Genomic DNA, 71871 nt, shown 5'->3' with positions numbered 1-71871 from the left:
CTTCTCTCTGCCTCCTGCAGGCCTGACTTTGGGGAGGACCCATTCCCTGCTCTGCCTCCTGTCTGTTCCTGTAAGCCCTACTCTCCGGCCTCAGTGGCAGATACATATCTAAATATCTGTCACTCCGCAGTGTTGGGAACAGCACTGACACCTGACACACACAGAGCGGGCATCCTCGCTGGCAGCTGTCACTCCGCAGTGTTGGGAACAGCACTGACACCTGACACACACCGAGCGGGCATCCTTGCTGGCAGCTGTCACTCCGCAGTGTTGGGAACAGCACTGACACCTGACACACACAGAGCGGGCATTCTCGCTGACAGCTGTCACTCCGCAGTGTTGGGAACAGCACTGACACCTGACACACACAGAGCGGGCATCCTCACTGACTCAGGATGGCCCATCTGCACTGGCTGCTGGAGTCTCCATCACCTCCTACACTACAAATCTGTCACCTCGGTAACCTCAACACATCCTGTGGCTTCCTCGGCCAGGCATCTGCTGTCACCTCACAGAGAGCACATGTGGCAGGGAGTGAGGCCCAGGGTAGGTAATTTGGGACAGAGATGGGGGGAAGACTGGAACAAGGATGGCCAGAGAAGGGTGGCAGCCTAGAGGCTGAGGCTGACAGACGGGAACCCGAGGCTCCAGGGCTGTGCCCCATACCTCCATTTCCCCACCACTGTTCCTGCCTTGCCCTCCCTGTGCATCTTGATGCCTCAGACACCGTTCCCGCAAGGCTCCCAGTGCGGCTGCAGGAAGGTGATGGTCCCAGTGCAGCTGTGTCCTATCCTCTCCTTCACCTGCCACAGCTGTGGCGAAGCCCGGCCTGCTGCCGTCCCTCAGCTCCTCTCCCCTGCTTTGGTTCACTCTCAAATCCGCTTTCTCTTTCTTCGTCTTTCCCCAGACCTCTGTTGAAGGTCTGTCCCTCCTAGCCTGTCAGTCTTTCTTCTCAGCCCAGCGTGTCTGTGACAGGAAGCCTCTCTCAGAGTTCACAGCCTGCTGCAGCTCCTGCCTACCTGAGACCCACACTGGGGTAGGCCGATTCCCCTTGGGCCTCACTTTCCGCGGTACTGAGTCTGCTTATGGACTCAGGGACACAGCACAGTCAGAGGCCACAGCAGGGCGCTCTTGTAAGCACCTTGCCCACTGCATGAACCAGTGTAACTGCTGCACAGCTTGTTTGGAGGGCTAAGAGGGGAGCCCAGCTACTCATGTACTCTTGGCTTTAGAATGGTCCTCTGCTACCAGGGGTGTCGCTGTCTTTGAAAAACTGCAGCTTTTGAAGGGACACACGTGGATCACAGGAAAGAAGGGGACATACTCCTAAGAAGCCAGATCAGCTATGTGAACCCTGGTGACAACGGAGTGACAGTTGTCCTAGCCAGATCATCCTGGTGACCATGGGCTTCCATAGGCTGGCCAGTCTTAATAGCTGTTCTTAACACCTGTCTGGAGTCCCTGTTTGTTTTCAGTTATTCATTCAACAACCGAAGAGCTCCTGTGTGAGAGGCATCACTCTGGGTGCCAGTGTAGATGTGCTCATGAGGGGATTCCATTTCACTAATCACGTTTCACTAATGTGATGCCACACAGGGGGTTAGCTCTGGGAGGGACTAACCAACACACTCCCCCAAACACAGGAATAAAAACGGCAGTTGGGAGTTGTGGTTTGAATGAGAACTATCCCTCATAGGCTCCTGTATGTGAACACTTGGCCCTAGTTGGTGGTGCTGTTTGGGGTGGTTATAGCACTTTAGAACATGTAACTTGCTGAGGGAAGCAAGTTCCAGGAGGTGGGCTTTGGGAGTATGCAGCCTCACCCCACTTCCTGTCTGCAGACATAACGTGTCAGCTGGTTACTCCTCTCGCTGCTTGTGCCATTGAGGACTTCTCTGCAACCCTGAGCCCAAACCAACTCTCCCTTCTGCAAGCGGCTTTAGGTTATGGCATTTCAACAGAGCATTGGAAAGGTAATGAATTCAGTGGTGTTGGCTCCAACTGGGCCAGCTCAGGGGACCTCCACCAGAGTTGGTGTCAGCTCAAATTGGACTCAGGAACTCACTAGGGCTGGAGAGGTGGCTCAGCATTAAAGGCTAGACTCACAACCAAGAACCCCCCCACACACACACATAGGTGAGTGAGTGCTGGGACCTTTTTCTCTGGTGACTGTTCAACCTGGGCATGCTTAAAACCCTGTGTTTTCTTTCATATTTTAAAGATTTATTTTTAATTGTGTGTGTGTGTATATATCTGTGTGCATGTATGTGCACGTGTGTGTGTGTGTGTGTGTGTGTGTGTGTGTGTGTGTGTGAATGGGTTTCTGCAAATGAGTGCAGTTGCCCACAGAGGTTAAGAAGAGGGAACCCTGTCTCCTGGAGCTTGAGTTAAAGGTGCGCTTATAAGCAAACCCACATGCATGCAAAAAACTGAACCCGAGTTCTTGATAAGAGCCTTGTGTGCTCAGCCCATGAGCTGTCTCTCTAGGCCTCTATTCCTCCATCTTACACATCTATACATTACAGAGGGGATTCTGGGTAAAACAAGCTTCCAGGAAGAACATGCTCTACTCCATTCCTGAGGGTGTCACTTGGAAGAAGACAGGTATGGAGGTACCACCTTGGAAAAGACACAAGGAATAGGAGTACCACCCCAGAGAAGACACAAAGGAAGTGGAAGAGGAGAGGTAAGCTCGTTTGTGTCGTGGTCAGGATCATGGCTGTCAGCTGGCCTGTTTCTGAAGTGTGTATTCCTTCCTTCTTGACCGCTCTAATGACCTCGCCGACTGTATTACTGTGCTTCTGATTTTCTCAGAGGAGCACAGGAATGGAGCCTGCTGTGGAGTGTGAGAGCAGGGCAAAGTGGAGAACCCAGCACACCGATACTAGTCCACTGTCCCTGTAGCTAGATCTATAGCACAGAGTATACATCGCAGTGATTGGAGGGTGCAACACCCACAGATGAGCTCTAGGGGAAGCAGAACAGAGTCTTGTGTGGTGCGAGGGACAGCTCTAAGATCCTTCGGAACACTGTGGGAGGGGACCCAGAGGCTCCTCCGTGAGTGAGGGAATGGCCACCCCCACATGGGAAGACAGGGAACCCACACACTCAGTTCTCGGCCACTGCGCTGCATCCTCATTCCCAAAAGGCGCCTCCCTAGCTGTCTCCCTGCAGACTGCAACATTGTGCCCTTCTCGGTGCAGCAGGTCCACTGCTATGAGAAAGGAACTGCAAAGCAGCCCCAGTGCTATTGGACAGTGTGGTTGTTACCAGGACTGTGAGACAGTGTTGTGGGAATTCGGTCCCACAGCCAATTGTATGCTGGCAGCTTGGCCCAATGGGCGTGGTCTCTCTAAGAACTGGAAGCAAGGGGTCGGGCTTTCTTGGAAGGTGGTTGAGCTGGCAGCAAGCCATAGTTTGGAACTTCCCCATCGCCTTTGGGAAAAGAGGTTGCAGAGCAGCTGGTGACACCGCCTGGATTCCTCATTCTGTCTTGTAATCATTATACACGGATTTTGATATTAATAAAAGGTAACACAATCCCCAAACTTTCCTATTTAACACAGCTCTGTAGTGGTATATGATTTGTATTTTGATAAATAAATCTTTACTGAAGATCAGAGGTAAAGCTAAAGCCACTACAGGTCAGGTAATGGTGACACACAGCTTTAATCCCAGGATTTGGGACAGAGAGACAGATGGATCTCTGTGAGTTCAAGACTACCGTGGGGTACACAAGATCAATGTGGAAACAAATCCAGGTGGTGGTGGCCTATGCCTTTAATCCCAGCGCTAGAGAAGAGAGATACTTAGTCTGCTAAGTCTGTGGTTGCCCAGCCTTTGTAGAGGTAAGACTTCCCTAGTGGCTTAGCTGCTTTGCTTTTCTAGTTTGGGGGTTGAACCCCAATATCTATCTCTGGGTTTTTATTATTCATGCTGCACAGCCCTAGGCTTAAAGTGAAGCAGGAGTAGGGGAGGCGCAAGGGTCCTGAAATCCACTAGGCCTCCCCAGCCTGAGGCCAGGAGAACCCCGTCTGCTTGATTTCCCTGCTGGGAGCCTCAGCTGGAGACAGAAGCCTATGGAGCTAGGTGGGGATTGATTTACAGCTCTGAGCATTTCTGCACTTGGGGCCTGAAGAAGTCCATGGAACATTTATCTGCAGGCTTCTCTGGAGTTCAACAGCGACACATCTGGCCCCTGGGATGCCTACTGCAGGAGGAAGGACAGGTTCTCCTCTCCCTCAGCTCTCTCTGCGATGACTCTGACGGGGGGGCGGGGGTGGTCATACCCACCTCTGCCTGACCTGTCGGTCACCATCAACGTGGAGGGCAGCCATCCTGACACCAATGGTGAAGGCTGGAGGGAGCTGAAGCTTTCCCTGACTCTTTCTGTCACCAGGCTGGGGGGTTATCAGTGTCCCCCCACCCTCCGGTTTGGGAAGTATCCACTGTTTCTAGATCATGAAGGTTGTAAATTTGAATAAGCTTCTCCCAGAATCTTCAGAAACACAACACAGAGAATGAGGAAATTATCAGGATTTTAAAACCCACTATACTATGCACCGTGATGAGCTTGGCTCTGGAGCTGGACTGTGTGGGTTCGAATCCCAGCCTTCCCCCTTGCAGGCCGTCTCTCCACTCGGGTTCTGAGTCTGCAGCTGTAGCTGATGGGCATGAGGATCTAAAGGCACCGTGAGGATCACAGGTGTAGGATGACCAAGAGCTCAGACAGGGGCCTGGCTTATAGGGAGGGCGCAGAGACACCAGTTAGTGTCTTATCCGTGGTTAGTGATTTCTCTGATCCCAGTGAAAACCGGAGAGCTTCCATTGTTCCAAATAGTGACAGTGACCATAAGACTCCTGTCATCCCCAGTGTTCTTGGGTCCTGGGAAGCATTCAGGTGAACATTCTGTCTTCACTAGTACACCCATCACTCACTCACTCACTCACTCACTCACTCACTCACTCACTCACTCAGAAGACATTAGCAAAGACCTGCAAGTAGGCAAAATCCCCTCCACCTGGTCTTGCCTCTGAGCACAGGGGCAGGTTGTGTGCTTTGTAAGACTTCAGCAAGCACTGAACACGTGAAGAGCATGCCAGGGCTGTGGAGACCATTTGGACCCATCTTTTTCATCACAAATGCATGGCCAGGGTGTCAGGTGAAGAGCTGATGTCCCAATCAGCCAACTGGGTTAAGAAGTGGCACCATTTCCACATTTGCACAGAGTTACTGGGAGAAGTGAAGTCATACAGAAACACCTGAATGCACCTGTGTATTTTCTGAAGTTGCAACCACAATGCGCCTCATTTGGGGGACTCATACATCAGCCGGTTTCATGTGTCCTTATTAGATATCACCATTTTATTGACAGAGAAATTGGGATCTCTGAATTTGGAACACAGAGACAGGAGGATTGACACAAATGTGAAGACAGCCTAGTGTACAAATGCCAAGGCAGCCAGCACAAATAGAAAGAATTTGTCTTTAAAAAAATGGTACTTAAATTATTTGTAGATAGACTGGAGAGGCAGATGGCTCAGCAGTTAACAGCACTTGCTGCTCTTGCTGAAGACCTGAATTTGGTTCTCAGCATCCACATGTGACTCATGAACACCTTAACTCCAGTTCCAGGAGATTCAACACACTCTTCTGGCCTCCAGGAAGACGCATAAGCAGATACACACTCAAAAAATTAAATAAACAAATGACGGCCATATTGGGTGTGTAAGTGGTAAGATGTCCTGAGGTAAAACAAGAGGCAACTGCTGGCAAATCTCTCTTCTTATTCTCTCTCTTGAGTTGCTCTGGTCTGGGTGTCATGGCTGCTAGTGTGACAGCTGTGGAGAACTGTGAGACACAACCCTGAAGACTAGCAACAGAGACACAGGAAGCCCAGGAATGAGCAATATGTTGCTTCCTACATGGGCTGTAAAAAGTTACCAGGACTTCTTCCTGTAGGCTTTCTCTTCCCAAAGACCTGACATGGATTGTGTATTTTGACTCATGACTTTAGAGGGAACCCATGGTCATTGGGTTCCTTTGTTTCTGGGCTTGGAGGGAGATCAGAGAGGCTTCATGGTGAAAAAGGAGCAGAGCAAGGAGCTTGTAGGAAGAGATGTTTCCCCACTGGCATACTGGCCTTAGAGAACCCCACGCTCAGTAACACCACCGTGTTATGGATCTGCCATGAGATTAAGCCATTGACTGGGTCAGAGTCCTAAGGATCTGAGGTCTATGGAAACGCTGTCACGGAGCAGTCACAGACCCCAGGGCTGAGCTGCACTGTCTCCCAGGCCTTTCTCAATCTGACGGAATTGACAGTCAAAATGAATCATGACACTTGGTGACGTAAAAGAGCTTGAATCTGGGCTGGGGTGGAGTTCAGCTGGTAAAGACTCTAGCCTCCAAGCCTGATGAGCTGAGTTTGAGCCCTGGAATCTACATGGTGGAAGCAGAGAACCAACTCCCACAAACTGGCTTTTGACTCCCACACTTGCATTGATGCATGTGTATCTCCCCCTTCCCCACTCCTGCCCCTGCAATAAACAAATCAATTTATTTAAAAACAGCTTGAATCTGTCATACTCCTCAGCATAGAAGTTTTACCTTAAATCAGACTTCCCCCAGCCCTGCTCCCTTCATCTCAGCCTTTGCCTTTCTCATCCTGATCCTGTCCTTCTGCTCCCCAGTCTTGTTAGACACTTGATATTACATGGAGTATAACAGATAACCCAGGGATCTCCCGTGAAAGACCTTAGGCTGAATTGAGGTACAAACTTCTGCTTGCCCCATAGGGTAGCAGAGAACAGGATCCTGATATCATCGTGGGCGATACCCCGTCAACCACAAACTCGCACCTAGTAGCAAACCTCAGCTCCAAGAAGCCCGTTTATAGACCAGGTGTCATCTTGCTCTTAAGGTACTACAGGAACTAGCTAGTTATAACAATGGGTGTGAAAGGTGAGACTCAGAAAAATGATGTAGTATTGTTGTCCTGAGAGATGAATGGCAGGATCAGTTCTCTTGGATGCCAGGGTGTGTGTCTGCAGGAATCAGCCTGGAGAGGCTGGCTGTGGGTTGAAGAGCTAGCCTAGGGCCAGGTAAGAAGGGACAGAAGGTGTTTAGGGTAAAAGATTTCAGACCCAGGTAAGGAAGCACTTACAAGTGGTTAGGTTTGGATAAAGAACCCATCTGTAGGGCAGGTATGAATGAGTCCCAAGCGGCTCAGGACACCAGGTGGCGGGGTCTGGTTTTCTTGCATGTTGTTCCGGTCTACCTGGCCACCTGCAGAAACTTTTTAAGGATGTAAGTCTGGAGGGCAGAGCTTGTGTTAAGTTGTCGACCCTTCCTGAGGTGCGTCCCCTGAGGTGCAAGATCAGTGCTGAGCCCAGGGCAGCGTCAGCCGGTTCTCTGTATGCCTTGGAAACCCCGTGTGGCCTAGGAGCTGGCTGGACTGGAGAGGGGTACGATGGGAAGAGATGCCAGTCTCCTGCTTTGAGAGGGAAATGCCAAGTGTCTGAGGTGTTCTGATGGCCACTTCAGCTGCCTTCATCTTCTGTTTCTCTTCTGGGTTGACAGGAGGTGGCTCCAGGCTGTGGGGCATCATTGCTGTCACTGCCTGATGCTCCCAGTGATAGGCTTTCCATCAATCAAATAGGCAGTCGGAGCCCTCATACCAAGCTCACATCTTAGCCTTAGGGGAACCATGGGATGCCTGTAGCTACTACACAGCAAAGTGGCCCCTCCCAGAGTTGTGGCAACGGCTAGATGGGAAAGTGTGTGAACCTCCTGGAGTTCATACCACGCAGGGTAACTGGAGCTGCTGGTTTTCCTTCCTTCCTTGTTCCTTCCTTCCTTCCTTCCTTCCTTCCTTCCTTCCTTCCTTCTTCCCTCCCTTCCTTCTTCCCTCCCTTCCTCCCTTCCTCCCTTCCTCCCTCCCTCCCTCCCTCCCTCCCTCCCTTCCTTCCTTTCTTCCTTCTTTCCCTTTCTCTCCTCTTCACCTACATCTATTTTTCCTTCTCTCTTTCACGTTCCTGCCTCCCTTTTTCTTCCCTTCTTTCTTACTTCCTTCTCTTCCTTTCTTCTGTTTTTCCTTTCTCCCTTTCATCATTTTAAAAGAAAGACCGATCAACTGTGTACACCCCAGAACTCCTTAGCAATTTAAGCTCACAGCCCAGTAGCACTCACACACATAGACACTGACTGCCCACTCCTACCCTGTCCCTGGACGTGGTCACACTACTCCCCATTCTCTAAACCTCAAGTCCCAAAGTGGATGCAAATTATAAAGGGAACCATGGGCAGGTGTATTATTCAGCTCTGCAAACACTGTTTAGTGTATAAAGGAAGGGTGTGATGGAGAAAGGAAGAATAGGGTCAGGGGTGGAAGGAAGAGATATAGGAAAGAAGAGGAGAGGGAAGGAAAGAAGAGGCAGAGGGAAGAAAGGAAGGAATGGGGAGGAGGAAGATGGAAGAAGAGGAAGGACAGGCGCAGTAAGTTGCCGGTGTCTGCGGCACCTGCCAGATGTTGCTCTGCGGCCACTACTGTGTGCTGGGACTCATGATGGACGCCACCACTCAGTCCATTAATTTAATAAATGTGTATCAAGCACCTGTGCTGGGCACTGTGGTGGCACATAGCTAAATAATAGATTGGGCAGGCCCTTGGGTGCTTTCAGTCCAGTCGCAGGTGAAGGTCTGAACACAACTAATTTTAACTCAGGGAGAGAAGAAAGTGGCACCCTCAAGTGGGAAGGCTGGATCTGAGCCCAAGCCCCAGGCTAGCCACTTGGCACTCTTTCATTGCTGACTGGCTTCGTGGGGATGGTGGGAGGTGAAGAAAAGTGGGCAGGAGGGCCATGTCTGCATTTACCTTCCCACCAGTGGCTCACTCTCTTAGGATGAGGGTGGGCTACATCACCATCTAGTAAATATCAATTGAGTTGTTGTCCCGGGAGAAGCAGGCCCAAGGTGGCCGGGGATAACAAGGTTCGTCGACAGCCCCGTGCTGGGCTCCCATGTCATCTGCTTCCTTCTTCTGTCAGTGCTGCTGACAGTTATGAGCATGTGCACTCCTGGGCATGCATCCAGGCTGTGTGTGCCCCCATTTCTGATCTGGCCTGTATGTGTGCTTGTGTGTGTGTGTATATGTGTGTGTGTGTGTGTGTGTGAAAGAGAGAGAGAGAGAGAGAGAGAGAGAGAGAGAGAGAGAGAGAGAGGAAGAGAGAGTATGAACAAGAGAAAAGCTTGGGCTGGGGAGATAATTCAAAGAGTGTAAAGTGCTTACTGCATCTGCTTGAGGACTGGACTCAATCCTCCAGAACCCATGTGAAAAGTCTGAACATGGTGGCTTGTCCCACGCTACCATCTCGCCAGCAAGAACCACGCGGGACACTAGGATTCTTCTGCAGAAAAGCTTTAATGCGTCCTGAGAGAGAGAGCATAAGCTTCCAAAGCGGAGACCCCGAAAATGAGGGGAACCCAGCCCTATATAGGAAACAGTCCTTGCTTCGGACGTGTCACCCTTGGATTGGCCCACTGCCCATTATCCCAGATGATGCCTCGGGAGTAGGCAGGGACGCAGCAGTGGAAAGTTACCAAACATGTGTGTGTTACCTTGTTCACCTGGCGGTGAAACCGGATGCCAGTGCCATCTTGTAATGGAGTATGTGGTTGCGGTCCTCTACAGTGGCTCCCTGTGCTGAGGAGATCCTGGGGCTCACTCACCACCCAGACTTAGATAATCGGCAAGTTCCCAAATCAAGATGAATGGTTCCTGCAGGATGCACCTGAGGCTCACATTTGACCTCCACAGTCACAAACACATGCACCCACACATGAACATACATGCACACACAAAGTTGAGGGCACATTCTCTCTCTCTCTCTCTCTCTCTCTCTCTCTCTCTCTCTCTCTCCTCTCCTCTCCTCTCCTCTCCTCTCCTCTCCAACAGGCAGGCTCTTGCTGAGGAACCATAATCATAGCCCCAGAGCCTAGGTCAGCTACCATGGGGGTGATGGTCCTTCCGTCTAGACAGGAAAAGACCAGAATACCCGAGTGGGGTGACAAAGCACAGCTGGAGTGCACAAGGTCCTCACGAGCATCCACTAGCTGTGTTCTCCACTGGCCATAGAGTCATGTTCAAATTCCCAGTATTGGTAATGGTGAGTGACACCTGACAGGGTTTAGAGTTAGTTAGGGTTTCTGTGTTGTTGAGGTTGTCAGCAATGAGTCTGAAGGTAGAAAATGTTTCTGTCCTGGTGAGGTGAGGTGAAGGATTGTGGAGGGCAGGTAGACAAATCTTCAACCTTCTGACCCTGGACTTGATTCAGTGTTTAACTCACTCCTCCCTATACTTCTGAGAAGTCTTGATGAGTTATTGCATGGCCAGAAGCAATGCCTGAGATTGGTTTCTCTGAGGCTACATGATTGGTGGATGACCTGGTAGGTTCAGGTCTAGTTCTGCCTGGGTCCCTGCTACCCATACCTCAAGGCACATAGGGTCTCTGAGAAAGATAGATGCTAAGGCCAGCACCTGGGCATCAAATGCTCAGGTTGAAACCACTGATACCCCCCTCACAAATTCAGAATGCTTACATATTCATGTAAATAACCCCTTACTTGTGCATCCATCGAGCTAGACTTAACTAGAAAGTCAGACTTGGGGATAGGAGCATGCCAGTGAACTTGGACAACACCCTAACTGGGAGCCTAACCAACCCTAACTCAGAAATGCTCAAGACACAGGTCCACCCAGATCTCTGCATTTTATACTGGGGACACTTGTCTCCTCTGAAGGGACTTCTGTTGTTGTAGAATAGTGACCCAAAGACCATTCAGCATGACCTGAGTCCAAATTGAGCTGTATTAAACCACAGGTGACTGCCCGGAGAGAAGAACTTCTCACAGAGCATCCTTAAATGCATTTCACAGAGAGCTTTAGAAGACAAAGAACACAGAAAAACTACATCCAAGTTGGCAGTTGCAGGGGAGTAAAGCAAGCAAGCAGCTTAACAGAAACCCATAACAAGCAGTGAGCTGGGCGTCTCCACCCTGAGTTTCTGAACAGGATCGGAGACTCTTCCAGGGGTTTTCACAGTGGGGTAGTACATGGAGGCAGTTGTCAATTAAATGAAAGACGGCTCCAGCTGAAACAGGATGAAGGGCTCTCTACCCTGCACACTACTGTACACGTTCATTTCAGTTGGGGGATCTATGATGTTTTGCCTTCCCTGATGGTCATAGAGGCAGTGGGGCTATCACACTAGGCAGGGAAGCTCAGCTGCACTCTTGCTTCTTGTTTGTATGTATGTGGCTTTCCACTGAGAACACTGCACTAGGAATCTTTCCTGACAGTTCGGGGAGCAAGTCTGCAGGAGCCTTCTTCTGCCAATGAAGGTAGGGACTGACAGGGAAGAATCCTAATGTTTTTACCAAAATGGGAAACAGCTCCGAGGGAGAAGTCATCCAGGATTTCCCAAGGTTGAGCTAGTGTCCTTAGTGGTAACCGGCTCCTTGTGGTTCTTGGTATTGGGTCATCCCTTCCTAATCTCTCATTCCCATTTCATTGTGAAGTCTCCCTGGTATGGTGTTGTTCTGGAATCTTTGGATCAAGTTCTGTTTCTAAGGGACTCAGTGGAAGACAGAATCTGAATCCAGTTCCCCAGAGTTACACGTTAACTTAGACATGGGTCAAAACACATCACCAGGAGTCACAAGTGACCAGTTCTCCCTGTGGTCCTGGAACCAGCAGGAACCATTTGGCTTTTGAAGTGCTGGTCCTTCCAGGATCTATAGCATACTGTTGAGTACCCATTTCTTCTGAACTGATGCATTCCTTTCTAGAGGCAGGATGGAGAGGGAGAAAGGAGTCTGTAAGGCTTAAAAATCTAATGAGGTGTGTAAAGAGTAGGAAGTTGTGAATGCTTTGATATTTGCAAGGCCCCTCTGGAAGGATAAACAAAAGTACTAAGTGTTGCTGGAGAGAGCAGAGTCTTCAGAAAAGCTGCCTGCAAGCTGGGTAAAAAGCTCCAGGGACTCAGATTTCGTGAGCGCTCCCTCACGCTGGGCTGGGCCTTTAGGTGATGAGGTTGCCTTTGAGTCATACATAGTCATGTAAGGTACCCCTCATTCATGCATCCATCAAGCTAGTCTGAGCTGGAAAGTTGGATGTGAGATCAGAGCACGCCAATGAGCTGGCCAGCATCAGGAGACCAAAGACACCACAGGCTCTTATTTGAAGCCTTATAAAACCTGAGTGGCCCGGAGTGGAGAGGAACTGAAGAGGCAGGAAGAAGCCCCATCTTCAGGTCTAAGATCTTGTCTCCCCGACCTGTGAAGGCTCTGTGAGGGGGTCATTGAAGTCCTCTGCGATGGGAAAAATAAAGATAATGGGAGGAGGGGGAAAGATGGTTGAACTGATGTCCAAGTTTTTACACTGGAAATTCATGCCCTCTCCCACTCAGTCCTCCAGCCCACACCGCCTCTCTTTCTCCACCTCTCCACCTAATCGTCACGGAGACTATGACTGAACTTTATACATCTGACCATCAGTCAAGGTGAGGCTCCAGCACAAGGAGCTTTGGGGCACTGCTCTCCTGGTTTGGGAGAAGGACAGAGGCTCTCCCCAAAGGTCCCCAAGGAACTCTAACATGTATACAGGGCTGGGTTTATAATCCTTCTGTATTCACTGACTCATGGAGGAGATGATCTGTTCAGTTGTTAAAGTGTTTGCATGAAGGTCTGAATTTAGTTTCCAGAACCTATGTAAAAAAGCTTCATATGATGGGACATGCTGGAATTCCAGTGTTTGGGAGACAGTTAGGTGAATCCTGGGGCTCACTGGGCAAAGAGCCCCAGATCCCAGTGAAAGAACCACAAAAACCCCAAGGTGGGTGACTCCTGGGGATGGCATCTGATTTGACCTCTAGCCACACATACACCACTCTCCCTCTTGGTCCTTCCAGCACACACCCACAGACCAGCACACAAGAACCCTCTCTCTGTGACACCATTTTCTCTGCTACAATATACTGTCTCACCCAGAGCATGGGGGTGTGAGGGGATGACCACTTGGCTAAGGTGCTCATCCCAGGGCTGCTGGGCACCTGCCATATCATGTATCATTCCCCTCCCACAGATGAGGGAATGGGCGACACTGTGCTAGATGCCCATGACTTGGGAGATGGCCAAATGGTTGTCTCATACAGTTCTAGTTTGCTCTCTCCGTTTGTCAGGCCTCTGAGGATACTGCAGACCTGATAGATCATTTTCCATCATGTGCTCACGGTGTGTAGGGGAAAAGAGACCTCTTGATAGCAGGAGCATGTGGTGTGAGGAATACGGTGATTGGTGAGGCATGGGACGCCCTGGACAGCAGAAGGCAGCCTCGTTGCATCGTCTGGTGCCTGTGATTAATGGAGGAAGGCTTGCCGGGAGGAATGACATTTAAGCTAAGCTGAAACCTGAAGATGCTGTGTGGTCTTTCTCTGGAGAAATGTCAACAAATGGCTACTCATTCAAGATAAGGCACCAACCGCAGCCCAAACTAATGACTCCATTTGAGTGTAGCTTGGTGAACCAATGAGTTTTTGGAGCTTAGTTACAGAGAGTGGGTGGAGAGTTATTTGCAGCAGCACAGGAGACCCCCAAATAGTCAATCCTCCAGAAAATCACATCTTGCCTTAGATGATGATTTCCCCAGTGCTGAGGCCCTCTGTCCCCCAACACTCTTTCATTAACTTTTCACCCATATGCTTTAGCATCTTCTAAGATCACATGAAGCTGGGCAGAATTAGATGCCACTGACTGGCACGTGAAAGAGAGGAAGGCTGAAATCAAAAGTGAGGATCCGATGACCCTCCTCAAAAACCCCTACTATGAGGGCCTGTCCATAGGCCTGACACTGAGGGTCTCTCGTGGGTGGCCACAGCTGCTCTGATGAAGATGGTAACGGCTTCAGAAGGTGACATTCTACAACAAATGGGTGACTGGGAATTATCCAAGTGACATGGTGATAAAATGATGAAGTTTGAAGAGAAAGACTGCACACACTTGGAACAGAATAGGGAGAAGCAAGGCCGTGTGGGATACAAAATACTAAAGGAATTGAGGAAAAATTCAGTGTGGTTCCAGGACACAGTACATGTTCAGACCGAGATAGTGAGACACAGCACAAGAATGCAGCTTGCTGTGCTAAATTTAGACCTTTGAAGAGAAAGAACCATGTTTTTGTCCTCTTATGAGTTAGTTGACCAGCTTAGGGCTGAACCTAACTGCTTAAAGTTTAATGTTTGAATGCACAAAACTCATGAGGGTAAAGAATGGCAGACACCCATAGAAGTCCCTGAAAATTATCAAGCCTTTTGTTAATGAACTAGGGCATAGTGAAACACAATTTTTTATGTTCATGTGTGTTGTGTGTGCTTGTGAGTGTGTGTGTGCACACGTGTGGAAGTGCATGTACAAATGTGTGCGTTTGGAGGCCAAAGGTTGATGCTGAATGTCTTCCACAATTGCTTTCCACCTTATACACTTAGGCAAGATCTCTCACTCGAACCCAGAACTTAAAGAATTGGCTAGTCTAGCTAGCTAACTTGCTCCAGGGATCGTCTGTCTTGAAATCTCACATAGAGATTGGAGGTGGGGTAGTATACCTACTGTATATATACATGGGTACTGGGATTTGAACTCTGGGACTTATACTCCCCAGCCCAAAGACAACATTCAAAAATCATATGGCATTGGGGTGGAAGTGTTTGCTAATGCTGACTCTTGTGGTCGGGGGAAGGATTTTCCTGTCCCTCTGCAAATCTTACCCTTTCCTCGCATCTCTGATATGTTCTGAGAGGTCAGTGGTCCCAGTCTTCATCTTTCCCTCCAGCTGTCACCTAGGTACTCCTGTGATCTGTGCCCCCAGGGGGACTGGAGGGTCTCTTGAGCACTGTGTGAAGATTTGGAAGATTGACTTGGAGAACCCATCATGCCAATGGAGTCAGAAAAACGGTCAACACCAGGACTGAAGTCACATTCCCCTGCCTCAGTCTTGTTTCCTGTCACGGGAATAAAATATGGTAACAACAACCGTGGGGAGGGTCACAGGCCACAGAGCTACAGGGACAGAGCTTAGACTCAGAGCTGCAGGATCTGGGTGCTGTCCTGCTGGGCTTCAGCCCTGCTTTGGTCCAGGATGTCCTCATTATGTCCCCATCCATCTCTTTTGGACCGAAATGTATATTCTGTGCCATTATATGTGTGAATCACATAAGTTTCCTTTTCATTTTACAGTTAAGAGATTGCCTCAAGTCTCAGAAGAAATGTTGGACTTTGGGTTTTTGAAGTTTTGAGCCTGAGAAAGACTATGGGAGATTTCAAAATCAGATTAAATTCATTTTATATTATGATATGGCCACAAGCCTGTTGGGGCAGGGAGTGGGATGTACTAGTTTGAATGATGATGTCCCTGTTTGATTTAAATGAGAATTGTGGTATTTGGTCCCCAGTTGGTGGCACTGTTTGGGGAGGTTATGGAACCTTCGGAAGTGTGTTACTGGGGACGACTGTGTGCTTTCCAGTCTTACCCCTCTTCAGTGTGCTATCTCTGCTTCATGGGTGCACCTGAGGATGTGAGCTCTCAGCTTCTGGCTTCTGTTGCTTACCCCCATTCCCCCCTCCCCAGCATGGTGAACTCATTCCTCTGGAACCATAAGTGCAAATAAGCTTTCTTTTGCAAGTTGCTTTTGGGCATGGTATTTTATCAAGCAATAGAAAAATAACCAATACAGAGCAGAGGGATTTGTTTTCTAGCAGGATTAGGGTTCCAGTCTATCACAGCAAGGCAGACACAGCAGCAAAAGCTTGGGGAGTTGGTTGTATCACATCTATTATTAGGACAGAGAGCAATGGATGCCTGTGTGCTGTGACCAGCTTACTTCTTCACACATGCAGTTCAGAATCCCTTGCCTAGGGAATGTTGCAGCCCACAGATGGTGGGTCTTCCCACATTAACACAATCAATATACCCTACCTGCACCCTGATACTTGACCACAAGGTTATCTAATCTAGAGAGTCTCTCACTGAAAGTCCTTTCCAGGTGATTATAAACCTGTCAAGTTGACAATTAAGATTATAGTATCACCACTGCTCTTTATGGTCAGGGACCCTTCCATTGCCTGCATGCCTGGACGCACATACACCTGCTCTGAGCACAGCATGGTCTTCCTCCTCTCTAGTCTTTTTCAGTGATGCTCTCTACTTCCCTCTTGTTTCTTTTCTTCACGTTTTCAGTCGTTTTCCCTAATGAAACTATCAGGCAGAACTAATCCAACATCAGCTTAATTAATCAACATTTGGCAGTCTTTAACTACATTCTCTGGTCCAAATGACTTGTGACAACTTTCTTAATACAAAACCAAAACATCCACAGGGAAGGTTTTGGCCCCTCTGGTTGCCAGAAGATCCCAGCTCTTTAATTTATCTCATATAGTTTAATAAAGTTCCAATAAACCTTTCACCCTCAGGTATGAAAGAAAGCGTCTCGCTACCAGAAAATGTCATTATTTTATTTTTTAACACAATTAGGGGGCAATGTCTGTGTGGTAAGGGTGAGCTCTAGGCAAGAGCTCTTTCTGTTTGGAGGCCATCTAATCCTTCCAGGAAGCCAGGCAGTCTGGTTCTCGGATCATCTGGGCTCAGGAGACTGGTCCTCAGTCAAGGAGTTCCAGACAGCCCCTGTGTCTCCAGTCTTCATTCAGGGCTAAGATTCCCTCCAGGAAGATTCAGGACAAGAACTTTTCACTTCCTTCCTAAGCATCGCTTTCTCATCACAGAGTGCTTCCACCTGCTCCATGCCCTCTTCTCACACAGCATCCTTGGTGTTAGGGGACTGGCTGAGTCTGTGTCCCGCTGGGCAATCGAATTTCACAGACTGGGTAAAGTAGAAGCAATGGGAGTTCATTTCACTTGTATTTGTTAGAGGGTCTACATCTGGTGAGGGTTCTCTTCTCTTTCAGAGTTACATAAGGCCATTTAAATGCAAATATATGTCTTGTTGCTGTTGTTTTCTGGGACAAGGTCTTTCTATGTAGTTCTGGTTGCCTGGAACTTTCTGTGTAGATCAGGTTAGCCTCAAACAGACATCCACCTGCCTCTACGTCCAAAGTGTTAAGAACAGAGATGCATAGCTTGGCTGTGAATGCATATAATGTATGGTGAGCATATTTTACCCTAAACCAACCCCCCTTCCTCTTACCCAGCCTCCTTCCTCTTATCCAGCCCCCCCCCACTTATCCAGCCCCCTTCCTCTCACTGGTCCTCTGTTGCCCCAGACATTCATGTCATCAGTACCACATTATGTCATGTCATTGTGTGTATCAGTAAGGGCCAGGAGCCACAGATAAGGAAAAAAAAAACAAAAACATGTGAGATTTGTCTTTCTGAGACCAACTTCATTGGCAAGGGTATTGTTGAATCTTACATGACGGAAAACAGACAGACGGCAAGGACAGGGAGGAGACCCACCAGGAAGGACTTCCCTGAAGGGTTATCACAGGGCCATATGAATGAAGATGCAACCTTGTTCTTAGCAGGGGAATAACATGTGGAGGCCTGAAGGGCAGAGAAGCTACTCATTGCAGGAAGCCTTGGAGGACACTCATGTGGATGGAGTCTGTTTGAGAAGACAAATGTGACTGTAGTGGAAGGCCTAGGGGTCACCAGGGACGGGAGGGAGGAACAGGGAGCCTGACCTGGCTGGGGACAGAGGCCGAACCAGGTTGAAGCAAGTCGGCCTTGAGGTCACAGAAGGTAAATACTGCTATTGAGATCATGAAAATACAGAATTGGTTCTGAAGGTGGGCATCCCTTAAACCTTACACCATGCATACCTCAGGTGCCTCACCCTAGGAGTGGTCTCATAGGTCTGGGTTGAGCATACTGCACCAATGACTTGGGTAGGTTCTTTCCTTCTCCTTCTTTCCCTTTGCCTGAGTTTTAATCTGTGTTAAAACTGTTTCTTTGTATATACATGTGTGTGTGTGAGGAAGGTTTGCATGCACATATGTATGAAGGCCAGAGGTTAACTTCAAATATTGTTTCTCGGGAACTATGCACCTCGATTTCTTTTTGGTTTTTTGTTTGTTTATTTTTGATTTTTTGAGACAGGGTTTTTCTCTGTAGCTTTGGAGCCTGTCCTGGAACTCACTCTGTAGACCAGGCTGGCCTCGAACTCGGAGATCTGCCTGCCTCTCCCTCCTGAGTGCTGGGATTAAAGGCGTGGGGCATGTGTCACCTTTCCCACTGGTCTCCACCACCCCCACGGGCTCCACATAGGTTTTTTTTTTTTGATTTTCGAGACAGGGTTTCTCTGTAGCTTTTGGTGCCTGTTCTGGATCTAGCTCTTGTAGACCAGGCTGGCCTCAAACTCACAGAGATCCGCCTGCCTCTGCCTCCCGAGTGCTGGGATTAAAGGGGTGTGCCACCACAGGTTTTTGAGACAGTATCTTCTACTTGGCTGCAGCTCACAAAGCAGGCCAGTGAGTTCCTGGGGTCCACTCACCTGTCTCTGCACCTCACCACTGCTCTGCACTGGGATTAGAAGCACATCTTTCTAATGCAAGCCTGGAGATTGAACCCAATCTTCAGACTTGTGCAGCAAGCACATGACCAAGCATGTCATGGCTCTCACCATCCTGACATGGAAAAAGCAATATCTCTGGCAAGGATGGGGGCAGATATTCTGGACAGAGGTACAAACTGAAATAGAGAAGAACACCCATGATCACGACAATGCCACTCTTGTCCCATAGCGCCCCACAGCACAACTGGCATTGCCAATGTAGAGACTCCTCTGAGCTTTTGGCATCCCGAGTTTCTGCTGGGGCTTTACCAAGCTGCCCTGGTGGCTGATCTGTGGTCTCCTTACCCTCTGCTGGTGGAAATGGTACCACATGGCCCACCTTCCCCGTCATGAATCATACCACTGAACTGTTCGGTGGCCACAGCATGGGGCAAATGAGGGGACTGCCACTAGACATCCATCCCAAATTCCCAGAGATCACTCCAGAAGGGCAGCCTAACTGAGCTCTGTGCAACCTGTGGAGAACCCTGGGTTGGCTGACTGCCACACTGCGTGTCTGTGGGAAGCCTTGGACTGCACTCTCAGAGCTTGGTGGGCGGATGTCAGCTTGAAGGATGGAAGAGTGTTTAATCTGATTTTTCAAAATGTATTTATTGTTTTGTTTGATTATAAAATTAACAAATGTAGGCAGCAAATTTTTCTAACAATACAGAAATGCATAATAAAGAAAGTTCCCATCATACAACTTAATGTGAAATTATATATAAAATGGAAGGCATCCTATAACTCAAGAAATAACTGTTTGCTGAAAATTCAGTTTATATTTTCCCACTTTTTCTATGCATATTTTAACATATAAATATGTAATTACTTTTAACAAAATGAAATACTGCATGTGGTACTCTGTGACTTGCTTTGTTTCTTAACAATGCATCATAGAGACAACATAGCAATGTCATGGGATATAAATGAACCTCAATTTTTTTTCAGTGACTGAATAGCATTGCAGTATGAGCATGCCACAAATCATTCAGCTGATCACTTATTGATAAGCACTGCCAGTTTCTCTTCCTAGGGCAAACTCGCTGCAGTGAAAACCCTTCACCGCACATGACATGGCCCCATGCTAATATTCTGCAGTGCATGTTCTTAGAAGAAGAATGGCTGGATTGAAGGCTATGCACATTTTACAACAATGGATCTTGGGATCTCTCTGGATTGTACTCTTAATGGCTGGTTCAATTTATACTTGTATTAACAATGTGTGATTGTGCTGGATTTCCATCACTTTGGCCGATGAGGTACCATTAATCCTTTCCATAAATTTAAATATTTAAAGGGGGAAAACATTACTCTTTTCCCTCATGGAGGGAGATGACTGTGTGTTTCTTTCACAATTATATGGGATTGGCCCCCAGGTAGGAAAATCTTCCTTGTCCTGTTTGCAGTCTGGGAGGATTGGGTGATGGGCCAAGAAAGCAGAACTCTGCAGCAATGTAGTCAGTAGGAATTTATTTCATGTTTTGACTGGTTCATAGATCTAACTTGGCTCATGGTTTCAGATATTCCAGGCTGTAGTCTGGGCCCATGGTAAGACAGACTATGGAGGCTTTGGCAATGTGTTTGCCTCATGGGCAGGAGTTTTGTAGTCAAGATCATCACTTTCTCCCTGGTAGCAACTGATGCTCACACTTGGCTGCTAAGGCCTTCCTGGTCCTCTCTTACATTACAGCTGACTTCTTCAAAGCATGCAGGAAGTTCTTTCTCCACTTGGCTGAGACAGAGGTGACAGTACAAAGGGGCGAGTGTATGGTTGTCTTTGTTCATAGATAACCTCATCAGAGCCCGAGATTTCATTTCTAAGAATCACCTAGCTAGGAGGGGCAGTCTGAGTTTTCCCTCAAGGTAGGACTTTTTGGGTGGTAAAGGCTTAGAACACCCAACCCTGGAGCACTAAAGGACAAAACCTGCACCACTGCCTCAAGATTGTGAGAAGCTCCCAATCCACACCCCTGCCTCCAGGAATTGTGGGAAGCTCATCAATATATGGAGAACTTGGGAAAAGAAAAAATTCTGTCTTCTTCCAGGGGACAGGTCATGCATAGTCAGATGCCCATGCACACATATACGTGTGACGGCTGCCCAAGAACCCTCCATGCATAGGCAGGTACGGTTACATACACAAAGCTTATACATATAAATCTCTGTACTTACAACTCATCCAACAGCATCTCCACCCCCAGCAAAAACTAGCATGGTGGCTCAGTCACTCACACTATTGCAAGCAAGCCTTTTCTGAATCACAGGGCAGCTAGACAGAGTCTTGGGCTGCGAAGAGCCCAAGCAGATGGTTTGAGAGGGGCTGTAAGTACAGAGGTGGTTGTGGCGCTGAAGCAGCAGAAAATGGGACATGTTAGGGGGCCACCATATCTCCTGTAAGGAAGAAGGCAGGAAAGAGGGCGGCAGTGGGCCTCTGGCTTCAGGACACTGAGCGCTGTCATGAGCAGGACAGCTGTGTGCAGGACTGTCTCCATGAAGCAATTTTGGAAATGTTGCATCTTCTCGGGGGACATTGTGTTCCCAGTTTTACAAGTGAGACAGCATAGCATTAGCAACTTACTCCAGATGACAGAGGTCAGGGGCTCAAGGAGACTACTCTGAAACCATATGCTGTCATCTGAGTTGGCTAATAGTGGGGGACATTTAGGTGAGCCTCTGCACCCAGAAATACTATACATTCCTCGGAACAAGAAAAAGGACAGGAGAGTGACAGAGGTGGGTAACAGAACTGCCTATGAAAGGTCTCCTAGTGACCAGGCTGAGTGGGGTAGACAACCCGGTGACAGGATGACAAGATTTCGCCACACAATGGCCATGTCAGCTCCTCCCTTTGTATGGTACCAGACAATGTGCAGAATTGAGCTTTTTAAAATGCCAGAGTAAGTGATTATCATTTAGGAGGGATTATAACACCAGTTGGCCACTCAGAGGATCCATCATTGTGCCCAGAACACGCCTATAGCACAAGGGATGCTCTGCCTCTTCCCTTGGCCTCTGCATGCATGCTCCCATGTGCACACACACAAACACACATACAGTCACATAGAGCACACACATACAGGATACATAGACAAGCAATACATGTGTGCACAATCACACACAGAGACACATATATACACAGACAAGTACACACATTCCCACAAAAGCATACACGCTCTCATCCATGGACCTCATTCACATAAAGACAGAGACAAAGGCTGGTAAGATGGCTCAGTGTTTGAGTGCTTGCAACTCTTGCAAAAGACCTGATTTGGTTCCCAGCACCCAAGTTGGGAAACTCACAGCCACCTGTAACTGCAGCTCCAGGGGATCTGATGCACTTTTCTAGCTTTTGAAGCCACCTACTTACATGCGTGACTGTACACACACACACACACACACACACACACACACACGTACATAACACGCACACACACACACACCAAGGCAGAAGCAAATAGAGGCATAAACCTACACACACCACATCGACACATTTTCACACACACATGTACATAACACGTACAGACACATCACATCGACACATTTTCACACACACATGTACATAACATGCACAGACACACATGTGCACAACGACTCTCTTACTATAACAACCCATAAAGACGGATAGAACAACAGTGGCACAGAGATCATGGCTGCTGGCGACAAGCTGCTGTGTCATCAGAAGACACAAGGATGGGATCTTCAGCATCTGCCCCCACCGTTCCCTCCCCACCACTGCCAAGGCAGCTCATGCAGGCTCTGAGCTCTGATCCAGAGTGCTGGCCTTCCTAGATAGGAACCATTGGGCAAGCCTTTTTTTATTATTATTTTGTTCTGTTTTGTTTTGGGAACTCTGTAGCCCAGGTTAGCCTCAAAGTCAGGGTGATTCTCTTGCCTGAGTCTCTCGAGTGCTGGGATTACAGGCAGGAGCCCCTGTAAGGCCTTTGACCTTGAGATTTAGTTTTGTGCTGTGAGATACGGGCAGGATGACTCCTACAGAGTGGAGCTCAGGTTTGACTGAAGTGACAAACATGACAGCACACTCTGGAATCTTCAGCACCTGCCATTCCCATGGAAAGCCAGCGGTGACGAGTGCAGTGCTATGTGGTAGGCGTCAGCAGTGGGGACTCTGGGAATCCTGGAGGAAGCAGCCTGCTCCACTGTGTTGTCTGCTTAGGTTGCTTCTTAGAACACAACTCCTTCCCAGCCTCTCAGCCAAGCTGTCTGACCCAGCGGCACATGGAATCTTTCCTCGGCTGCATCCTTCCCCACCGCAGCTTCCGTTCCAGGGACAAGTGCAGGGCAGGATCTTGTTAATTACAGGTTTATCTTCTTGGCCGCCTGCCTGGTGTCTTCAACCAGTGTGTCTTCTACTCTCAGCTTCCCAGGCTGGGTGGCCTCGTGAGGACTCAGTCTGTCATCAGGTTGTCACCCAGGTCCCCGGGCTGTTGTTCTGAGAAAGAAACAAAGGGGAGTTAGCATGAATCCTTTGCGGTACTCTCATGCTGTCCGTGAACTTGCTGGCTTGCTCCGTCAGCAGAAGTACACAAGCATTGAGACTCCAAACTCACCAAGCTCTGCAATGGGCTCCAGTTGCTGCCCCCAAAGGCATGACCCTGACTTTCAAGGAGCACCAGGATACCAGGCAGGCAGGGTGTGGGTGCTATAATAAATGGAGAATGGGTGGAGCCAGCACGACTTCATCAAGTTGGGAGTCTGGTCCCTGTGGGGTATTTAGATGCCCAAGTGTCTCAGATGTGTCAGTTCTGTTTCCAGCTGGACAGCAAGTCCCTTAAGGTAGACACAGTGTGTTTTGATCCAGCTCCATGTGATTCAGTATACAGGAAATGTTCTATGGAGAATTCCATGATGTTGATCTTGATTATCAACCTGATTAGATCTGGTATCAACTAAGAGACTTGCCTGTGAGTGGATCTATGAAGGAGTCTCAGGAAAGATTAGCTGAGAGGAGACCCTCACCTAGAGTGAGTGGTACCCTCTGATGACTGGCCCGGATCAGTGTGCTTTTCTTGCCTGCCTTCATGTCTTGGTGGTGAGTACATCTAAGCCTGCTGCTGCTGCTACTGCTGCTGCACCTTTTACCAGCATCAGACTCTAGCTTTAAGTTCCAACACGGACCAAGGGCCGGGACTCCAGGAATCATCTTCAGATTGGGACTGCTGAGGCACTATGGAGTGAACAGCTGTTGGGTTTTCTGCTTCTCCAGCATGTTGAACTTAGCAGTCCCTACTGGTTGTAAGACATTCTAGTAAATAATTCTCTCTCTCTCTCTCTCTCTCTCTCTCTCTCTCTCTCTCTCTCTCTCTCTCCCTCCCTCCCTCTCCCTCCCTCCCTCCCTCTCCCTCCCTCCCTCCCTCTCTCCCTCTCCCTCCCTCCCCCCTCTCTTCCTCTCATTCTCACTCCCCCTCTCTGTCTCTCTCTGTCTCTGTGTGTGTGTGTCTCCATTCCTTTGGTTTGGGGCCTCGAGAGAACACTACCTAATAGATATTCTGTCTTGTTTCTTAAGAAGAACTCAAAGAGTAGATCAAGAGACCCTCTCCTGCTCTGCTGTCTAAAAAGGGAGAAAGATCTTCCTATGAGAGCCTGGGGACACTGAGGACTTGGGGACAGAGGGTGGAGTAAGGAGAGTTGGGTGGTAGCTTGGAGCACTCAGGGATGTTTCCAGGGAATGGTGTCTAACAGGCCTGTAAATGTCAGCAGGGAGGAGGGCGAGAAAGTTGGTCTTTATAAGTAGGAGGGCTGGCTCTTGGTTTGTGAAGTCCCAAGATCTGAAAATTGAGGTTCAGTTCTAGAATAACCATAAAATAGACGAGGCAGTGCTGTCAGGCCTAGGGGCTGCTCGCATGTTTACATCTGTAAACTATGGAGAGAACTAAGCAGTAACTAATCACAGCTACTGCCTTCTGACATTAACTGCGGACAAGTCTCTTCCATGTTGCTGCTATTTGCGTATTTTACATACACTAATGAATCATCTTTATAGAAGAAGAGGTCAAGTTTATTCTATTTCCCCAAAGAATCTAAGGCACAGAGAAGCAAGATAGCCAACTTGAAGACACACAGCTAGGAAGCAGTAGAGGCAAAGATTAGAACTTGGTCAGTTTAGCTCCAGTGTCCACACACTTACTTACTCATGCTCAGGGGGAAGATGCTGTCAGGGCTTGTCTGTGTCTGTTGTCATTACCTCCATCTTGGGGACAGAGTCCCGGATTCATCTCAGTGCCTCATCCAAGACCACAGGGGCAATTCCTATTAGTTTAGGCCAGTTCTGGACGTCTGACTCCCTTGACTGTCATTGGCTTAGAAAGAAGTTTAAAATCTTATTCTGACCAATGAGAGGATTGTTCTGGGTAACAATGAGAGTCTGGGTAACAAAAATATATGCTTTCAAGTAGATCATGATGGTGGATCCCCATAATGGAACAGAAGCAAAATGGCGGATTCTAGGCCAGCCTGGCCTACATGGTGAGGAGATCCAGCCATAGTCTGATTTCCATAGGATGAGGTCATTGGGTGTACAAGTGGTCGCTTGAATGTAGCAGCCATCTTTGGACTAGTGGGAAACCGAGCCAAAGGCTGGAGAGGGTAACGGGAAGCAAGCTGATTCTGAGCCGTGGGATGGTCCAGCGATGCTGCTGCTCTGGGCATCCTGCCCCAGGCTGGCGGTGAGCCAGGTGAAACAAACACTCCTGCTTCTTCTTGAATCTCAAAGCATTCTCTGTGCTCAAGAGGCACACAGGGTCCTCTCCTTAGACAGCAGCAACTGGGGAGACCCTCAGGACCCAGTAGACCCTTGAGAGATCTTCACTGCTCTGCAATAGAATCCAGGACCTGGAGGGTGTTGGCAGTGACCTAGTTTCATATCTGTTACTGTGATAAAAAAAAATCTTAACAAAAAACAAGTAATGAGGAAGAAGCATTTATTTTAGCTCATAATTACAGGCTGCAGTCCATTGTACAGAAGCCACAGCAGCGGGAACTTGACACCAGTGGCATCACCACAGGCAAGAACAGAGAGAAATAAAACCATGCTTGCTTGCCAGTGCACAGCTGGACCGCCACACTCAGACAATCCAGGACCCTGGCCTAGGGAATGGCGCCTCCCACAGTGGGCGGGTCTTCCCAAATCAATTAACAATCAAGACAGCCAGGAGCAAGCCTGGCCTAGCCAGCCCCTCATCAGGACCCATTTCAAGGTATTGTGCCTAGTTGACAATTAAAACCAATTAAACAACTAATAACCATTTGCTGTGTGATCTAGGTGAGCTGTCCTTGTTCTTCCTTCCTTCTTGGAGTCTTAGTTTTCTTCTCTGTCAAAAGAGCCGGGGAGCTGCACATTCCTTAGGGCCGTCCCAGCTCTCTGGTTCCCTGATGGTTTTTCATCTGTCCAGATCACTAAGTAACTTTATGAAGTGGGGGTAGTAGGCTCGAAAGTTGAGAAGTTCGAGTTATTTATTCCAGTAACTGCCTTTTAAAAGCAGATCCATTTTTTATTTATGCGCATGTGTATAAATGCCATGTATGTGCAGGTACGCGGGGAGTCCAGGAAAGAACGACAGAACCCCTGGAGCTGGAGGAGTTACGGCGGTTGTGAGCACCTGACAAGGAGGCTGGGACTGCACTCAGACCTTCTGCAAGAGCAGCAACAGTCTCTCATCCGCTGAGTGGGCGCTAAGCCCACGGTTGCCTTCTGTTCTTGAGACAACTGTTTTCATCTGGGAGAGGTTACGTAATCTGTGGTCCTACCTAGTCTCCGGGAAGCTGAGATGAGGGAACCGGGGCTCAAGGACACCTTCAGCTACATGAACTCAAGGCCAGCTCACGATTTAAAACCCGACACAAACAAAACCAAAACAAAAGCTGAACTGGGACTAGGGAGATGGTTCAGCCAGGAAAACACTTACTTTGCAAGTATGAGGACCCAAGTTTGATCCTCACCCCCGTGAAGAAAGTTGGGCAGTGCGAGGGAGTTAGAGACAGGAGCACCCATGGGTTCTCTGGCTGCTCAACCTCGCCTATTTGCTGAGATTCAGGCCAGTGAGGGGTCCTATCTTTAAAAATGAGATGGAGGGTTCCTGAACAATGATGCCTAGGCGTGACTGGACCTTACATGCCATCTGGAAGGCTGTGTGTGTGTGTGTGTGTAGGTGTGTGGGTGTGTAGGTGTGTTAGTGTGTGCACGGGACTTTTGTCTCACTTTCACAACCAAAGCAACAACTGAACCAGACAATGATGTATGATGTTCGTCGTGGCTTTCTTTCTCATGTACCCCCTCCCTTTCTTTGGACATATTTTTTAGATGTTGCCCCTTTGTGTTGTGTCTGCCCCTCACTTGTTCCTGCCCCTCACCACTCTACTTCTATTCAGGCTATCTCACCGAGGGACTGCTCATCCTGCACCGTGCTAATATCGATTTCCCCCATTTGAAATTCCAGGGCACCCATACTAGTATCCTCCAAGTGGATGGGTACCACATAAATGTCAGAAAGACAATCCCATTTAACAAATTCACACTGAACCATAAATGGCTACTAGATTTGTTTTGCTGAAATGGCATCTTCATTTCTTCCTTTTCTCCTTCCTTCTCTTCATTTGAACACTGATCTACACCAAATTATTCCTTACTTAACAAATGTCAGGTACTGTAACAAAAACAAGGAGATCTCATTCTTTCAGGGTAAAATAAAATGTGGAGATGGTAGGATTTGGGACATGGTCATATTTTCTCTGATTTTTATAAACCTAATCATCCGATAGAGTCACTCTATAAACTTGTAGAAGTGCAGCATGGGTTCTCAGAATAGGGACACATCCTGGTGCTGACACCTAGGCTAGCTGGAATGGAAAAGAAAGTCAGTGGGGAGCAGTGAGAGCCTCCATATCCTAAGGAAGCAGTGGTTATCACAGCAGGAGCGCTAGCTTGCTGTGCTTGTTTGGTTTTTGTTAGCTTGACAGGAGATAGGGTCAGCTGAGAAGAAACCTCACTTGTGAAAATCCTTCTATCAGATTGGCCTGTGGGCATGTCACTGGGAGAGTGTTTGGATTGTTAATTGATGTAGAAATGCCCAGTCCACCCTGGGTGGCACCATCCCTAGGCAGGGGGTCCTGAAGTGTATTATAAGAAAACTAGCTGAGTGTAAGCCAGTCTGCAAGCCAGCTTTCAAAAAGTCCCTTCCATAGTTCCCGCTGTACTTCTTTGGCTATTATGTGAATTTCTTGGTCAGTGGAAATGCCATGTGGAATACCAAGCAGGCTGTCATCAAGTCCCTGCTTTGAGTTCCTGCCTTGACTTTCTCCAATCATGGACCATGACCTGGAATTTTAAGGGGAATAAACCCTTTCCTCCATCCAGTTGCTTTTGGTCAGTGTTTTATCACAGCAACAGAAAGCAAACTAGAACAGGTGCACACACACATATGTACATATACATACGTGTGTATATAAACATACGTGAATATGCATGTACACACACACACACACACACACCAGGAATATAAAGAGCTGCAATACTAGAAAGAAAAGACATGAGCCTGAGACAGGGCTAAAACAAGAGAAAGGAAGGGATTATAGCCCTCAGTCTGCTCTGAAGCGGACACCGTAGCTTTGAGCTTGATTTAGATGCCCATGCTGAGGGACATCACAGCCCCACTGGCAGATGCAGCGTCACTCGTGGCCCAGAGGTAGAAAGGCATGAGTGGGTTTGAGAGATGGAAAAATAACCCTGTTGGGTCAGAAAGCTGAGCGACTGACAAGAATTATAGACTGGGTTTGTCCAAACCAAAGTGTGGGTACAGAATGCATCCTGATGGGGGTGGCTTAACTTTCCAACTGCCACTTGCCCGATTGGGCAGGGACGTCCTGACAATGGCGCCTTGGAGACGTGGCCCTCAGCCTGAATGCTTTTCAGACAAGGTGCCAGGCAAGCCGTGGACCAGAGCTGCAGGGGATTGCTGCGTGTCTGCTGGAGCTGCGTTTCCACTGGCAGATAAGATCTGAAAATGTCGCTCTTGTAAAATACAGATATGACTAAATGATGGCATAGAACACAATGTTCCCTCTCTCTTTCTCTTCTTTCCTTCCTCTCTTTTTTCATATTAGCTAAAAACAAGAGCCTTTGAAAATGGACCAGTTTTGCCTACAGCTGGAAGGAAGTGAAGCCAAAATGTTTAATAGCCAATGGAGGCAGAGGCGAAGCAGGGGCTTGAAAGACACACACACACACACACTCACACACACACACACCACACATACACCTCAGGTTCACCATTTATTTGCTGTCAATGGAGAGGACTCCTAGAGAGGTTGGTGAAGCAACCTGAGAGGCCCCCGGGGACTCAGGACAGCAGTTGGTTTGCTTATAAACTTTGGTCCATTATTTCAGTGTTTCAACAACCAGTTGGAAGGCTGGGGATATAGCCTCGTTGACAGAGTGCTTGATGGGAACTCTGGATTCTATCCACGGTGCCACGTAAACTGTGTGTGGTGGCGCATGCCTATTAGCCTGGCACTCTGGAAGGGGAGGCAAGAGGAATGTTGCTTTGGTCAAGAGATGGCATCATGGGGAGTTAGTCATGTGAGGTTAGGGAGGAGATTCTCCGGGATAAGATAGGGTCTCCCAGCTTTTGCCATCACAGTATCTAGGCCATCTTCTTGCCCTCACACATGGCCTGGCCCACCTGATCTAACAAAACCAGGTGACTTCAGTCGCCAAGTGGTGGCCCCTGCAACAATGTTTCCTGCAAGACAACAAAACCCACTTCACAGGCTCACCAGGTTTTACATTTAAGTATTTTTCTTATAGGTTCTTGGATAAAAAAAAAACAGACTCCTCGCAATACATCAAGGATACTTAGATGCATTTGAAATATAATGAGCGTGAGGCTGTAAAAGACATGCCTCATAAGGATCTTTTGAAAGAAGAAATAAATGATCTCGGCTTTGCTTCTTGCTGCTCACAGGCAACAATGAATCCCCAGTGCCTCTCCCCAAATCACCAACTCAGGGATAAATTACAATTAGTAATTAGGCTCGTGCTTGGGCCTGCTATGGTCAGGGTTCTGCAAACAAATCTCCCACTTCTGACTTGACTGCTCTTTAGGAAGACTGTGCTCAGGCTTGAGGTGGGGGGAAGGCAGCCACACCTAGTCCTTCCCAGGAAGCGACTCACTTCCCAAAAGGAAAAAGCCTTATGGGATCTCCTAGCCCAATCAGCAGACAGAGTTAATCATGGGATCCAGCTCTGGCCAGTGACTTGTAAGGGTGCTGTGTCAGCTGCCGGTGGGGCATAGCAAGGAGCTGGGAGAGCCGAGATATTGCTTGCTTACTATAATCTCACCTTGTTTTTGAAAACGCTCATACTCATGTGCTCCACCACAGATGGGTCTTGGAAACACGATGCATAGTGGAAGGAGCCAGAAGGCAAAGGCCGCATAACATATGATTTCATTTATATGAAGTAGCTAGAACAAATGCATCCACAGAGTTGGGAAGTAGATGAGTGGCTTCTGGGGGACAGGTTGTGGGGTGTGTGTATGTCGGGGGACAGAGTTTTGGGTTGAAGAGCCAAGACAGGTTCGCAAGACCCCACAACAGGTTTGCAACCATGACCGCGCAGGAGGACTAATGGCTGACTAAGGTTCAAGCCCTGCTTTGGTGTGATCCAGTGAGATAAGATCCTCCAGAGCACTCAATTCTAAACATCCTCTGAGGGTGGGTGGATAGCCACGGAGATCGCCTCTTTACAGGAGGTGCAAAGACTGCTGTGTTTACTTGCATAGAAATGGGAATGTTCCCCCCCTCAACATTCCCCTCCCTCTCTCTTAAAATGTTCAGGGACTCCTTAAAGGGGAGCCTACTCAACTGGGTGCCCCTCCTTTACCAGGCACCCTGGGCTCTGAAGAGCAGCTGTATCCACAGCTGGAAGGAACTTTTCAAACCTCCCTTCCAGATTACTTGTTGTGGAGGGAGGGAACCACAGTACTGAGGGCTCCAGCCCCCCATCCCACCCTTACCTTATACTATAAGGAAGCAAAGCCCCTTTGGTGTAGCACAGTCGAGTTGGGCTGCAGGCTACTTGGGCTGCAGGTGTGTCCAGTCCTGCCCATTTACAGTATTAGGTTTTCTCAGCTGCCGTGCCTGGCATGGTGTTGAGGTTAGAGTGGTTCACATGACTTGGCTAAATCCACACAGTTAGTAGGCACAATAGGTGAATGTCTAGCCTCAGACCCCGAACTCTCTGGGCTGGGTGTGTAGCTCAGTAGGTAGAGAGCTTGCCTGGCAAGCATGAAGCCTTGGGTTGTATCCCCCAGCACAGCATAATCTGGGTCTGGAGGCACACATCTAGAATTCCAGCACTGGGGAGGAACAGCACAGACAGGAGAGTTAGGAGTTCAAGGTTATGATCCACTATGTGCTGGGCTGGGGGCCACCCTGGGTACCCTTTGTTGTGAGGCCTCGGCAGCCTCTTCCTCAGGGCTGGGAAATGAGGGTAAGCGCCCCAGTTTTCAGGAGGGGCAGGCAGAGGCCCCTGTGGTGGAGAAGGTGACCTCGGAAGAACCGCAGCAGCAGCTGCCTCTCGGGCAGGAGTCCTCCGGAGTTGGCAAGACTTCCGGTGCTGGCTGGCATAGTGTTCATGATTCATGGCCATGCGGGGACTTTATGAGCCTGTGATAAAACAGTAATCATGGGCTGTGAAGTTGACGTGAGATTATGGGCTGCATGGCTCAGTAGAGTTGCTGGGCTTTCTCGGTCTATTCACAGGGCAGCAGCAGTGTTGGCCCTGCAAGGAAGCCATGGATGTGGTCCTGGGATGGTGTGTCATCTCCAAAATGCATCTCCTAGGATGAGGACAGATAGAGGTTGAGGTGAATGTACAGTGTCAGGGACTCTGTGTGAGCACATATGTGTGTTGCTTATGTCCATGTGTTTATATGTGTCTATATGTATGTGCATGTGCACATGTGTGATATGTGTGTGCGTATGTGCATGTATGAGCATGTGTGCATGCTCACATGTGTGCATTTGTTTGTGTGAGCATGTGTGCACAAGTACATACTCATATGTGTGCATGTGCATGCATGAGCATGTGTGCATGAGTGCATACTCATGTATGTGCATGTGTTTGTGTGAGCATGTGTGCACGAGTGCATACTCATATGTGTGCATGTGTATGTGTGAGCATGTGTGCACAAGTGCATACTCATATGTGTACATGTGTATGTATGAGCATGTGTGCTCCTGCGCATGGAGGACTTGGGCAGAGGTCTCAGTTAACCACACTTCTCCATTCAGAGAGAAGCCTCCTTATCACCTGCCACAACTGTTCTGTCAGCGAATCCATCACCAGACTGGGTCTCCTCCTCACACCTCCCTGCTGCCAGCACCCAGGTGCAGGCGTCCCTCCCATTCATTTACTTCACCATACACGGAAGGAAGGGCCCAGTGATAAATGGCTGAGGCAGGTGGCTAGAGGCAAGCACAGGAAGCCTCTCCTGTACTGGCAAATGGGGGTTCCAGTTTTCCTGCCCCACAGAAGCATTTGCCTGTGGACTGAAAGTGCCACACACCCTGGTCCCTTACCTAATGTCTAGTGTGTGTGCGTGACTAGTGGACCAAGTACCCTGGGCTGTGGGTGGCCTCCCGATCACTGCAGCCTCCCTGGTCAAATACAAGTAACTTGCATTTAAACTTGTTTGTACGTGGGTTCCTACCTGAGGAGCCAGGTGCCGCATCTGGAGGGGCATGTCACAGGGGGGCATGTCACAGGGAGGGGGTCCTTTCAGCAGACATCATGGTATGATGGCACACACCTGTGACCCTGAATTCAGGAAGCTAACTAAAAAATAAAAATAAAAACTGAACTCCAGTTAGACAAGAAACATAAGGACACCCGCCAGGTCTCAATACATTTTTCAAGTAGGGGTTCTCTGGCGGCAGACTAAGCGGCTAAGCATTAGATTGTCTGGCACGCAGTAGAAATGCCCTCAAAAGACACTGTAGAAAGCTGTGTAAGCCAGGATGCCAGCGCTTCAGCCTTGGAAGCCCAGGGTAGCTGGTGGCTCTGGGAACTCTGCAGAGCCCACTCTTGGACCTCTCGTCTCGCCACTGCCTTCCTACCTCCAGCTCCTTCAGAAGGCACAGCTAGATCCTACCTGCTAAAATCCACATCTTTTCCACTGAGAATCTCGCTACAGCTCAGAGGAAAGGCATACGGGACCCCATCCCATATTGTCTCTGTCACTACTTCCAGTCCCCTCCTCTGGCACTGTTTCCTCCACTCCCTCCTGAGCGTCAGGCACATTGTGGTCCTGCAGCCTGTTCCAGAGCCACTGTTTCCAGGGCGCCATGCCTCCTTTCCCCCCGCTGAATGCTCCTCTGAGGTGACCACACAGCTCGTCCCTCACCATGGTCTTCATGGGGCTGACTCTGCCAATATAAGGTGAAGTTGCCAGGGCTGGGCAGATTGTGATTCAGCACTGGCTGCTGGTGAAGGCCTGAGCTCAGTTCCCAGCACCCACATGATAGCTCACACCATCTGTAACTCCAGTTCCACGGGATCTAATGCCCTCTTCTGGCCTGTGGGCACTGCATGCATATGGTGCACAGACCTGCACACAGGCAAAACACACATCCACATAAAATACAAGTAAGTTTTAAAATTAAACAAAATTGCCACACCTTCTGTCCTCCAGCTTTGCCAATGTACTCTGTATTCTTTTCCCCACAGATCTTTTCAGCTTCAAACACCGTAGAACATTCTTACTCGTGTATTAGCTTTGTTACTTTCCCTCAAGAGAAGTTCAAGAACTTAGGGATGAGTGGGTTTTGTCAGAATATGGACCTTGAGTCGGTGTTGGGGAGTAAAGGGTTGGCCTCTCCTTCAACCCATTCTTTGAGGGGCAGAGATACATTCTCACCACTAACACAGAAGTTGTCGTAAGTGCCCTAAGAGGCCACACTGACCCCATAAGGGGAGCTTTCACGGGTGGGTTCCCTTCAGGTAGAGAGGAGAGTGTAGTGCTGGAGGACCCCAGACTGGGACTGTCGGTCCTGTCCTGACAGCTGGGTCCTACCTTCTCCCTGATCCACTTGTCCATGGGCCAACCTTCACATCACTTTCCTGAAATCACTTGATTTCAAACCTCGTCTTTCCCCAGCTTTGTCCTTGCCAGGCACTGGTACCACCCAGGGCCCAAGGTGACAAATGGCGTGAAGAGAGTATGGAAACAGCCCTCCTGCATCTTAGAGTATGCAGGCTGGGGCAGGGTCACATGAGTGCCATCATTTGCCACCAGGCCCTCCTGAAAGAGTCCCTATGCTGGGCTGCTTCGGAAGGTCCTGGCTACTGTTGATGCCCACGTGGCCTTCTTTCCTGATCTCTTTCTCCCAAGACTCAGACCTCCCTCTGGGTCTGGCAGCACTCCAGCCTGCCACTGCTGATGTGCACCTGTCATGAGTCTTGGGTATCTCTGGTCTCTGGGGTTTCTCAAAGGGCACAGATGACACTTCTGCCTTTGGACTGGAACTCCTTAGGGTTATGCCTTCCCCATTTTTGGAGTGCAGCAAGTAATCCCTGCCCAGAAGGCCACGGAAGAATCAGAGGCGCAACTGTGAGCCTCCTGGGTCTATAATTCTTCTTGATCCAAGTTTCTTTGGTCCTCACTGAACAATGGAGCTGGTCCCACTAGTCTTGATTTGGGTTCATAGATCTCTGGCTGCCCTGGACCAGATCAAGAACAGGGCAAGCCTTGAAGACTAGAAGTCCCACAAGGCTGCATGCAGAACTCTCCAGGTGGGTGAGATCCATCTGAACAGTGGCTTCTCATCACCTGGACTCCAGAGGGGTGGGGTCCGTCAGAACAGTGGCTTCTCATCAGCTGAACTTCAGGTGGGTGGGGTCCATCAGAACAGTGGCTTTTCAGCCCCTGTACTCCAGGGGGTGGGGTCCATCAGAACAGTGGCTTCTCATCAGTTATACTTAAGCAGAGTGGCAAATTTGTCCTCAAACTTGACTCACCCTATTCTGCTAATGGGTGTTCCAAGTCTGTTTTTTTCTTAGTTCTAAAAGGGAAATTACTTGCTTAATTTAATTTTTGCTTAATATTCCTGTTAAAAAATGAGGTTCAATTAAGATACCCAGAAAAAGATCATAATGTTCATTTAACACTAGACTAGAATTTGAGTTGAGTTCCATAAATGCATTTTTTTTCTTTTCTGTTTTTTTTTTTAACTCAGATCTAGCTAAGTGAATTACCGATCTTCATTAGCTGCTTTAATTACAGGTTCTTAATGGAAATATTATTGGAATTAAACACCAACGTATTAACCAAGGAAAAGCTTTATGTGCCACGAAAATAACCAAATTTCAATACTTGTCGATATTGTCAATTGGAAAGACACCTGGAAAATGAGTCCCTTATTTGTGACAGTGACAGGCTTTCTGCAGAGGGCTTTCCGTGGACAGGCACAGCCCTGCAGTGACAAAGACCTCAGATAGGTGACCTGTGTGTGCAGCCTCTACATTAACCCACACCGCCAGGATGGCAATGCCTCTGCTGGCCCTCCACATATAGGGCCACACAAACACACTTCGAACTCCACAGGCTCATTGAAGTTCTGTGCAGAAGTTCACAACCTCCCATGCATGTATTCATCAAAACGCCTTGCACTGCTCTGCCCTGAATACGCACTGACTCTTCACTTAACAAGGTCTGGCTTTGAGGGAGCAGGTGAGGCACACTCTAAGGGGTGTTCCAGAATGTCCACCTCCTGAGGGACGGATGATGGCGGAGGATCTTGAGCATAGAATCCTTTGATTTCCCCACCTCATTTCGCCAGCCTCTCTGTAATGGGGCCTCTTAGGGCTCCTGATGTCATTAGGGGAGCAAGGATGGTACTTGGGTAGAGAGCTGAGGCCTGGGCCGAATGGTGTGCACAAGCCTGAAGCCTAAGCCCACTTGACTCAAATGACATGAATGTAGGTCAGTTTGCTCTCACCCATCCCTGTGACAAAGGTGGGGGTCGGGGAGGCGGGTTGTCCTTTCAGGTTGTGCTGTAAGTATGACTTTGGAATGTTGGCTTTAAACTACTCTAGTGTGGGCCGCCTGTACTGGCTGTTTGGTGGGTGCTTCTGAGGTGAAATTGCCTACAAGGGGGACCTGTTATCTCATGGGAAAGAGTTACCCATAACAAGCCCCGACTACTAAATGTGGGCGTCAGTGTAGGATGGGTGCTACTGCCAAGCACTTTTGATCCAGGCAAAGATCACCATTCTCATATGCCCAGCTGCAGTTGCTGTAGAGAACCATGCCATTGAACTGCTGTCCGAATGTGTCCTTAGGTCCCTCCACCTCGGCAGGCCCTCATGACACAGCACCTTAGAGGGGCCCTGAGCACTTTCTCTTGACTGGCTTGCTTGCTGCCACCAGACCACCGTGCAACTAACCAACTACATCTACCTCCCTCTGTCTCTGATGAATTCACTCAGAGCTCATGTGTCCCTAAGCTGTCAACACTGTCCCAATCATGACAGTACATATCAGGAGCATCTTTCGGGAAGTCACTGGCTACCAAAAATACAGCAAAACTCCAAATGACTTCCTAGCAACCTGGACCTGGGCCTGCATCCTCAGCTTTCCTTTTGCTTCTTCCAAGATTTCCCCATCTTGTTCCTTTAAAAAAAATGATTTATTTTTACTTTTAACTATGTTTGCGTTTATGTGTGTGTGCGTGCATGAGTGCAGGTGAGTGCAGAAACTATGTCCATGTGACTGCAGGTGCCTGGGGATGCTAGAAGCGTTGGATCCCTTGGAGCTGGAGTTGCAGGTGGGTGTGAGCCACCTATGTGGGTGCTGGGAATTGAACTTGGGTCCTTTGCAGGAACAGCATATTCTCCTAAGCCCTGACATGTTTCTCCAGTCCCCTGGGGCCCTTTCAGAGGATATTGACCCCATTCTGTCTTTAGCCTAACTGACAATGTCTTGATCTGGGCTCTCACCACATCTCAGGTAAAAGTCTAGCAGCCTGCTCATCATTCCCCTTGCTTTCAGTCTCAGTTAAGGAAAATCGCCTTTGTAGCCAGAGTGGTGCTTCCAAAAGTGGCCCAAATTGGATCCACCAAAAGTCTTTTGGTCCTTCTAAGGGACTGAGCCCAAGTCCTTCAGCTGGTACCAGAGGCTCCTTAGCCTCTGGCCTGCTCACTACATCAGCCTCATCGTAACTGAAACGCCAGAGTTCCTGCTGCCAGGCTCCACAAACGCCATGGGAGAGCAGGGAATGAAAGCTGGGGTTGCAGAGGGGCAGCATCCCAGAATGTCGGCCTTCTCTGCCCCGTCTCCTGCCAGCACATTTAACAGGGTGTCTGAACCAAGGGAGTTAATCATTCCAGAATCTGGTACCCCTGAAGGCTGTCAGTCTGACATCCTTGGTGCTGATACTGCTCCATTTAAGGTGTTTGCCACTTCCCTGCGAGTATTGTATCCTCTCAAGACCACCAAGTCCTGCCTTCTTCCCAAGGTTAAATCTGGGCTAAAGAAGAACTCAGAACAAAGAAACCATCAGCAGGGTGTGAGCACCTAGCTGTAGCGGGGACATTCAGGTTCTGTTCTACAGCATGAAGTATTACTGTGTCCTTACAATACAGAATATCAAAGTTCCTTCTGTCCCTTTGCCTCTGACATCATTTCCTATCACCCTGGTCTTGGAGCTGTTGCTCTATACTTGACCCTGCTATAATTGTCCCCCTTCTGTGAACCATGCTCTCCACAGGCTGTCCCTGCCTCCTGGGCTGACGTCCCATTGTGGGGAGTCCACACAGTCTACCTTACCATTGGTCATCGTGACACTGTTTTTTATGTTAACTTGACCACATATGAAATTAACTAAAATTCAAGTCAATGAGGTTTGTTTCTTAATCAAATCATTTGAAGTGGGAAGACACATTTCTAAGCTGTATCTTTTGAAGTAGAAAGATCCACCTTTAATCTGGGCCACTCCTTCTGGTGGCAGAAGGACATGGAAGGAGGAAACTGTCTAATTGTCTACTTTCTCTTGCTGGCATTTCCTTCACTGGCATTAGAGCCCACTTCTTCAGGATTCTGGGGTACACTGAAGACCGGATGAGACATCCAGCCTCGTGGACTGAACAAATACTCGATTCTTAGACTTTTTGTTAGTAGACAGCCATTGTTGGACTAGTTGGACCACAAGCTTGTGAGCTACTCTAGTAAGTCTCATATATATATATGTTGGCTTTTTTTGGTCTCTTAGCCCTAGAACACTAAGATTTTCCTGAAGGAGAAGATTTTCTGTAATCATTTCTAACACTTTCTGTTGGTCACATGGTCATTGATTGAAGTTGAACGAAAGGCCTTGATGTGGCAAGTCTCAGGATCCCCAATGATAAGTCAAGGGGATTATAGGACACTCTGCTGTCTCCAGATGAAGATGGGTCAGGCTTCCCAGAGCAGGTGCTCGGAAACTGAATGTTGTTGTGACCTTGCTCTGGCCTCCGTTTGCTTCCCCAGCCCTTGCAATCTCAGCTGAATAAGCTCAGATGAGACATGGAGCTCAGTGCAGAAGTCAGTTTATTGCAGTTTAAAATGAGGCAGTCCCGAGGGTGAGCCTGGCCAGTGTTCACGCAGATCATAGAGAGAACAGTCACATGGGGAGAGAGTGAACAGTAGATGCTAACAAGGAAGGACCCCTGAGTCTAGCTGCATTTTAGGTGGGCTTTGTGCTATTTCCTTAATTTCTGGAATAGATACCAGGAAAGGAGCATTTTCTGGCTCCAGGTGATTGGATTAATTCCTCAGGGAGGGGGTGATAGTATGTCTTCGTTCTAGATGCAAACTTACAGGCTTCTGAGCAGTTCAAAATGCCATGTCTCCACTGAGGGCTGGAGTCACTCAGATCCCATGCTTGGCCAGAGTCATTCCCTTTCAAGTTCCTGGTTTCACAGCCTGAGCATGAGAGCAGAGGAGTCCATTCTAATGCGCCCCAAGTCTGCTCACATTGGACTGTCTACCCGGTAGGACCTCACCTTCTACGTCATCCCCAAGGAACAGTTTAGGCTTAGGAGACCATGGCCCACCTAAGTCTGGGAACCTCAGCCAGGTCTCCCACCTGAGTCAGGAACTCTATCTGTTTTACAACCCTGCCTTCCAGACCTCCCTCCTAATGTGGGTGTCTTTTCAAGGTTGAAGGAAGCCTTAAAACATTACGCTTCGAAGTCAGAGCTTAGGAAATCACAGGCCTGGCTTAAAATGTCCTCCCTGGCCTTGTGGCTTCGGTAGTTGCCCCACCCCTGAGCTCAGGCCCTCGTGTGTAAGATGGGTGGCTATTACCCTCCCTTGGGAGGGTTAAGTGAGATGAGAGAAGTCAATCCCTTAGCTCTGAGACTGGCATCCCATGCATGTGCTGAGCCAAGGCTAAGTCCAAATTCCATGTCCACCCTAGAAATCTCTGGTGACTCAGAACCACCTACAATAGCTTCCTTTCCCCGCTGGGCAGGAGTCTGATCCCGATTACTCATTCTGGCCTGTATCACCCATCATTCAGTGTATTCGTCATCCTACTGGGTGCCAGCCGTGTCTCTTGGCTTGGCTTATCTCTGGTAGAGAATGTTAAAGCATCAGAGAACTAAGATCACCAAGTGAGTCCCAGAGACCTTGCAGGCACCCCTACCCTCCCCACCCCTGCTGCTCCCCCACCCACCAATCCCTCACCCTCCACACCTGGCGTGAAGCTTGGGATAGGTACATAGAAGGGCTTCTTTAAGAGAAGCCAATGTCCTGTGCTTCCTGGGAGAGGCAAGGGAAAGAAAAGGAACACTCTCTGCTGAGCACAGGTGGAGGAGGGGGTTAATGCTCCCTCTTCTGTGGTGATGCTCAGGGTGGAGGAAGGGCTCCTGAGGTGAGCAGGGCAGCTACTCTCACTTGGGGTCTGGTTACAGGTGTCCAACACTTCCCAGCTCCTAGAGCCCAGGAGGCCAGCTGTTGGTTCCTGAGAAGTGACTGCTCCACAAGCTCAGTGGGGTCGGGGGGACTGAAGAAAGGTAGGGCTTCTTTGGAGAAAGCCAGAACGTAAGGGGGGAGGCACCAGCATTATCCCTGGGAACCAGAGGGTGTGCGTGTGCATGTGTGTTTGTGTGTTTGCCTGTGCCTCAGTCCCCACAGCGGCCTGAGAAACACAGGCCTCCTGCCTTTTGAAACAAGTGTCCCTTCTCAACCATGGGGACTGCATAGCACCAGCCCAGAGGGAAACCTGAGACCCTTGAAGTCATGGAGCTCTCAGGGGGTCAGTTTGGCCTACTGTTGCCAGGCTGGCCTGAGCTTTCCCTGTTCTGGACTATGACCTCATTGTGCTCGGCTTGAGTACAGGTCCCCAGCGAGAAGCACCCCTTTCTGGGGCACACTGAGGCTCAGAAATTCAAGCCCGGCTCCCTAATACCTGAACTTTAGGACTTCTGCAGTTCCTGGGTGACAGTCAGTGTGGCCCCATCCCATCCCAACTGTACTTGTCACCTGCAGCAGTCAGAGCCTCCCGCGTGCCTTAACTGACTCTGAAAGGTTAAGTCAGGTGTAAACGTGAGGGCTTAACAAAAGGAGAGCTCTGTGGTTTAATTATGCCCTTGTCTGCCAAGGTAAGGGCTCACAGCCTGCAGCCCGGGGCTGCCCCGCACCCCTGCCTTCACTGCCTTGGCCTTTGCTTTCCTCATAGAAGGCAGATGTGCACAGAGGTGGTTGGGGGCTGGGTCAGAGTAGGCATGCGATTAATTATGGTGTTTTCAAGAGTAAATCTACCAGGGTAGTGCTAAAAAGATGTGTGTCATGTGGGCCAGTCCCCTCCCCTTTAACTCCCTAATGTTCTTCTCTGCCAGCTTCTCATTGGCGTGGTACTCTATCAGCTGGGAGCTGAAGAGATTTAATGAGCTATGATATGCTTCTACTATAAAGAAGGTGTGCTGCCATAAATGCTGATACCATTATCACCACCTCCACCACCATCATCATCTTCTTGATCACCTTCACCATCACCATCATCACCTCTGCCATCTTCTTCATCACCTCCACCATCTTCTTCATCACCTCCACCATCATCTTCATCACCTCCACCACCATCATCTTCATCACCTCCACCACCATCATCTTCTTCATCACCTCTACCACCATCATCTTCTTCATCACCTCTACCACCATCATCTTCTTCATCACCTCTACCACCATCATCTTCTTCATCACCTCCACCACCATTGTCTTCTTCATCACCTCTACCATCATCTTCATCACCTCCACCATCACCATAATCTTCATCACCTCCACCACCATCTTCTTCATCACCTCCTCTATCATCATCTTCTTCATCACCTCCACCATCATCATCTTCTTCATCACCTCTACCATCACTATCATCTTCACCATCACTGCCAACACCACCACCATCTATCCCTGCACACCCAGTAGGTGAGGCACTAAAACAAGTCCATTCCAGCTGACTTGGTTTCACACTGTCAGTTCTCCTATGGAATAGGTACTCTTGTCCCCTGTTAGGTGAAGAAATAGAGGCTTTGCATTGTCTGTGGCTGCACTAAATGTTTCTAAAATATGCAAAATCAGTATTGGTGACAGCTCAGTCTCTTGCCAGGCCTGGGGACCTGAGCCTGACCCCCAGAACCATATAGTGGAAGGAGAGCATGAACTCCCACAAATTGCCTTCTGACCTCCACACATGGTCCACAGCATATGTGCACACATAAGATAAGTAGATAATATAAAATAGATAAGTAAATAATTTTTTTTAATCAACAAAATCGGGCTCTGATCTTTGTCTTCTCTGACTCCGAGCCATGGGCTGGCTTTATGACAGCCCTGGTTATGAACATAGTCTCAGTTGTACACTGAGCGTGCGTAGCTCTGAACTGCAGACAGTCTACATAGAATTGAGACTGGGAAAGGCCTGGGGTGGCTGGAAAATACTTCCTATTGGAGGTTGGCTATTGAAAATCTTAGGAGCTTGTTTTCTGCTTCCTCCCCCATATTTCCATATCCTAGAAATTCACCTTTCTCTTGGAATAGAAGAAGCTGACCCAGCAGTCTTGGACTGAGACAGGAATCTCTTGCCTAGTATTCCTCATTTCCATTCTGTCAGAAGATCCCACCACAGTGATTGTTCAGTCCTGCTAGGACCGACAGACAGGCCTGCCTCCTCATCCCACTTTGAACTCCCAGATCAGATGGTGGAGAGATCCGCCAGGGTCTGACTCTCACCACAGACTGTGTCTGTGGACAGAGTTCTCGTGTCTGATAGAATAGCAATTCTCCAGGGGCTGCTGCATCAAGGGATTTTCCTCTCCACAGCCGCTTCTGTGTGTTTCTCTTTCATTCAAAGAGCACACATGGCTGGCTGCTGCTGGCCAGACCCTGCTTGGAAGTTTAGGGCAGCTGCCGTGGTCAGCAAAGTGACCTCCTCCTGCTCTAGAGAGCTACAGCTGCACAGCAGGGCAGAGGTAGGGCAGCTGCTCGGGGGAGGAGGGGAGAGGCTCAGAGAGGTCAAGAGATATGTTCAAAGTCATGGAGTAATTGAACTGACGTATAAACTCAAAGGGCATTCTGGGGTCATGCTGCCTCTTTCTGCTCCTTGAAGTGCCTGCTGAGCTCCAGAAAGATGTCCAGGGAGAGACAAAGCCCTGTGACTGGGAGCTGGTGGGTTGCACAGACGGACTTACTGGTACGCACTGTGAAGGACAGAGTTTGATGCTAGCATTAGCTGCCTTTTCATGTTGTTGTAACAAATACCCGAAAAATGCGACATAAGGGAGGGAGGGGGCTTCTATTTGGCCTCACACTTTGAGGGCATGGCAGGGGCAGTGTGGGGATGGGAAACTGAGTCGCCTGCTCACACTGTGCCCATAACCAGGAAGCAAAGGCAGTAAGTGCTCATGTTCAGCTTGAGTCTCCATTTTCCCTCTAGGTTTAGTCTGGGGCCCAAACCCACAGGACGACGAACCTCTCTGGAAACATCCTCAGACAGCACCAGAGGTTCCTTCCCTGGGTGACTCTGAATGGGGTTAAGATTGACAGTTACACCCGTTAAAATATTTTTGTATATGCATGTGCAAGTACATGGGAGAATAGATGATAAATTAGGGGTTCTTGCACATGGTGGGTGCGGATGATAGGGGTTGACATTGACCCCCCATCTGGGTGGGGAGGCTACAGGTTAACATTGACCCTCATGGTGGGTGAGGAGGCTACAGGTTGATATTGACCCTCATGGTGGGTGCGGAGGATACAGGTTGACATTGACCCTGATGTGGGTGAGGAGGCTACAGGTTGCCATTCACCCCCATGGTGGGTGAGGAGGCTACAGGTTGACATTCACCCCCATGGTGGGTAGGGAGGCTACAGGTTGACATTGACCCCATGGTGGGTGGGGAGGCTACAGGTTGACATTGACCCCATGGTGGGTGGGGAGGCTACAGGTTGACATTGACCCCATGGTGGGTGAGGAGGCTACAGGTTGACATTCACCCCCATGGTGGGTGGGGAGGCTACAGGTTGACATTCACCCCCATGGTGGGTGGGGAGGCTACAGGTTGACATTCACCCCCATGGTGGGTGGGGAGGTTACAGGTTGTCATTGGGATGTCTTCCTATACTGTTCTGTGCCTTATAATTTTAGAAGTGTTTTTATTAAGTGTATTTACCCACGCGGATGCCAGAAGACAGATTGTAATATTTATTCTCTTCTTTTACCTGGTGAGCCATCTCAGCAGACTGACTGGGTGGCAGGTACAGTTCAGAGATCCTCTCGTCTCCACCCCAACATCAGCAGTGTAAGAGCATACTGTCACAGACGGCTTTGTGATAGAACTCAGGTCTTCAATCTTGCACGGGAAATACTTTACCCTCTGAGCCACCATAACCTGAACCATGGGGGGGAGGGGTGAGAGAGAGAGAGAGAGAGAGAGAGAAAGAGAAAATACACAAAAGAGGTATTTTTTGTATTCTCTAATACAAAATTATTAAGAGAATACACAAAATTAAGAGAATACACAAAAGAGGTATTTTTTGTATTTCTATTTGTATTTTTGTATTTTGTGTATTTGAGGAATACACAAAAGAGAATACACAAAAGGGACAAAAGAGGCCAGAAGAGGGCACCGAATCTCTTAGAACTGGAGCTGCCGGTAATTGTGAACTGAAGCCCCTGAAGTGGGTACTGGGAACGGAATGAGCTCTCGCCCTCTGTGTGAGCAGCAAGCATTCTTTTAACCATCGAGGCATCTCTCCAGCCCGACCATCACTTCTCTTAACTCACACAACTGTCCATAGAGGTGCAGATGCCGTCCTCCTGTCACAGATGCGGGAGGTGAGACTTCCGTGGATGAGCTGACTTGCTCAAAATTGCTGCTAATAAGTAGAACGACCTGGGAGGAAATTGTGGGGTAGCCAGGGCTCCTGTTAAAAGGGGGTTGACTCAGGCTTATTCACTGAATACTTCACACTTAATAGGGCACCTGCTACACACCTGACTCTATGCTACTCTCTTAGAATGCAATGCTGAGCAGGTCAACGCTGTGCCTGTAGAACCCACAGTTGCGTGGGTCAAGGGCTGAGCAATGGTAGAACTCAGGCATATTGTTTGTTGGGCTCTGAGCTCTTACAGAGGAAGTTCTCCATTGGGCTTCAAATAGGATCACCTAGGGAGCAACAGAACAATAATGGTGCTATGATCCTACCTAGACCAACAGAAGTCAGAGCCGGTAAGTTTCTGCTCCTAAGGTCAAAGACACAGCTCTGCACCCACTGCAAGTATAGTAAGACCAGAGCATGGGGCTAATAAAATACATGGGAAGTGATGTGTGGTGGCGATGTCTTGTCATGCCAGCACTAGAGAGGCTGAGGCAGAAGCATTCCATGCTTGGGGCTAGCCTGGGCTACATAGTCAGGCACATCCCAAAAACACACAGACAGAAAAAGAAAGAGTGTAAGGGACAGGAAGGAGAAGAATGGGAGAGGACGGCACTGTGAATGCCAAGGCTGCACCTCTGAGAGGGGTGGGGACCTCAGGAGGCAAGAGAGCTGTGGGGAACACGTGTCCTCTCAGGTGACGGAACAGTGAGGCGGGATGATGGGTTTACACCAATTATCTCAAGGTTGTTGGCTGCCATCTTCCTGGGAAGAATTTATTTATTTATTGCAGCTTCTAAAGATGGGATTTTTGCTAGAGTGTCTTGAGATGCACTTGTAAAATTTAAAATGCTGATTAAAATGCGTAAGACGTTGCATGGAGCAGCCAGAGAGGCAGGGAGCAGCATGGAGAAGCTTTGTCACTTTTATTGTTTGAGGCTGGAAAGAGGTCAGTTTGCCAGACAGGGCCTTGCCCTGGCCATTGACACCAGGAGCAAAGGGGAAATGGTCCAGGGACCTCTAAGTTTGATATGGAAAAGTGATCTGTCTCTAGAGTCTTTAGATCTAAGTTAAAGACATACCTGCTCTAAGAAATCCGCAGTCTGAGGGGATATGGCTAGCTTTCAGGGAGCCCCAGACTGAGGAGATATGGCTAGTCCTTGGGGATTCAGTCTGAGGGAGATAGTTTGTCCTCAGGGGGCCCCAGGCTGAGGGGAGGCATGCTGAAGTCTAGGGACGGTTCCTTGTGAAATCACTGAGTATTCGTGACTGTCTCTGTATTCAGAGGTGTGAGGCTTTCTGCTATTTTGGGTGAAGGCACCATTCTTAGTATACTCGGTTAGTCACGGTCTCACTAAAATCTTCATGTGGAGGCTGGATCACAAACGCTTCTTCCGTGTTTACTATCTCTTTCGTATTGATGACTTTATGCTGTGTCAAGAGTATGGCTTTTGTTGTTGTTTTTTCCGTCCCTCTAGAGCAGCCAATGGCCAGGGGAGACTGGAAAGTACATGTTTACTAATACCAATAGAAGCTGATACAGCATAGTGGTCAGCACTATTCTAAGTTCTTCTAGGTTTACAGATTCTGATTAGTAATCACGGTAGCCCACATTTATACACAGACATCCCTCAAGCGCTGACCTTCGTATCCATGACAACACACTGAACCCTTGTTTGTTCAATTCACTGCCCGCAACCCTGGACTTCCTGAATAGGAAGTGAACAATGTGACCTTTTTTTTACAGCTGATTGTACCAGGGGTAGACACATGACACAGACCAGTCCCTGGCCTGGCTGCCTAGCAACCAATCAGAGTTTCTCTTGAGAACTAGAGCAGAGAGACCACATTAAGAATTAAGTTGGTGAGGACCCCTGGAGTGTGGAGCTCAGTCAGTGTTGGGGCCAGAAGTGGCACCAGGGAGACTTGGTTATGTCAATTCAGAGGAAGCTGATTTGCAGGGAGGAGACTAGAAACAGAGATAGAAAAAAGAGAGATCAAGAGACAGACATCCCAGGGAGCCTGCTGGGAGCTTTCTGAGGCTCCTTGAGACCAGCCTCCACTGTGAAACTGGGAGAGGATACCCTTTACACCTTAGACTAACTCCCCTCTGCTGAAGCTGCCTTTGCAGTGGGGTATTTGCTTCAGCATTTGCCTGAGCTTCCTTGCAAGGATTTTAGGATCAAATCAAATAATGTTTATGAAAGGACTAGGTGACCTGTGAGGAGCCATGGTGATTGCGGTGAAATGTCTGGAAACAAGGTGTGAATTTAAATATAGGCAGTAGGGGACTGGCTGCTCAGGGAATCCAATGAGGGAAGCTGGGCAGAGAAGCTGGTGGTTCCCATGGAGATTTGTAGCAACTATGGGGCAGGCAGCCGGAGAAGGCTGGAAGATCCCCGAGCAGGAGAGATGGCTGCGGTGGACTGTGAAGGAGGCTTGGGGATGTTTTGTGGGATGGTGGACAGCAGGGATGGCCAGAGGCTACTGCAGATGGTATGGGCCAGTGGCAGTAACACCAGTGAGTAAGCCATGGGGGGGTTTCTGAGCGGGCATTTTTAGAAAGGCAAAAAGAAGGATCTGGTGGGGGCAGTGGCTCAAGAAGGCACTATATTCTTAGGCGTGGGGACTGGGGCAGAACAGCATCCAGAAAGGGAAGCTTTTTGTGAATGAAGAAGACCTGATTACTCATTCATTCAACAAGCAGTGCTGAGCTGAGCTCTGCTCCAAAAAGAGGTGAGTGAGCTGTGGTTCCGTCCTCGTGAAGCTTCTGGTCTGCTGAGGGAGCCAGGACCATATAACAGTGCTACAAAACAAGGCCTGATTACCAGCAGTTCAGAAGTCCCTGGGAAGAGTGCAGTTGGCTCACGGAAGTCTTCAACTGGGTCTCCCAAATGAGGCAGTTCCTGAGTTGCAAACTCTGAGAAGTGACGTTCCAGGGTGTGAGGAACAGACTGGAGCAGTCTCAAAGCGGAGCAGACTGAAGTGCTGGCGTGAGGAGCCTGGAAAGCCAAGCGACCCAGGCCCGGAGACCACGCCCTGTGGAACATTCTGCTGCTTCTCGTGAGAAGCAAAGAGGCACACACAGGTGGGTCTGACATGGTAGAACTCACTTTGTTGGAAACAGGAAGGATGGAAGTGATTCAGAGAGGGTTCTGGAAGCCAGAAGAGTGCTCGGCTTTTGTCAGCTTGACACAAACTAGAGTCACCAGGAAAGAGGGAACCTCAGTTAAGGAATTGCCTCAATCAGATTGGCTTGTGAGTAAATCTGTGGGGCATTTTCTTGGTTAATGATTGATTTGGAAGGGCTCAACTCATTGTGGGTGTTGCCAACCTTGGGGAGGTGGTCCTAGGGTATAGGAGAAGGCAGGTTGAGTAAGCCATGGAGAGCAAGCCAATAAGCCCTGTTCCTCCAATGGCTTTTCCTTCAGTTTTAGCCTCTAAGTTTCTGCCTCCAATTCCTGTCCTGGTTTCCCTTGAAACAACCCTGGCACCCCCACCCCACTCTCTCCCCATCAAGTTGCTTTTTGTCTGTGTTCTGTAACATCAGCAGAGAAGCAAGCTTCTTTCCTGGTCTTGTGATAGATGACCTGACACAAAAGCAGCTTAGGAAGAAAGGGTTCATTTGACTCAGAATTTCTGGTGACAGTTCATTACTGTAGGGAAGTCGAGGCAGGAACTTAAAGCATCGCACTCACAGCCCAGGGCAGAGAGGAAAGAGACACACAGATGCTTACTTCCTTACTTCCTGCTTATACCTTGCAGGACCAAGCCTAGAGAATGGTGCTGCCCACAGTGTGCCTGGTCTCCCCATATCAATCGGTAATCAATAGGATTCCTTACAGAAACGCACACTGAGAAACTTGATCTTGACAATTTCTTATTAAAATTCTCATTCCAAGTGCTAGGTTATGTGGAGGAAACAGTTGATGTCTACTGTCACACAGGGGAAGTGGCTTCAGCTTGGAATCTCTAAATCTAAGGCACAGGGGATGATAGGGAATTGCCAGGCAGGGACCTCCCAGAAACACAGAAGGCTCTGGATGCCCTGCTGATGACTGAATATGGGTGCTAGAGACTGTCTTCTCTGCCTAGGCAGACTCAGAATGTCCACACTCTGTGTAGCCAAAGCCTTGGGCTCCACGGGTGGGAGAAGAGTTTACACTATGCAAATGACCTGGAAATGGGACTTCCATAGCCCAAGGCTCTTGGGAGTTGGCTCTTTCCTTTCTGGTCCACTTCCACTCTCGAGTGCCTTTATATTCCACAGTAAACCGCCTCCGTTTCCATCGCTATCCACGTGGCCCTAGTCGCAGTCTTTGTTTCAGGCCGCAAGAATCTGGAAATCTCAGAAATGTCTGTGAAAGCCAGGTCTATGACTCGAACGCCAGTGGAGGGGCCCGGGAAGGAAAGGGAAGGGCTCAGCGTGGATCAAGTTGCTGCGTCCCAGAATCGAGTTAGTTCATCTTCTTTGTCTTTACAACCATATGACCCATTTCACACATGAGAAAGGGGAGGGTGGCGGGGGAGGGGGTTAGCACTGGAAAGCAGCTCAGTCAGTGAAGTGCTTGATGCACAGAAGCTCAAGGATCTAAATTCAGATCCCCAGCACTCACCAGAGAACTGAGAGCGGTGGAGCATGCTCAGTGCAGCGCTGTGGCAGGGTAGTCCGGAGGATCCCTGGGTCTCGCAGGTTCTCAAAGCCAAGCTCCAAGTTCCGTGAGAAACCTCTGACAAATAAGTGGATGTCGAACTCAGTAATAAATAAGCAATAGAGAGCGGTCTATCTGGAAAGGAAGCTGACACATAATTTGCTCAGAAAACATAGCTGATAAGGCGGAAGAGCTGAAAAGGAGAAAGGCATGTCGCTGCCTCCTCGAGGCCTCAAAGTGAGAGGGAGCATTGGACAGAAAATGGTGTTGTGCGCAAGAGGCAAACATGATGGGGCTTTGAAGGGAAGGAGAAGTTTCCCTCTAGAATCGGGGGAGGAGATTTATTAAGAGTAAGAGGGGAGGAGGAGGGAGAGGGCAGGGAAGAGTGGGGGAGCTGAGCCTCTAGGAAATGATGTGGGAGGAGGCGTTTCAGGAAAAAATCCCCAGAGAAATTCCCCCAAGTCATTTCAAGAGGAAATACCATGTTTTTATATATTTTTATTTACTTTTATTTTTTCAATTAAAATGTAATTACATCACTTCTCCCTCTCCTTCCCTCTCTCCAACCCCTCCCATCTCCTCTCCACTCTCAAACTGAGGGCCTCTTTTTCTTTGAGTATTATTGTTACACACACACACACACACACACACACACGCAAACGTGCTGGTGCCATGTTTTGTTTCTTGTGGGTATATTGCTTCAGGGTTGTCATTTTGGATGGGATACCAAACAGGAGTCTCACCCCTGGGAGAGACCAATTTTCCCTCTTTCAACAACAGCCTGTAGTTCTTTGTCAGTTTTTCTAGACCAGCACAATTCCTTGGCTACATTCTAAATGACTTATCCTTACATCCACAGACAAGTGTAGTTATTACCCCTCATCAAAGATGCTGCTCTCCACAGTAAATGGTTACCATTACAAAGACTACAACTGGCCCAGTGCAAAGATGAATGGCTTGGGAAGAGCCCAGCCCCAATGGATGCTCCTATATCATAACTCCTGCATCTATGGCTCAGGGAACATCACGGGAGGAGACAGGAATGTTGTAAGAGCAGGAATCCCTAGAAGTCTGTTGTGAGAATGCCTTTCTTAGAAATGGATGCACAAACAAGACTTAAACAATGACAGTATTGACAGACAGCCTGTCATTTTTATATGTTTTGAAGGACTGGTGGTACATTTCATATCACACGATTTAGTTCAATACAACATGTATGACAAAGAGCATGGAGAAGTCAGGTACTGGTTAAGATTTTAAATTAGGACCATTCTTAACTCTATGTCGCAAAGAAATAGCAGCAGGAGGCTTGGACTGATGTCTTCAGGCTGTGGGATTTGGCTCCTTAGAAGGATCAGTGTCATGATGGTGCAGGCTCCTCTTCTAGCAGTGGAGCATTGCAGAAGGTGACACCCAGTGTCAGACTTCAGCCTTCATAATGAAGTACACATATGTGCACACAAACATGTACACACACATACAAAACAGAAAGGGTGGCTTGCTTGAGCTCCCTCAGGCACTCAGTGGAAAACCGAGAGTCAGTGCCAGGACCTGGGTTGACTCCATTCCCCAGCACTTGAGCTCCCCTTCTCTCTGGTCCTTCCACCCAGATTTGTTTTAAAAGTTTTTATGCACATGAGTGTTTTGCTTGCTTGTACATAGTGTCCTGTGTACATGCCTAGTGCCCTAAAGGCCTGAAGAGGGCACTGGGTCCCCTACAGCTGGCGTGGTGGAAGGGTATAAGCTGCCACATGGGTGCTGGGCACCACACCCAGGTCCTCTGAAGAGCAAGTGCTCTTAACATCTGAGCAGCACTTCCCACAGCCAGATTTTCTTGTATCCTATGGGACATTTTACTGGCGATTGAGTTCAGGAGGAGAAAATAATGTTGGCCTTCGACACTGACTTCCCAATTACCAAAGAGAACAGCTGTGGAGACAGCTTGAAATGCAGGCTGCCAGAGAGGCTTGAAGTTTAGGCTAGATTTAGATGCTTGAGGGCTGATGAGATGGCTCAGCAGGTAACTTGTTGCCAAGCCGCATGACCTGAATTCTAGCTCAGGGACCCACATGGGAGCAGGAGAAAACTGTCTCCTGTAGCTGTTCTGTGACCTCCACATGTGCACCCTGTCCTGACACACTCACCCTTCTCATACACGAGTAAATAGAAATGCAATTATAATTATATATATTAATATATATGGAGATGCGTGTTTTGATGCTGAAAGGTCTCCCTGGGCAGCTTTGAAGCACTTGTTTCCACCGAGCATGGAGTTGTCTCTGTGGATTGTCGAGATCCTTCTTCTCCCTTCCCTCCACCCAGATGTGGTCACCCGGCTGCCCTGCTTGTAGCTGATCTTCTAATTAACAAAAGGGCCCATCGCTCCTTTATTTTATGATCACGGTTTAAGAAATGAGGTGGGAATGGTTTTGCATAGGTCTGTCTGATTGCCGGATTAGCAGGCGCCTTCCAGCTTGCTTAATCCTTCTTTAATTCCTTGATCAACTGGGTTCAGCTCAAAACAGCCAGGCACCTAGGAAATTCAGGATAAAAGCTGTGTTGTCAAGACTTAAGCACTATTGTGTTTGTTCATTAATGTGAGCCAACTGTGTTCGTGCCTGTAATGAGAGGGACAGGTACACAAAGACGCGCTGCCAGGGACAGAGCTCAAAGAATAGCATCTGGCTTGGGGAAAATAATACCTGGGAGAGATGGAAAGGGACGTACACTTGAGGTGGAGCCAGGATAAGATTGTGACTGGACACAGTGCCCCAGGCACTGTCAGCCCAGGGCTGGGGCACAGACTGCTCAAATCACAGGGCCCAGGCAGAAAATACACTCCACATACAAAGTGGGAAATTGGTAGAGTTTTAAAAAGAACCCATTGAGAGGGGAAAGCAGAGAAATTGTAGAAGATGATTCCATATTCGAAGCCGTTTCTACTCTTGGGAATGAAGAGTCAAGCAGGGAATTTTCTAGGGGGCGAGAGAGAGCTGTGTTATAAAGAGGAATTCCAAGGGTGTAAGACCCCACTTTGTTAGCCAAGCTCTGCCACTTTGCTTGTACAGTTATCATACACTGCTAGTCATGTTTGGTTTCCAGAATTAAACAGGTGACTTGTTTTTCTCTGTTCTTGTCTTTCTGCCTTCAAAGCTGGTTCAGAGACAGCCTGACCATAAACAAGTATTAGGGATTATTTATCACTCACAACAGGAACTGCCCCTATTCCTCGGAAACTTTTAAGAAGGGCTCCCACTCGGCCACACAGGACTGATCTCTCTTTGGAGACCCTACCATGCCACAGCCTGCCTGTCTGTCCCCCATGATCCTGCAGGGGAGTTCCTTAAGCAGAGAGGTAAATAACTCAAAATAGCTTCAGAAAGTCCCTGGAACTGACCAGATTCACTTTCCTGCCACAGCAAGCAATGAAAGCTGAGGGTCCTTCTCAGAAAAGCAAAGCCAAGCTGCCAAAAAGACTCTCAGATCACACCACTGCCTAGAAGAGGTTTAGACCAACTGAGGCAGCTAGAAAGGACACCCTTACCTGTTAAGCTATCTATAGGCTGTACAGTATGTTCCAGGTTCCCAGCTCTGTGAGCTGTCACCCGGGGTGGGGTGAGCTTTGGTGATGTAGCTGTTTGAGTCATTATTCTGCTCATGTGAGTAACCCCAATAAAGCTCACTGGCTTATCAAGTTGGACTTTGTTGTGGTCTCCCTATCTGGGGTGAGTAGACATGTGGGCTGCGTTTCCCCAGGAAAAGTTTTGTCACACAACAGGTGCTCAGAGTCCTCCTTATAAATCTTGTATCCCAAAAGACAGTCTGCCTTGGTATCCCCTTTAAGCCCCAAATCAGAAACGTTTCATGGTCTCATTCTGCTCCCTGATGCATATTCTCCAGAATGTAGGGGAACGCTGGGTCAGGAAGGTTGGTGGTCCTGCTTGAGTGTACTGGCAGGGAGAGGGAGCAGTTATGGAGTGCCCAGTAGAAGAAGCTCACCCTGCAGTTTGCAACCATCCTCTTGGCTTCTCTTGCTCTTAATCTGGCTGTGGCCTAGTTTTACACCGGAAGAGCTGGGGTGCCAGTGGAGCTTAGGCCTCTCAGTGTTTGCTGATTTCCTGGCCCTTCTCTTTCCAACATACTCAGCTGGGCCCGCTAAGACTTTATCTCCTCTTCACTTTCCTTCCATCTCCAAAGCCTCCCCTGCCCCATGGGCTCATGGTAGGTGAGAACCAGTTTGACGGAATGAGCCTGGTTTAGCTATTTCTCCTTGTTCTCGTTCCTTTGGAGGCCATGCTGAGTCCCATAGGGCCTGCTTTGGATCTCAGAGAAATGTGAGATCGCCTGCTTAAGGATGGGAAGAGGCATCTACTCACTTTAGGTGTGGCAGGATGAGAAACAAATACCTTCATTTCATAATAAAAGTGCCAAACGATAATAATAAGAGTAACAAAAGTCGAGAACTTATTTTACAACTTTGAAAGACTGGGCATCAGCCTGGATTGGCAGGCATGCCAACTGAGTGCAGAGAACAGGTTTTATACCAGAGTGAGTGGCCCCCTTTCTTTCCGCCTACTGAGGAATCAGGAGGACAATCTTACCCGCTGTCTGGGTCATATCTTTTCCTCTGTCACTCACTATTTTTTTAAACAAAAACATGTGTGGGCCCATCTCTCTGTTTTAATACTGTTTATTTTCAAGTTCACTGGGCACATGACCTTGCAGGCAAGTTTGGCTTTTAGTTTAGGTGAGTAGTGTCCCGAGTGTGGACAAGAGGAGGGGATATTTGCCTAACAGGTGTTAGTAGTGGGTTAGTGTTTTCTGTTTGGTTGTAGCTGGCTCTAAGCTGGTTTGAGGAACCATCAGAATGGGACCATTAGAATTCTTTTATACCAGGCTTGCCTTGCATGAATGGATTTAGAATCCAAGAATCTGTCAGTAAAGGTGCTGCCCAGCTCACTCTTGGCTTCACAGGCCTAACCTTTCCTGGCCGCCTTTTCTTGGCCGTGCCCGATCTTCCCTTCTGTTTCTATGGGATCTTGTCTCTTACAGGAGCAAGCTCTTCCTGGGTCTGGATCTCAAATGTGAGTTCTAGGCTAGCTAGTCCTAGCGGACTCCGATCATCCCCAAGGATAGGTTCATTGGACCATCTCCAACTCCTCACCCACCTCATCTCTGGAAGATGCACATGGCTGGTGGGGATACATACTACTCTATAAACTCATCCTCCCTGATCTCAGAAACACAGGTAAGAAGTGAAATGTAATATGTTTATAGGTCCCCAACTCTGAGAGACAAGAGAGGTCACTAAGTCAGGGTACCACTGCCATGATTTTCAAAAGATTTATTTTTTATTGATTTTTAAACTAGACATGTGTGCACACCTGAGTACAGGCCACAGGTATCAGATCCTCTGGAGCTGGAGCTACAGGGTGCTGTGAGCTGTCCGATTTCGGTGCTGGGAGCTAAACTTGGTTCTTTGGCGAGAGCAATATGCAGTCTTGACCTCTAAGGCATCTTTTCAGCCTCATTTTCAGGAGTTCCGAAGTTAAAATTGTTAGAATTGGAAAAGTGCAGATATCATGCAGCTCAATAGCTTACATTAATTGTTAGCTATGAATTTTTTTCCAGGATGACTTCTAACTTGATATGTAGCAGAAGATCAACCTTGAACTCTTGATTCAAGCACTCCTTCTTAGCTCTGGGATGTCAGTCATATAGCATTATGCCCTGTGGTGCTAGCAATGAAACCCAAGGTTTCGTGTGTGCTAGGTGAGCACCTGAGCTACAGCCCCAGCGCTTCCGAATGTGTTTCTCACGAGTGAACTCTTCCATGGATTTTAACAGTTGGCAGCTTCCTTGGAAGGTGGGAGTTGGTGCTTTGCCCAGCTCCTGAAATTCCTTATACATAAGAACCAAGGGGTCCTTGTGTGGCAGAGCAACAGCTCTGAGAAGATCTGATAAAGACTGGCACCATGCAGGAGGGTGACTTAGTTGGGTTGGCAGAGGAGGGGCTAGACCCTGGGTCCTAGCATCCCTTCTTGCTTACCCCGAGGAAGGCTTGTTTTCTTTGGTCCTTCTTGGACGAGGCTTCTCTCCTGTTCGCCAGGTATGCTCCAGGAGTCCACAGAGCAGGGCATGCAGCTGCATTGGGCCAGCTGGTGACATCACACATCTGTGGCCAGGATAAGACTTGCATACTTCACTTGCTGAGCACTGCATTTGTCAGACTGGGAACTTTGGGTCATGAAAGACCCGAGTCGCTTCGGTCACATCCTTGCTCCTTCCTTTGTTGAACGTGATGACGACCTGCACTCTCTCTGCCTGAGACCTTGAATGAAGGTCAGTTAGCATGCAGACCCTGTACCAGATGACGCCACACGTTGTGTAGACAGGCTAAACATTCCTGATAAGGCCTCTTGAATCAGAAGGCTGAAATGAACTTAATTAGTGCTCGGGCTATTCAAGGTAGAGATTAAAGGAAGGTGTCCATATCTCTACAGCAACAAGGTGGGGGTGGGGCGAGGAAGGAGGGAGAGAGAACTCAACGGAGAGAGGAATTGGTCCTCAGAACCTCCTGCCCTTTACAAACTTGTAGAAACCGGATTATCTGGAGACTCTGAGGAGATGTGGGTGCCCTGGAATCCCTGAAGCTGGGACACGGCTGCTTTTGTCAGACTGCAGGGGTGAGGCTCTGAAATGGCAGGAGCTGCCTCGAGGTCATGGTGTCATGAACGATGGTGTCATGGGCTATGCCAGTCTCTGGGCAGAGTGACAAAAGTCATCATGGTGTTTGGGTGGAAGAACCACCCCAGCCCCTGACATCCATAGACCCAAAGAGTCTGGAATGCTTGGATTAAGGCTTCACCCCAGCCCCTGACATCCATAGACCCAAAGAGTCTGGAATGCTTGGGTTAAGGCTTCACCCCAGCAACTGGCATCCATACACCCAAAGAGTCTGGAATGTCTGGGTACAATTTCAATCCCAAGCCCCTCCCCTGGGAGTTGCCTCAGCCCGGATTCCACCTCTGAAATGCTCAAGACCACTCCCACCGGGTACTTACCAGGGTATTTAAACTGCCCCCAGAGAACAAACATGATTTTCTGGTCTTCCGTCCCCACCTCCTCTCTCTGGGGTACTAGAAGGCCATCCGGGAGTGTTGGTATCCATCAAACCTGGACTTTTCTTATTCAGTTTGATTTATTCTGATTTGGATTATTGCATTGGCAAAGAGGTTTATTGGGGAACAAAATCTTTTCATCTGGAGGTCCCACCAAGGGGGCTGTTTTTCCCACTGGCTCAGGGTCACATGTTGGGAATACACCCTTCTCCCTACCACCTACTCTCCGCCAGGCTAAGATTGGCTTCGTCTGGGTAAGATCTGAGTTCCATGTCATTGCTTTTAGAAGCCCAGAGTCTCATATGATCGGGGCTGTCCTGTGAAAGACGTGGCCATGACAGGCTCCTGATCTGACTGGGACAAGGACTTGCCTTGTTCTGGGGGACAAGGGCCTTCCTTGTTCCTGTGGGGTTCCTTTATCAGGAGACATCCTGTTAAGGAATTTCTCACACCCCTCTGTCTTTTGACCCCAAGTCTACCTCGGTGGATGCATTGCGCTAGGCTTTGAGTTCCAAGTCCCAGCACAGACTTAAAAAAAGGACCACTCACAATTGGAGGCCTGATCTACAAATGCCCATGACCTACCTTTTAAAAAATCTTTTTAAATTGGGGCTGACACCGTACATCCCTTAATGCCTAAAAATTTTGCCAGTGTGGAAACAAATAAGTCCCCCATATGTCCATGATTTCTGGATGCTGTGTTCCTGCTCTCCTTCCCCTCCACACGTCTCTAGCTGTTTGGTTTTTGTCTGCATTCCTGGCATGTAATCTGGTCAGATGGGGATTCTTCCTACAACAGATCCAATCCCCCATCCTCCCACTCTGAGCTACATAGGTGTTCTGTCCTTATGTTTCTGTTCTCCCTTACAGCACCTGCTAATCCGGCCCTCAGCGGGACACCTGTGTGCTTGCCTCGCTCCTGCAGCCTACTCCAGGATTTTAAGTTGGTCAGCTGACAACAGTTTCCTGAGAAACGTTTTGTGTGTCTGTTAGTATGTATGTGTAAACAATGTGGCCACAGTATGCTTGTTTTATGCTTGTGTGTCTGTGTGCTTGCTTTAAAATCTGTAAAACTTGTAACTCCAGATTACAAAAGCTCCGGAAAAGTACAAATATGTAGGTAGTCACCATTTTTGATTGAGGTGAAAGTAAAAAATTCAGTGCCATCTTTGGTAAGAGTACCCATGCACACTGGTCCTACCAAGGAGTCACTCTGCCTCTGATGTGCTTTGGCTTACTAAAATATTCCTTCTAATCATCTTGCTTCTGCTAGCATTGGTAAGTTGGAACTGGTTGGGTAAACTATATGTCTAAATTTAACTTATATGTCTAATTTGGATATACCTAACAGGTAGTGGTACCCTGACTTTCAAGTGCCTTTACAGATCTGAGAATATGGCATTTTACAAAAGAGTTTCTTATGGCAGAGAAACATGTCAGCTCCTGCAGCATGTTATAGCTCCTCCAAGAAGATGTGTGGTTGCAGAAGACCTTCTGCCTGGAGGCTTGCCTTTGGGTATGACAAATCCACCCACAGCGAAAAGCTGCCTTCCACCTCATCATCTTCCTGGACACTACACCAGGGGATAGATTGTCTCTTCCTGCCAAGACAGGTAGACTGAACCCTACCCCCACAGAAAAATCCTTGGGCCTCCTGGGCTCAGCAGCTAAAGGCAAGTACTACTTCTAAGGCTGGTGTTCACCAAAGACTATGGAGGGACTTGGGATTGCCTGTGTAGCTGAAAAAAAGCTGTTTCATTTCTGCTCATGTATCCCTCTCAGATCTGTCTGATGGCATTTGATGACTTAAGGTACTGGTAGCTCATTACCTCATTTGTTAAGTCTCCTGCTCAAAATACAGACAGGTGTGCCTCTTTCACAGGCTTCATAGTACAGGATTAACAGGTTTCAGATGTATCTTCAGTGGTCCAGACTTTCCAATTTCCTTTATAATTGTCTTCTAAAATGTTCATGTCTTTTAACCTAAAGCCATAGCCTTTGCTATGACACCAAGGGGCAAACCTGTTCCAGTTGTCTTACAGAGGTTTAAACTTCCACTCTGACTTCACGTGAGCCTTGATCTGTTCCGTCCTGACTAAAGGTCAGAGAATCCAAAACTGTTCATACTCCTCAAGGTCAAACAACAAGATGTTTGGTCAAAGGTGTGGTTACTGGAGCCACAAGACAAGACATTTGACTTCGGGCGAGGTTACCAGGTGTTTTGAGACCTATAAAGATGTAGTTACACTTGCTTGTTCTTTGTATCATGGAGGTCTTGTGTCCTCCCCTTCTGATTGGGGCATATAAGGACTGTGAGAATTAAACTCGGGGCTATTTTACAATATTCACTGATGCCCTTCCAACTCTGTCTTCTGTTTCTTGTCTATTTATTTCCTCGATCCACACTCCCCTTCTTAGGAATGAACAGACAAGTCGGCTGGACCCAACAACTTTGTGTCCCACCACACCACACCAACCTGTTCTCTGGATGTCATAGCTAGTGAGGGTTGAGGTCATAAGCTCTATGCACCTTCAGGAAGGAGACATAGAGTTCATCTCCTCTACATGATGAAGATGTCTTTCTGCCCTCAAATTCTGGCCTTAAGGGTCTCCTGTGTCTTATCTGAACGCCTGCTGAGGCTGACCCCACCCCACACACCGCTCCCTAACCCAGGAACCACACATAACCACCTTCCATCAGGCATCTGCCTCACTGTAAACTGTCCTGGTGTGCTTCTGAGAAGAGAAAAAAATAAAACCTTAGTGTTTAAAACGTTGAGTCTCTTAGAAATTATTATTCATGAAGTTTTATGCGAGTCTTAGAATTTTTCCTCCAGGCTGAGAGCCCCTGCTGGAATGAACTTAGCCACAATGCAGCCTTCATTTCCCAGTAATCTTATTTTTTCCTTCCTGTATTTATGAGTACTAAACACTCATAAATTCAGGATCTGGCATGAAGAACGCTCATGGACATGACATGGCTGAGCTTTTCTGAGTTCATCAGCAGAAGGAGCTGTTGGGAGGACACTTGTGAGGTGGCTGCTGGGACAGGTGTGCTCATGTCAGGGGGTGGGCTTCATCTGGAGGGAGCAGAACTGCCTGTCTTCAGAAGCCCAGGTCTGAGGGGACAAGTCTTCTCTTCAGGAAGCCTCTGTATGGGAAGGCCCCATCTTGAAGGCCCCATTCTTGTTTTACAGGTAAGTGAGTTTTTTGTTTCTTTGTTTGTTTTTAATAAGTGCCTTTCTCATGGGCAAATGTGTTTACAGGTCCCATTTTTCAATGGGAAATTGAGTTTATTGACTGATTAATTTGACAGATGTTTATTGAAGACATGTTTCACAGTCAAGACTCTGGCACCGGAAGCTGACATATCCCTTGAAGCTACTGTTCCAGTTTCTCTGCTTTGTCATGGAGCCCTCCAAAAAGAAAGAGGAGGCAGACGAGCATGTGTAGAGCACCCGAACCTCTGTGAGGCGCTTCTCACTCGTTCGTCTTTGCATGTACGCAATGAGGACTCCTGGAAACGATCTTGATTATACTCAAAGTTTAGGAAGAGACGGAGGAGGTCATGCTCCCTGCTCATGACAGTCAGGGGCCACATAGAATGTTCAACAGTTCCACCCTGAGAGACTCCAGAGTTTAGAGAAGAATTCAGCTGGAGCTCTGTGGTCTTGGCCCCACCCCAGAGCTAGCATCTGCTTTGGCAAAGACCCAGGTCTTTTGAGAAGACTTTGGAACACCTCATCTATACATTGCCCGCATAAGGGCTTTCCTTTATATTTATTCGGCTTTTCTCCATCCCCCCTGCTGCAAACAATCTCATATTTATTTATGGGTGCTCCATAGGATCCATGCATTTCTAACACAGCACTGTAGCTTGCTCCTGCCTTGCCGTCTCCCTGCGGTTCCCTAGCCCAGCCTTCCCTGTGATGTCTGTGCCTAGTGAAGCCTGCTGTTGATCACAAGGGAGACTTCCTGCTGTCCAGAACCAGCACCTGTGAGATCTTCATTTCACCTCACAAAGCTGTGCTACCCTCTGGGAGCTGGTGGGGGATCCATGAGGTGCTCTGGCCTGCGGTTGGACCTATTTATCATAGCAGTGGACTCTTCAGTGGTGGGGTGATGGCTTGGTTGGCGAATGCCTGCTCCACAAGCAAGGGAAACTGAATTTGAATCCTCATCACTCCACACAAGCAGGGGATGGTGGTGCACGTCTGTAACCCGAGGATAGATGGGTACGGTGGAGTAAAGGCATACAGATTCTCAGAACCAGTCAGTCAAGCCAACCAGTAAGTTCTGGGTGGAGTGGGAGACTGTCTTAAAAGATCAGGTGATGAGCAGAGGTGGAAGACAGTCGATGTCACTCTCTGACCTCCAGACGTGTGTTCTTACATGTTCATTCACACGCATACACACTTACTTAGGGAATGGCCTCGTTGTAGCCAATGCGAACAAACTTCAGTGCTGTTTGGGCAATAATACAGGTCACGTCGCTGTCACAGGGGATCAACGGAGAGTAGCTGACCTAGGTTCATCTCTCTCTGGAGATAGGCTAGGATCTAGTGACTGACCGTCTAAGACTGTGACTTCATGCTACCATCTACAAAGTTAACACTGGAGAATTAGGCAATTTAGTAACACAGAAAAGAATGTAAACATATTGGATAATACGTTTTTAAGGATATTTCATTGTGTGTGTGTGTATCTGAGTGTTTTTCCTGTGGGTTTGTGTGTACTGTGTGTGCCCAATGATGAAGAAGGCCGGGAGGTGTTGGATCCCTCGAAACTGGGGTTACAAACTTCGTGCTGCCATGCGGGTGCTCGGGGTGAACAGAGAGCCAGAAAATACAGAGCCACTAATGTTTGCTCTGCCATGAAGTTGCTGTGTGACTTTAGGTGAGTCTCTGCACTTCTCTGGGCCACATTTTCACCATTGACGGTGGAATTACTTAAAGAGTGGCAAGGTTAACCACCGCAAGCACGTCTTATGATGCTAATGCCTTCTGCGTCTCAAGGAGCAGAGATTAGAGCTCAGCTCTCAGGCCTTTACTGCTTTTCAGAATGTCCAGGACCTAAAGAACAGCAGCGATTTTCTCATTGAAATGCTTTTATTCGGTAAAGTGGATAATCCTGGGATATACGCCGTGCTTCTGTTCCTATTCTTTAAAATGCTTCTCATCTGGATTCACCATGCTGGTTCTGGGTGTTTGCTCTGAACTGGCTCTGTGGGGAGAAAACAAAATAAATAAAGTGGGGGAGGGGAGAAAGAAGAGAAGGAGAAGGGAAAAAAGTTTATGGCTGAGAAAATGGAGAAGGGACGGCTCCACTATCCGTGCTGTGTGTGAGCGTGCCTTGGTGCCTAGAATTGAACATGGTCCTGCCTTCCTTCGCGGACTTGACGGCTTTGGTGGCTGCCTACTGGAAAGAACAAGGGCATGCAGAGAAACATTGTGTTATCTCAAGTTAGCAATGTCACCTGGAAGGGGAAACAGGTGAAGTTCCTAGAGATTCATGGGAGTGGAGAGACGGGGCTCATCGGAAGTCATGTGGTCATCAGAGGCCACAGGACCTAAGCATTTTTCATGTCTTTCTGCCCCAAATCACAAATATTGATAGAGAACACTGAAATTGTACAGTGGGCACTCACTATTTTGACTCATAATTCATCTCTTGCTCTGTTTGTTTGATTACATAATCTTCTGCCAGTCTAACCCTTATCCATCTGTTAATTCATTCCATTCTTCCATATTAAATTTCGGGTTCGTCTGGATGGCAGTGCAGGCCAACTCATGCCACAGTGGTATAGCACACATCCTAGTCAGAGCACACCATTACTCCTGCCTGCTCCAGCACACGCCAAAGTGGTATAGCACACATCCTCATCAGAGCACACCATCACGTCTGACTGCTCCCTCTCAGTGATTCCACACACCACAGGCAGCACTCTTCTGGAGTTTGGTGCCACATGGGTGTTTCCATTCCAGAGCAGAAGGCAAATGAAATTGCCCAGCACATCTGTCTTTGCGTACTGCCGCGTCAACTTGGCGATCCACTTTGACTCTCATCCAGTGGTTTCTTCCTCTGCATTGTCAAGAGGCACCCGCTCTTAGTGTGGTACAATCTGAATATCCATCCTGTCACTAATAAATGATTTGGATTGTTTTCAGTTTGAGGTTACTAAGAAAAGCTCAATGCTGAGTGGTTCTGGACAAATCCTTTTGAGGTTTATGCATTTTTGTTCCCCCTGGGTAAACACCTCGGGGAATTACTGGGTCATAGGTTGATGTATCTTTGTCTCTATAAAAAACTCAAAGACTGTTTTCTAGAAGTGGCTATAGCGTTCTCGTTCCCATCATTCCTGGAAGAGAGTTCTAGTAGCTCTCAGCCCTCATCAGCACTTGGTGGTGTTGACCTTTTCCACTATCAAAGGTTTATTGTTATTACTTTAAATTATGTGTTTGTGTGCCTGTGCTTGAGTGTGCATATGAATGCAGTATCCACAGAGGCCAAAAGAGGATGCTGGTTCTCTGGGAGCTGGAGTTACAGGCTATTGTGAGTTACCTGAAGGGCGTGTTGGGAACCAAACTGAGGTCCTCTGTAGGAACAGTATGTGTTCCTAACCGCTGAGCAGTCTGTCCAGCCCCTTTTAACTACTGAAATGCTTTGTCAGGAAAATCATAGTGGTTTTAATGTGCCTCCTCTGGGGGTTAATTTATTGATCACTTTCCCCACACGTCTATAGGCTATCTGTATTATCTTCATGAACTCTTAGACTCTTTGTTGCTTGTCAAAATTGGATTTGTTTGTCTTCTGACTGTTGGATGTGACCATCAGTTGTAAGCAGGTTGTGTCATGCTTGTCTGTCTTCCTTGTCCTGTTGGTGTGACAAAGCGCTGTGACAGACATCTGAGGAGAAAGGTTCAGCGTACACTTCCTAATGACAGGGAAATCAAGGCAGCCCAAGCCTGAAGCAGCTGGTCACGCGGCATCACAACCAGCAAGCAGAGAAGAGTGAATGCAGGCTGGTTCCCTTCTCCATACACGGTCCAGGACTCCAGGAGGCGAATGGAGTCACCCGTAAAGGGCGAGTCTTCCCACCTCAAGGCAAATGAGACAATGTTCCACAGGCATCTCCAGAGGTCCATCTCCTTGGTAGTTCTAGATTCTTCCAGATGACCGTCTTATGGACCATTGTGATATATAGCAGGGTTTCATTATTAAGAGACTGAAAAAGGAACAGTTCCCACCAGGGAATTTCTGTACACCTGCCTCAGACATCACCTAAACAGAAAAACCTCACCTCTTGCCACCCTTAGAGCCCTGCACAGACCAGACTCCAGCCTGGAATCCCAATCAAAACTGCCCTTATTTGTGTGGTCCTCACCTGGCAGAGACTGCATACTGGAAATGACATGCACAGCTTCTCACACATACCTGCTTGGACTGAACAATGACCAGACTGCACTATTCTCATTTACACACTGAGGCGTACACACAGAGAAACCACACCGAAAGTGGCTTACTCTGCCACTCCAGATCCTGTGACCTCACAGTGTTGTCAGTTCTCTGGTCCTGCCCAGGACCCTCCCTGGGGCAGTGCACCAGGTAAAGTGGTCTTTCTGTTGTATGGACTTGGGGGGTGGATCCTCCTCACCTGTCAATCTCTTCCTCTATCATTATTTGTGGTGTGACTTATCCTGTCCTTGGTCAATATAAACAACAATAATTATATTCAATGTATTAACTTTCTGCTCTTGAGTCTGGCTAAAGAAACTCTAGGTTTGACCTTCCCTCAGTCTCTTGAGCTAGAAGCAGTACACTGGGCATTGGACCTGTTCTAGAAACCCAGCTCAGCTGCTGAGTTCTGTGTGATTGGGAACAAAGCAAGTTCTCATTTTTTATCCATAAAACACTTGTACACACATGGGCATACACCACCTCAGATTTACTGTAGATCCTGAAGGAGGCCACTGAGCATACCGCAGGACCTTGGCCCACACCAATCTTCTTCCTCTCCCGTCCTTGGGGACAAGAGACTGCCCTAACTCCAGGGCAACTTGTTGAGCTCTGATGGAGGTCCCAGATGCTGTGACAGTGCAAGGTGGGGTCTGCTCATCCACTCCAGAGCTTCTGCTTCTCTGAACTAGTGAGGTTTCTTGACTCCCTCTCCAACACCATCAGGAGCAGCACCCTGACTGGTGGGAGCCGGCCTGATGGGTCCTGGCTTGGCTCTCCCTCTATCCCACTACCTGTATGAAACAGGTCTTCCCTCCCTTCCTGGAAAAACCAGGAGGTATCACAGACATTTTTTATCCTATCTTCTTAGATTTACTTAGTGTGTGTGTGTGTGTGTGTGTGTGTGTGTACGCACCCACACGCGTGCACCTCAGTATATGCATGTACACCCCATATGGGAAGGTAACTGCAGAGGCCAAGAGGGCATTGGATCCTCTGGAACTGGAGCTTTAGGCAGTTGTGATCCCCCTGATTTAGGGGCTGAGAACTGAACTGAGGTCCTCTGCAAGAGCAGATGCTCTTCACTGCTGGGCTGTTTCTTCAGCTTCCCTCGTCCCTTCCTTCTCTTTCCATCCTTTCTGTTTGACTGGGTCTCATGTAGCCCAGTCCAATCTCAAACATAGCCGAGGATAGCCTTGAGTGTTTGGTCTCCCTGCTTCTCCCTCCCAAGTGCTGGGATTGCTGGTGCACATCAGCACACAGCTCCAGGGAGAAATTTCTAAGATCTTTTCTGGCTCAAACATTCTGTCTTTACAAGTGTCTGCAGTCCCTGATGAATGCTGGACCACAGCAGGGAGAGCCAATTTCAAACAGAATCGACCATTAGATTGGCATGAGATTCTGAAGCATTTTATATTTCTTATGTTTGGAGAGGTGAGTGTGGGGGTTGTGGGCAGAGGCTCAAGGGATGGATTAGAGGAAGCATCAGCACTCAGTCTCCATCAGACCTCGAGTTCTATAACAGGAGTAACCTTGATGGGGAAGGTATTCACGTCCTTAAAGACAAAACTAGAACAAAGCCCTGCACACCCATCTGGCCAGATACCTCTGGGCTGAGTTTTCCATTAATCAGCTTCTTAGCAGGTATGTTAGTGGTGAGCTCTGGATTTACCCAGTTTCTGGACTGCGGAGAAGGCTGCTTTTGTCTACTTAGAAAACATCTCCGCTGATGGGAAGGTGTTTGGCAGTCAGTGAGATGAAACCACACCCCCTTCTTCAATTTGCCCATCCTCCGCCTTCAGGGAGGAACTGTCCTCAAAGCTGTGATGTCTGCTGCAGGGGAGAGGCAGCTCTTTGAGAGACTTCTTCACGTGTGATCTGAGACCTGTGAACCTACCTGGGGAACTCCCTCAATCCCAGCTAAGTGAGCCCAGCCTGTTACCAGCGGGGTTTCTGCATCCTGTGATTTTCTGTCCAGCATCTCTGTGATGCAAACCATGAATTGAACAAGACACAAAAAGACAAAAATAAAAGCACATTACTAAGAATGAAAAGGAAAGCTAGGTACCCATGAGGAGCCTGCCTGACTCCGTTTTGAAGGCCAGAGTCATTATGCTGTATGGTTAAAAATAAGTTTCTATTTACTGTAAGAGCGAAGTTGCTCTATTTCCCAGAACCTAACCTTGCCCAACCCATGACCTGTTATGCCCAGATCATGGAATTCCCCTAAAACCAACTAGGAGACCGAGTCCTGGATGTAAAAGCAAAGAGCCTCCTTTATTCTTATTCAAATTTTAATTCAGACTCTCTGGTGTCCAAAATATTGGGGTGGTCAGAGAGCCCTGAGCTCAGCTAGGGCTGGGTTGTTATAATAGCAGAGGTTGGGGTAAGTGTAATGGCTTTAATGTGAATAAATAAAATGCTGCAGGTCCCCTAGTGGTGGCAGTGGGTAGCGGACCATGCGACTGCCACTGCAGATTTCTGAGCAGTGGCAGGCAGTGGGCTGCAGGTTGCGAGACCACGGCAGGCCACGAAGGCAGATGGTCCCAGGCAGGAAGCCACGTGGCAGGTGAGAGATGGAGACGAGATGGATAAGCACACCATGCAGAGTGAAATTGGATATTTATTTAATGGGTTATGAAAGGGAAGGGGAGAAGGGGAAAGAGCAGAGAGAGAGAAGGAGACAGAGAGGGGGAAGGAGAAAAGTAGGGAGAAGGAAGAGATAGAAGCTGGCTCTTTGAGAGAGAGAGATAGAAAAGAAGGGAATCAGGCTGGAAGTTGGTGATGGGGAGGGAGTGGGCATGGCTTGTCTCTTAAAGAAACAGGACAGACCATTACAGTAAGGGATTGCTAAGTTTCAGGACCCCTGATTGGCTGACATTTGTGTAGGGTTGTCCTGGTGAAAAGCGGTGGGCGTGTGCTGGCAGGTGGATCCTATCTACAATGGTTGGAACGTTAGGAATTTGCTTCAGATGATCTGTTCCTGGGTGGTCTCAGTTTGTGGTCTTTCTTGGAACCAGATATTGCCTTAGGATAAACTACTGAGACTGGGACTTCTATTGAGCTTGTTCAATCTGGGTCCTACGGATCTTGATTTGTTTTTGAGAATACACTTAACCTCCCTGTTCACATGGTGACCACATGATGTTTTTCTGAGTTTTTTCCTGTATTTTCTTATTGTCCCATTGTCTTATTATCCCATTTCCTTATTGCCCCATTACCCTTACTGTCCCATTGTCTCTCTTCTGTAAAAATACCTGTGATTTTACTACTTAGAAGGGACCCAAGGAATGGATTTGGCTGTTCTCTTTAACTCTATTTAGGACACAGTCACTGGCCAGTTCTTGCCAGCACCCCAATAAAAATCAAGCTTGCCTATGTTAATCCCAGATCATGGAGTCTCCCAAAGACCACCAAGGAATTCAAATCCGCATGCAAAAGCAAAGATCTTTCATTCAAGCTTAAACTTAGTGGTACAGAATTGGAGAGCCTCGAGTTCAGTTGGGGTGGAGTTTTTATTATAGCAGAGGCTAGCTTGAGGGGATTTCTAAGGTTCAGGACCCCTGACTGGCTGGCATTTGTCTAGGAATATCTTGGTGAAAGGGGATGGATGTGTGCTAGGCTAAGGGACATCTGGTGATCCTATCTATAATGGTTGGAAGTTAGGTGTTTCCTTTCGAATGTTAAGTATTTTCCCCTTGGATTCTGATTGGTCCATTCCTGGGTGGTGCCTGGGTGGTCTCAGTTTGCTCAGTTTGTAGCTTTTCCTGGAGCCAGGTGTTTGTTGCCTTAGGGTAAACTCAGGTCTACTTTCTGGCTGGTCTTTAATTTGAGCCTGCCACCACTGCAGCAGTGTAGCAAGCCCTGGGCTATATTCTTCAAATTTGGCTCAAATTGTGACAGTGGTCTTAATCTCACCAATGAAATTAACACCAGCTACAGAGTGTTAGAGAGAGCTCATGACTCAGAAGGTCAGTTCTCTGGGTCTAGGGAAGGACGCTGTTCTTACAGACTTTATTTTTTCTGTTGTAGGTATCTGGTTTCTCTGCTTCTTGAAAAGGGTTTACACCAGGGTGGGCTTGGGCAGTCCACGTTTTCATTTTTCTCAGTTGTTGTTGTAATGGTCTGTCCTGTCCTTTTAAGAGACAAGCCATGCCCACTTCCCACTCCCATCTTTCCTAGGCAAGCTGATCTTCAGCTTTCAGTGTGAGTCCCTCCCTTTTCTGTTTCTCTCACAGAGAGGCAGTTGCTGCTGTGGCTACTCTCCTCCTCCCTTCTCTCTCTCCCTCTCTCTCTCTCTCTCTTTCCTTTCTCCCCTTTTCCCTTTCCCCTCCATAACCCACTAAATAAATATCCAACCTCACTTTACATGGTGTGCCTATCTGTCTGTCTCTCGCCAGCCATGTGGCTCCCTGCTCTGGACCAGCCACCTTCAGAGACCTGCAGCGTGGTCTCGTGGCATGCCCATCCGTTTGTCTCTCTTCATGGCACTGGCTGCCCTGTTGAGGTCTCTTACCCACCATGCAACTCCCTGCCTGGGACTCACTGTCCCTTGTGGCCCACTGCAACCACTTGGGGGAACTGTGCCATCCCTGCCTGGGACTTGCTGCTCTTGGGACCTACTGCCTGCTGCTACTTCAGGGACCTGCAGCATGTCTCATGGCCCACTGCCCACTGAAGCCACTAAGGGACCTGCAGCATTTTTATTTAAACCACAACAGTTATGTCTCGGGAGTTAACCTTCCTAGAACTCATGGGCACACATGTCTGATCCCATTCTCCTACCTCCAAGCAGGCAGTGACATCTGGACTTGTCCTTACAAAATGGTAGAATTTGCTCATAGGAGTCTTGAGTGTGTTACTCTGGGGTCTCAGTTTGTGTCTCTGTCAAAATGAGAATGGAGGAACTCATCAGTCCAGCAACTGTAAGAGCCACACTGTTGATCTCAGGAACCATGGGTGTGAGAGATCACTCAGCTTTTGGCCGTGTGGACACAAAGGGCCTTGAGATGACACATGAAGGTGGGTCTCAGGACCTAACTCTCAAGTCTCTTTCTTAGGGTGTTCTCCTCTTCTGCATTTCCCCTCAGGTTTTATCCTCTAGTTAAAATTTTCCAACTTCTTTTCCCTCCAAAGCTCCTGGTCTCCATTTATATGTAAATTGAATGTCTAAATTCCCCAGGCTGAGGAATTTGTTGAATCTGCCTTTTATATTTTCCAGAACACAACAGAAAAGGAGGCAATTTCTCTACCCAGGTTAGATTTTTCTCTTCACAGACCTGATTACTCTCCCATTAGATGACTCTAGAATGAAAGGTCATGAATTTCCCGCTCTGAGGATATCATTGGGACTGTCCCACTGTGACAGAACAAGACAGTGTAGAGACTGCTCTGTCTTGTATTCTTGCTGAGGCCATTTTAGGTTTGATTAGGATTAGATCTCCTTGATGGAAAATCCCATGGGTAATTATTCAGTTTTAGTCTAGGAACTGGAGGTCAAGATACCCCAACAAGCTTATTTTAGATTCAGTTAAACTGCCTTCTTGTGCAAACCTCCCCTTCCAGCTAACTACTTCTCTTAGCTGCTGTTAAACTGCTTGCTTGCACAAAATCACCCTTGCAGCTGCCAAGTGAGATAATAAGATGTGGGTTTTGCCTTTAAAAGCCTCTTATTCTAAACACTCAGTGCTACACTTGAGTCCCAACTACCTGAATATAGTCCCTACCAGCTGAAAAAAGACTCCCAACTGATTGTAAATGGTGTCTGAACAATCTTCTTCAGTGCACTCCCTCTCAATGCACTCCACAAGGTGCTCATTTAGCAGGGATGCTGTCACCCCCTTCTAATATCTCTGCAGGGCTGGTACTTTCTGCCTCCCATTTCTGTACCATCAGCAGACACATAGAAATAAGGGTGGAGCAGGATCAAGGTCTTCCTTGACTACAACACAGAGTCTTACACCTGGATGTTTTTCAAAATCAGAATTCTGCAGTGGAGGAAGGAACTGATATGTAATTATACTCCAGAGATGAACTCTATTAGAAAAAGGACCCTTGAGACTATGAGACCCATGACTGGGACTTAAGAGGTGAAGAGACAATATAAGTTTTCATTCCACTACTGTGGACTCTCATAGGGTAACAAAAATCAACGTCTGACTTTGGACTTGTCAGAGTCTGAATCCTCAGCCCTGTTTTTGCTGGTTGGGGGAGACTCACCACAGGTATCATACAGTGAGTTTTTAAATGAATAAGACAACAACTCCAGAGACCATTCAGACCCTTTCAGATGCAATTCACTGTGTCTTAGAGATTGGAGGAAGCCTATTGGTTCCTCTTGGGAGTTCAGGACCATGGCACAGTGCTGACCACCCTGGAGCTGTGCAGAGGTAGTGATGTTTCCATCTGTCAGGGAAAGGGCTGGGGATATCAGGCTTCCCGAACCTTCCCATTGAGTCTCTTTGTGGAGATATCAATTCTATTCAAGCCACAGAGGAGTAAGGGTCCAAGGACCTTTGGGATATTGTGGAATAAGAATTTTGTACGGCGTGAAGATGTGTCATTCTGATTGGCTTAATAAAAAACTGAACAATCAATAGTCAGACAGAATTTTCATGCATACAGGACACTGGGAAGAAGAAGGGGGAGTCACCAGACAGAGAAGAAGCAACATAAGCAGTACAGAGTAAAGGTATTAAAACCTCGAGACAAAAACTCGATTGCTAAAAATGGATTAATTTAAGTTGTAAGAGCTAGTTAGTAACAAGTCTAAGCTATTGGACAAGCTCTTATAATTAGTAGTTAGTCTCTGTGTGGTTATTTGGGAGCTGGTAGCTGGGCAGAAAGTCCATCTCTGGGGTATGCTGGTGTCTTATCCTGTTCAACAGCTAGTTGTCACCACTGAATCTCTCTGCTGAGCAGTCTTTAGATACTCATGGTGTCTAAACACAGTGTCTTGTCCCTGTTGGTGGTGGTGTAGACAGAGACACAGTTCTATGCTGTTGCCTGCAATAGCCTGACTTCCTCCCATCATCGTTAAGGACCTTAATTCAGCTAAAACCTGGTCTTTGGACTAGCTTAGGAAAAAAGAAGTTCAGGAGCAGTCAGTATGAAACAGTTGGTGTTCATTAAAAGGCAGTTTTACTAGATTTTAACCACACAGGTTAAGAGAAAGAGAGGCTGAGGGACAGAGTAGAGGGTCCAAGGTCATGGATGTGGGGTTCTTGAAGAAGAGCTGCTGTCAGGTGACTTCGAGATGACTGAATACAGTATTCTAGGATTTCCCTGTTGGATGCATTTCTAGCGGGCTCTCCCCTTCCCTAACTCTATTGTCTTTCAAGTTTTAACATATGATGCTGATTTGGGGGAGGATGCCTGTGTGTCCAGGCACCTGTATAGAAGTCAGAGCACACTCCCAGGAGTTAGTTCTCTTTTCCCCTCATGTGGGGTCACAGGTAACACTCGGGATTTCAGGTTTGGTAGCAAGAGCCTTTGCCTACTGGATATCTCACTGGTCCTTCCAGCGATGGGGATTGTATGATAACATCTGAGAAGTGGGAAAGCTCTTAAGCCAATGTCCTTAATCACGCTAGAATTCTCAGCTTGTGCTGAGAGGTCTCCAGTGAGAGTTCAAGAGAGATACTGAGGTGCACTATTGGGGGTATGGAGTCTTCTTATGTCTTTCTGAGGATGGGGAAGGCATCACAGAGAGCCTGCATCCGGGAGACAAGAGAGGGGTGAGGAGAAGGATGTGCCATCAAAACCCTCTTCTGTGTTGGTGAAGGATCCTGGCTCTGGGAAATCTGTCTGCTAGGGCTCACAGTGTCTCTGCAGGGCTCAGTTTGTGTCTGACAAAGGAGGAGGGCTTCTGCAGATCTGTGGCCTGAGCAGCAGCTGGGATCTAACATCACATTCTCACAGGCCAGAGGTTACACTCAGATTCTGGTGTGCCAGGGTTCTCTTCTTCCTGTGGCCCCATAATTCCCCTATGATTCTCCATTGATTCAAATCTGGGTTTTTAAACCTATGATGTGGACAGTATTTTAGTTTATGGCTGCTCACAGAAGTTGAGAGGGTAATACAGGGCCACATGGCTGGGAACTTGAGGCTTCTCTCAGGAGTCTGGGGGGGGGGGCGGCGGCAGGCATAGAGTTTCTGGATGCTAGTATCTCTTTCCGATGAAACATACAGAAACACATGATAGTTATAGGACAAGAGAAAGATTATTAAAGGAGAGATGCAGAAGGGCTTGGAGGTGGGCCAGGTCTAGCTCCAAGAGAGTGGGCAAGAGGAGGATGTAGGGGGAGGCAGGCTGCATGACCTTTTATGGGCTGTATATGTGGTACCTGCCTCTTGCAAATTAATGCAATGGGAGCTTTACTGAGCACATTTTCTTGACTGAATTAAGCCCAGACGGACTTTCAGGAGTCTCCCTGATGGCACCTCTGAAGTCTCTCTGCTCTATCTAGCTTCCTCTATCCCATTTTTATGCCTTGCCTTTGTTTCAAGCATTTTCCATATCCTATAGTTGCCCAGCCTATGGGGGAAGCCTGGCATTGTATTAGATGCCCGAGAGTATTAACTCCATTGATGCTG

The 71871-nt window shown here is 48.2% G+C and overlaps 1 long non-coding RNA gene across 3 annotated transcripts; it reads left to right on the top strand.

Annotated features, from left to right (window-relative positions):
* Positions 1–45936: 45936 nt before the first annotated feature.
* On the top strand, positions 45937–58189 carry LOC125407694 (uncharacterized). Of its 3 annotated transcripts, XR_015005073.2 has the most exons (4): positions 45937–46310; positions 46756–47136; positions 53753–53948; positions 56692–58189. It is a non-coding gene; the product is annotated as an uncharacterized LOC125407694 (long non-coding RNA). The 3 variants fall into 3 exon arrangements; XR_007234277.3 differs by lacking the exon at positions 45937–46310 and having other exon boundaries at positions 46348–47136; XR_015005072.2 differs by lacking the exons at positions 45937–46310; positions 53753–53948 and having other exon boundaries at positions 46348–47136.
* Positions 58190–71871: the final 13682 nt, after the last annotated feature.

Source organism: Myodes glareolus, chromosome 18 (genome assembly GCF_982192425.1).
Source record: "Myodes glareolus chromosome 18, mMyoGla1.1, whole genome shotgun sequence".
NCBI classification, from domain to species: domain Eukaryota; kingdom Metazoa; phylum Chordata; class Mammalia; order Rodentia; family Cricetidae; genus Myodes; species Myodes glareolus.
Note: the sequence above shows the minus strand (reverse complement) of the source record. Positions and strands in the feature narration are given on the sequence as shown.